This window comes from Chelmon rostratus, chromosome 1 (genome assembly GCF_017976325.1).
Source record: "Chelmon rostratus isolate fCheRos1 chromosome 1, fCheRos1.pri, whole genome shotgun sequence".
NCBI classification, from domain to species: Eukaryota; Metazoa; Chordata; class Actinopteri; order Chaetodontiformes; family Chaetodontidae; genus Chelmon; species Chelmon rostratus.
In genome coordinates this window covers 24,281,647-24,351,730 of record NC_055658.1, presented here as the reverse complement: position 1 = coordinate 24,351,730, position 70,084 = coordinate 24,281,647, and the positions used below count along the sequence as shown (strand labels likewise).

At 41.9% G+C, this 70,084-nt stretch overlaps 6 protein-coding genes across 7 annotated transcripts in view; 4 read left to right on the top strand and 2 right to left on the bottom strand.

Annotated features, from left to right (window-relative positions):
- LOC121609428 (gastrin-releasing peptide receptor-like) overlaps positions 1-7,433 on the bottom strand; it is an 8,285-nt gene extending 852 nt beyond the window's left edge. The window contains exons 1-3 of the mRNA XM_041941064.1: positions 6,929-7,433; positions 763-1,114; positions 39-152 (exon numbers count right to left, since the gene is read on the bottom strand). Of these exons, the coding sequence (XP_041796998.1) occupies positions 39-152; positions 763-1,114; positions 6,929-7,299 (837 nt within the window). The 5' untranslated portion in view covers positions 7,300-7,433. The remainder of the gene's footprint in view (positions 1-38; positions 153-762; positions 1,115-6,928) is intronic.
- A 3,660-nt stretch (positions 7,434-11,093) lies between these two features.
- Positions 11,094-16,185, top strand: LOC121611201 (cell surface A33 antigen-like). The gene is made up of 7 exons (XM_041943634.1): positions 11,094-11,574; positions 12,512-12,684; positions 12,833-13,049; positions 13,366-13,530; positions 13,613-13,729; positions 13,875-14,001; positions 14,800-16,185. Exons 1-7 carry the CDS (start codon positions 11,535-11,537, stop codon positions 15,200-15,202), a joined length of 1,242 nt encoding a protein of 413 aa, XP_041799568.1. The 5' UTR covers positions 11,094-11,534; the 3' UTR covers positions 15,203-16,185.
- Positions 16,186-16,793: 608 nt separating this feature from the next.
- On the top strand, positions 16,794-34,708 carry LOC121605003 (immunoglobulin-like domain-containing receptor 2). 2 transcript variants are annotated; one of them, XM_041934715.1, is made up of 10 exons: positions 16,794-16,915; positions 19,679-20,065; positions 22,292-22,411; positions 26,063-26,119; positions 28,115-28,261; positions 28,369-28,536; positions 28,858-28,986; positions 29,401-29,746; positions 29,959-30,694; positions 32,643-34,708. In XM_041934715.1, the coding sequence occupies exons 1-10, from the start codon at positions 16,807-16,809 to the stop codon at positions 32,676-32,678; spliced, it is 2,235 nt and encodes a 744-aa protein (XP_041790649.1). In that variant the 5' UTR covers positions 16,794-16,806; the 3' UTR covers positions 32,679-34,708. The 2 variants fall into 2 exon arrangements, with proteins under 2 accessions (XP_041790649.1, XP_041790640.1); XM_041934706.1 differs by lacking the exon at positions 26,063-26,119.
- Positions 34,709-37,692: 2,984 nt separating this feature from the next.
- Positions 37,693-44,826, top strand: LOC121605012 (immunoglobulin-like domain-containing receptor 1). The gene is made up of 9 exons (XM_041934728.1): positions 37,693-37,884; positions 38,595-38,765; positions 38,930-39,079; positions 40,069-40,188; positions 40,403-40,549; positions 41,653-41,775; positions 41,867-42,048; positions 42,581-43,198; positions 43,347-44,826. Exons 1-9 carry the CDS (start codon positions 37,839-37,841, stop codon positions 43,383-43,385), a joined length of 1,596 nt encoding a protein of 531 aa, XP_041790662.1. The 5' UTR covers positions 37,693-37,838; the 3' UTR covers positions 43,386-44,826.
- A 1,324-nt stretch (positions 44,827-46,150) lies between these two features.
- On the top strand, positions 46,151-60,420 carry tmem39a (transmembrane protein 39A). Its single transcript, XM_041939395.1, has 9 exons — positions 46,151-46,439; positions 50,427-50,640; positions 52,146-52,368; positions 53,061-53,144; positions 53,267-53,421; positions 54,959-55,316; positions 55,472-55,659; positions 55,748-55,868; positions 57,365-60,420. The coding sequence occupies exons 2-9, from the start codon at positions 50,528-50,530 to the stop codon at positions 57,602-57,604; spliced, it is 1,482 nt and encodes a 493-aa protein (XP_041795329.1). The 5' UTR covers positions 46,151-46,439; positions 50,427-50,527; the 3' UTR covers positions 57,605-60,420.
- Positions 60,421-60,504: 84 nt separating this feature from the next.
- Positions 60,505-63,708, bottom strand: LOC121607695 (serine protease 23-like). Its single transcript, XM_041938637.1, has 2 exons — positions 63,401-63,708; positions 60,505-62,614 (listed from the first exon to the last, which is right to left on the bottom strand). The coding sequence occupies exons 1-2, from the start codon at positions 63,424-63,426 to the stop codon at positions 61,426-61,428; spliced, it is 1,215 nt and encodes a 404-aa protein (XP_041794571.1). The 5' UTR covers positions 63,427-63,708; the 3' UTR covers positions 60,505-61,425.
- Positions 63,709-70,084: the final 6,376 nt, after the last annotated feature.

The following is a 70,084-nucleotide window of genomic DNA, read 5'->3' as shown; positions in this document are numbered from 1 at the left end:
ATATAGCACAAACAGATATTAGAAATACAAAGAAGTACCTGGGAGTAGTGATAGGAGCGGTATAAATAGATGACGTGATTGGGCAGCCAGCAAACTGCAAAGAGAAACACAAACACCAGCACTGTCTTGGCCAAGCGCTTTCTTGATTCAACCTGTTGAATGACAGAGCAAAAATGTTGCATCAAAGACATCAGTGTTTAATAGACATTCAACAAAATTAGTGTTTAACTGTATTCCTGCCAGCGATGGAGGACGTGTTCAAAATTTGTATTAAGTTGCAAAACAACAATTTAAAAATAATCTGTTTCAGACTCTGATGCATTGATTTCTACATATTTCTACATGCTGATTGGATTATTATTACTGATGCACTACTGTGAAAACCGCATTTTTATTAAGTACAGTACTGCAGTAATGTTTTATTTGCTTCGTAGCACCGATTTGTGCGATATTAACCAAAAAAAAAAAAAAAAAAAAAAAAACAGCCTAATGGCCGGGGCTGTAGTTATCATTCCGGTCACTGAGGTCATGTCATCTGTACTTTTTGCTGGGACTTGGGGGGATTTAGGCTTGTGGAATTCCATCTTAAATTTGAAAAAACTATGAAGACATAGTGGACACCTATGGGCTGCTTCCAGTATCTTAAGACCAGAAAATTATAGTCAGTATTTTTTTATTTTTGTGAAGAAAATTAAGAAATTAAAGAGAAACTCAACTAAACACTGACCTGACAGCCCTGGAGATGCCAGTCATAACACTGACCTGTTGTCTTGCATGAACATTGCCCTCCACAGGCAGGTTGGAGGCGCTCCTCATCAGGCTCTGGGCGATGAAGGTGTAGTACATGGATATGACCAGCAGGGGAATGATGTAGAAAATGAGGAAGGAGGCCATGGAGTGGATCTTAGGGTGCAGTTCCCCGGCGTGGGGATAGGGGGCGCAGGTGGTGAAGCTCTCATTGGTGGAGGTGACGTTAAAGGTGTGGAGGTCTGAGAAGACGGCCTCAGGGATAGCCAGGACCAGGGAGAGGACCCAGATGAGCGCCGCCCGCAGGACAATGCTGGCAGTGGTGCTTGATGTTTGGATGTCCAGTGGCTTCACGATGGCCCTATACCTGATAGATAGATAGATAGATAGATAGATAGATAGATAGATAGATAGATAGATAGATATGGTGAACTTCTTCTAAACATTTGCTTATTTATACATCCAGCAGACACAGCAACAATACTGCAGCCCTGGGGAAATATCTCGCTCTTTAATGTTTCACTCTGTTCACTGGCTGCTTGCTGGTGGGCTGTGTACCTTTTTGTAAGAGCTTTTTCGGTGAAAACAGCATCAGCCCTGTTAAACTTGAGGAAGTAATATAGAAAATGAGAGGAAATGAAAACAGGCCCCATTCTGAAGATAACGTCAGTCTGGTGGTGGTATGAATATTTAAATGGAGTAATGATTATTAAAGCTCCTACAGAAAGCAGTGAAGACCTTGTGGTTTTTTTTGTCTTTCCCACTTCACCTCCACAGTCTATTTAATTTACTCAGTGTCCTCCAGCTATTCCACGTATTTGTGTCTAAGGCACTGGAGCAACTGAAAAACACAATCTGAAAATTGCTCCTCAGCGGTCTTGATGATGAACTGCCAACTATGGCAACAATGATAGAATAAATAAGATTTCTGTGCCATGTCGTCGTTCCAACAGCTCATTATTCCGAAAGCCCAACAGTACAAAAAATGTCCCGTTTGTCCAACAGTCCATTATTATGAAAACAAACTGTGAAGGTATGCTGTTTCCAGAATGCTCACACTGGTATCATCATCTTCTGTACATAAGGGGATCATCATGGCCAAGTTTAAGAACCGCATTGCTTCGGGGGATGTAAACAGGAAGTAGAATGTTGTTACGGGTTCTGTAGGTTATGCTGTGAGCCTGCGGGTGGAACTCCATGTCTTTAAGCCTGTATTTTACTTTTTGTCAAATTTGCACCATTGAAATTATGATGAACTAGTATAAGGCTTTTTCTCTGTTTTCATTAAAGAGCGTGGTCTTTCAAGTGCAGAAGCAGAACAAATCTAAGTTCAAGCAGGGGCTATTTGAGAACGAGTGACGGGCACTGAGAGAAAGCATTAGCTCTCATATTAAAGGACCATGCACTTGAACAAAGATAGGAACGGAGGCCCATACAAGACATACAATTGTTGAAGATAATGATGCTGTTTAACCCAGGATTGTACACATGGTGATTAACTTAATCAGGCAGTGAGGACCCATTAGCATTCACCTCTCCAGCAGCTTTCAAATCTGATGCATCAACTCTCGCTCACACATCAAGCACCTTCCTGTTGTTGCATCATGCAGTTAAAATGATCAATCTGCAATAATACACAAAGAAGTTCATCCATTATGATTGGCTGATAACAGCCACAATTAATGGACATCTAATTTTACGTGATATTTCCGTGAAGTAGTCCATCAAATGTCAAAGAATTTGTCTGAGTTGATGTGTTGTGTATATTTGGTTGCAGCTGACGATGCGTTCAAGAGTCAAGAGTCATGGCATGTCAAAAAGCAAAAATGATTTGGGCTCATTATATTTTTAGGAGTTATTTCAGTTAATTGGCAAGTTAATGAAATGTGTTGAAATAAATGGAACAAGGTTCTTTAAGCTGTTATCAAGCTTGATTTATTTGTGTATCTGGCATTGATTACAGTGTATTTATTTATTTCCAGCAAGACAGGTTTGACTCTATGGGTGTGATTATATTAAGATTTTTTTCTTTCTTTCTTTCTTTCTTCATGTGTTATTTATTTATCCCTGATTTTTATCCCCATTAACCTCCACAAAATGGTTGCTATGGGTCCACGCAAAAAAAAGATCCCATTTCCATTTCCAAGCACTTTTAGGACAACGCTGACCCATCTTCTTTTTTTAGTGGTTGTGGCTAAAATAAAAGCCCAGAGACAACTTCTTCCCTGAAACTTGGTCCACTTTAATGAGCGCTTTAACAGGTGGACAGAACAGATAACTCAACAACCCAACAACACCACAAGCAATGCATAAATCGGCATTTTAGACGATGAAATCCGTGAGATATTCATTGATAACATTATTCCAGTCCAAAAAAGTCGTTGACTGTTGGTAAAGTTATGCAGCATATACATTTCCACTAAAACAAATCTCTTCTTAAAATGATGCAGCTGTGTTTGAGGAATAGGCGGCAGCCAGCCAGGCCGTCTTCAGCACCTGTCTGGAGCTACGAGAGAGGTCCTGCTCGGTCTGCTGCCAAATGACAAAGCAGAATAAAGATGCTGAATTCAACTAAAATTAAAATTGATAGGTGAGGTGAATGTTTGGAGCACGTGTAGCACTGACAGACACCCAGGTGCAATGAAATGTGAAATGTCAGTCAAGACTCATTAGCACTCACCTCTCCAGCAGCCATTTCAGATCTGAAGCATCAATTCTCGCCCACGTCGAGCACCTTCCTGTCACTGAAGCATGCAATTAAAATGATTGATCACCAATAATACACAGAGTAGCTTGTCTGGTTGAATAAACTTCGACCGCTGAGCCCTGTAGGTCATTTGCTCAATGGTGACTCCCATTATTTCTCAATGTGGAGAGATGTCCTACGCAAAGATATTGCACAGATGGCGTACATCAAAATATTGCACAAATGCTTTACACCAATACAGAACCGAAGCTTGTAGGCAAGCGATTTAAAGCATGGTTCAAAATTTCAACTTTGTTTGAAATGGGTATTTCTTCCAACCCATAACTGTGAATGAGGGACAGATTTGTTTTTGCACATAAACAGAAAGAGAGTTTGCAGTAAGGTAAATTAGCCTCTTCTGTAACCTCAGCACTCTTCATGGCATGGTGTTATTTTTTTTAGATTACATAATTAGTTTATTATTTCCTGATATCACATGCCTCAAAGAGCTGTACATACAATGACAACAGCAATGAGCAACATTAGCAAAACACACAAAAACGCATGGAAGCTAGCCGTAGTTTAGTATTTAGAGCAGACTGAGTGAGAATGAAGGCCAATGCAAAAAGATGTGTTTCAAGTTTCCTTTTGAATCAGTCGAATGAGCGTGCCTGTCAAGTTTGGGCAAGAAGAGCCTACCACCTACTGACTGCACTGTAAGATCATAGAGCCCGAGCAGGTATATGAGGAGTGACTAGAGGTGATATGTAGGATGGTGCAAGTCTGTGCAATATTTTGAAAGTTGAATCTAGCATGTAGGGAGCCAACGTAATGAAACAAGAACAGGGGTAGTGTGATGTTAATTGTCGCTCTTTGTCATATTTTGAAACAACAGTTATTTAGGGTGGCAGATTTTGCTGAATGGTTTGTTCACACAGAGCTGCAAAGGAGAAAGAGGCGTAGAAGTCCCATTCATTTTCTGCACAGGCGATTGTTACGCGGCCCACAGGCGCAGCACTTCTACGCCCTGGATTGCCAAACACTCTCCTGGTTAAATCATCAGTACAAAAGAGAACACATCTGCTTCTTTGATAAAAAGTCGAAAGCACAACTCTCTGTAAAAGCTCAACGTAGGAGTCAACTACGACTCCCAAGGTGCATTTCTGCAAGAAGCATCACCTGTTACATGTGCCACTGACAGCGAGCAGAAGCCAAACGTTACACTGTTAAGAAAAGTAAAAAAAATCATCTGTTAATGTGCTGCAGCGTTAGTAATTTTGCCTTTCTTGGATGTTGACAGCAGAGAGGTTACAGGGGGCAATGGGTGATGCAACAAAGGCCCGTGAACAGACATGAACACAGGATATATGGTTACATGGTCAGTATCTTAAATTCATAGGCAACCAAGACGTTCCCAAACTGTATTTATGTCTCTCCTGCATACAGGGTCAAGAACTGGATCGTGCTGGTGCAAAGATGAATCTTCCAACGGATATGAGACATTTTAAATCCATTCGCTTTTAAATTGTGGATTGATTTTAGATGAATGTTTTGTTTGCACCTCAGTGACAAAGCATTTGAACTTTGTTCCCGCTCTCACTGGCTTTTTCTCCACGACAACGGTGGCCCAGGCTCGTGGGTATTGTAGTATTTTGAGCTGTCTGGCATGCCAAAGTGACCTATTAAAAAAATAAAGAAACAAGAGATGATTTCTCTGACACTAAGTTGAACTGATTAAAACTGGTGCCCATAACATAAAGCTGTAGTTACATTACCCACTCGAGCCTTGTGTTTTATAAGAAAGCGCAGATAACATGAAGATCTTTTAAAGATAAATTGAAATGGGAATACTGAATAGGGAAAATCACTTTGGGAACCAGAAGCCCCTATAAATTCACGGCTGAATGTTGTGTGTCCTCCCCTCTGCTCTCCCTCTACACTGTTCCAGCTGTAGAAGGCAATGTGTGCAGTATGTGGAAAATGCTGCCATTCAGACAGTACAGATCTGCACAATCACATTTAAGTTTTTATTTCCCTCCAAGGTTTGTGTTGAACTAAATAAAGTGAAATACGAAGCATCAAGGTCCCATAAAGGCTAGGTAAGTTAGCTGCCCTAGCATTACAAACACCTTGTCTTCTGCAAATCTCTCCTTGGAGATAAATAAAGTATCTATCTATCCATCTATCTCTATAACCTTGGGCCTTGAAAAGAGAAGTAAAGGAAATGCACATCTTATTCAGAAAGCTGAATACTGCAATTAGAAGAAAGCTTGGCTATCCGCTCACATGACCAACACCCGAGCAAACACACCAGGAAATATATTAATTCTTGGTGAGATTTAGATGAGAACGATCATCTCATCGAACTCGGCAAGAATAAAGGTATATCCCAAAATGTCAAACTGTTCCTTTAAACAGCTTCTGCAGGAGGAAGCCACCCTCAAATGTGATTACAGTGTGTGCACTGATTACAGATGCGCCTGTGAAGTTTGTACTGCAAACCTGAAGCATGATGTAAATGGCCTTACCTTATGATGCAGGCTCATCTGATATTGTCACTGAATTACTGCCCTATCAAAATAGATTTTTTTTTTAAACAGCAATAATATTCTTCTGAGGCCAAGTGAGAGAGGTCTTTAACTGAAAAAAGCCATTCCTGTAAAAGGAAACAGACTCATTTGTACAAGTGCTACAACAGTCACGTGACTTTCATACTGCTTATGTCCATTAAGAGGGCTGATTTAACCTTTTGAATGTTAATCCTGAAGCTCAACAAAGATGTTATCCATTCAACGAGACTCCAGGAATTGCTCTTTCAATTAAACATTAGCCTTATTATTACTATTATTATCATTATAATACAAAGCTCGAGGAGGATTCAGTTTTCCACATTGTTCTCATTACCTGCGCTCGGAAGGTAATTGTAGCCAAAGATAAAAGAGGAAGAACCGCACCACATGCACGCGTGAGCATTCACTCATGCGCGCTCACACGCACACATCACACACTACAATGCGTGCGACTACAATATCGTTTCCCTGCAAAGACTTCTTGACTGGTTAGAGAGCTGATCCAGGGTCTTTACTCTCGGTTTTGAACGGATACTGAGTGTGATATTCATATTAAAGTATCTTGAAACATCTTATGAGCGCACGCAAAACATTTGGATATGAAGCATTTCCCCCTGACTGTGCCAGTGTTTTTTTCTGTCACCCAAACAGGTAAAAGTAATCACTGACAGCAATTCGTTGACATTCTGCATCCTCGGTCACTGCACACGTGCCAACAGCCTTCACCGCTCTCTCGTGCGTAATGGGTCTTAAGTAATTGCCCACCATTATAAATAAAACATCAAATGTGCACATATATTTTACAACGAAAAAAAAATAATATGAGATTTGGATCATTTGGCTGCCACACAGGTCTTTTCTAAAGTTGTGGCTTGGTGATTACGAGGTCAATAAGCTGGCCAGAGCAACAAAAAGTGGTGCCTACCTGTCAGCAGAGAGAGCTGTGAGAGTGAACACAGACACCCCAACCGAAGTGAGCTGAATGAAGGGGATGACTTTACAGCCCACTCTCCCGAACAGCCACTCCTCTGACAGGTAGCGGCTGGCGTCCACCGGAGCGCAGGTCACCAGCAGCAAAACATCGCCCAGCGCAAGACTCGTCATGAAGAGATTCGGCACGTTGCGGATGGATTTGGCAGAGCAAAACGTCCTGATGAGCGTGATGTTGCCGATCAGGCCCAACACGCTGATTACACCGTAAACAGAAGCGATGGCCACGCCGGTGAACCACATCGTCCGTGCCGAGCTTTGGGCGGCAGTGACGCTGCGCGACGCGTTTGGGTACAGGCGCTCCATCTCTCCCACCGTGAAACCATCTGACTCTTCAAGAGATGCTCTTTGTTGAACGCAAGTTCACACTCAGAGAAATACGGACAGCTCAGTTGGGCTTACTACTACTGTGGTGATAATTTTGTTTCCAACTTGGTTGTTTTCACGTCCTCCTCAGTGTTTGAGCGCGCTGGGGTCCGCAGCAGGGGCTGCCACTCAGTGCTCCGAAAAAGAACAATCAGCGTGCGTGAGAGTGAGAGAGAGAGGGTGAGAGAGAGAGAGAGAGAGAGTAATTAAAATGATTAGAAGTGTGATAGAAACGGCGCAATCTGAGAATTATCTCGTTTAACGAGGGATAAAACTCCTGGAATAAAATCGTAACTCTGTCTCGTTTGTTGCGTTTTTTGTTTGTTCGTTTTGTTTGTTTGTTTGTTTGTTTGTTTGTTTTTTTGCTGGTTTTAAGCTTCCTCTTTTCAAATGTTGCATCAAAATGGGATCAAAAACGCGATAAAGTCATGCTAAAATTCTAAAATCCAACTGCATCCAAACTGCAAGTAACATGGGATGTAAACACAGAGATGATCGTGAAGCCTGGGGCCACACCCTCTTCTGAAACTACAGTATATTGCAATGCATTTATATTTAGCCGTTTTAACAATCTGCCATAATGTCTTTTGACCTTTTATATGCAGGAAATCTGAAACCAGATGGACTGTTATCCTTCGCCCACTTTTAAGAGTAATCATTATTCCAGGTCCTTAATTTACTTTTGTTATGCATAGCTTCTTTAATCTTTCGCATTCAGACAGTTGGAGGTCTTTTTTGCTTTTCCCCCTTAGCTGTGTTGTCTGTAAGCTGCCATTATAAATGACCTTTATAAAGATAAATATGTTGTTCAAAAGAGCTGAACTGCAGACTCGCTGACAGTGTACCTCTGCTCATCCAGTGTGTGTATGCTCACAGTGACAATGATAGCTGTTTAGTTAGGTGTAATGTTTCTATTCATCATCTTAGTTTTGCAAGTTAGGATGCTGACATTTGGCTCGCACAAGCAGAGGCTGATGGGAATATCATTTGTTTTGCAGGTATTTGTTCAACAAACTAAAATGTTGGACAAATTCGATTTTTGACAAGAAGATGGTGCTAAATGACAAGTTACGGTATCACCAGAGTTCTTCTAATTGATTCTGAGGGGACCATGAATGTGTGTTTCATGACAGTCCAACCAATAGATAGAGATCTTATTCTAAACCACAAACTTTTACCTCAGAGTTAAGGGCCGGCGTGCAGATTGTGCTCTTTTTAAAACTGCATGCTGCATTTTGAAACTGTGCCCAAAAATGGCTGCGATGCATTAATAACCAGAGAGTGAGTCATGTTATGCTCCTGTGAGGCCTATGAGATGTGGTGTTTTCGCAGACTGACTGCTCGAATTTACCTGATCTCCCGGTCGCTCCGCATCCTCCACTAACCCGGGGGTTCCTGTAGAAAGTGATGTCTCTATGGACCCTGGACTGCCTCCAGATAATGGAACATCACATGCAGCAGAGATGAAAAAGGGCTTACAGGCCATCAATAGGCACTCAAGTAGAGAAATTATCCATGAGGGGCCCCTCACAGGTAATACATTGAGATGTTTCTTTAGCACAGACGTCACAGATACAAACACAGAAACAACGATGACCTGTAAACCAGCAGGGTGTAATATGCCACGAAGAAAGAACATCTCTAATCCCTGTTCATCTCTGTGGTTTGTCAAGGGCTGCCAGGCAATTTTGCGTGCTTTAATTGTATGAGATCGTAGATGAAAGGTGCTGTGGGGTCCGGAGTCATTATGTGGAGGTGAGATAAGACTGCCAGGAGCACAAGAGATGAAATTGGTTATAGCGTTAAGCACAGGAGAAGGAGGGCATGAGAAACAGGAAAGGGAAACAGGAGGTGAGAGGATGGCCTGGAAAAGAGACAAACTATTCTCATTGACATACATACAAATATATATATATATATATACACCTGTGCATGGGTGGAAAAAACACAAATGTATGCAAGCAAACAGTTTAAACCTCGGATTACTTTCACCCTTTATAAAAGGGTTTCTGGCTTTGTGAAAATACAATAAAGGAAATTCATAATTTATGCGAGAAAAAGGTTACACTTGAAGCACAAAATGTCACATAAATATCAAGCAAAAGATGACGCTGTAACTGTGAGCAGACACTCGCAGCCTAATTTAACAGCGGAAATACACAGTTCGATTATCTTCTGTTGCGGCTCCCTGCCTGTAATGTGCTTCTCCATTCCACAAAATACCACGCTGAAGCTCTTGTGAACTTGCACAGAGTTACACAAAAATGCTGCAAGATATATAAGAATTCAACAGACAGTTGAGGCTGCGGGTTTGAGTCACAGGAACTCTTGTAGCTGGAGAATAAAAAGGTGGGAGATGGGATGATCTTCACAGCCTCCAGCCTTGACTCCTTCTGATGAAGGCACGGTGTTTCATTTTTCCTTCACAGTCGCCAGTCAGTGATGTCACACATGCCATACGTGTCAGGGCGAGCCGCCTCCAGGAGTTACAAGAAAAGCTTACTTGAAGGTTACACCTATGCGATGTTGTGCTCTCTTGTGTGTCATGAATGATCATCTTTGTAACCTATTAACACGAACACCTAATTTCACATGCCACATGGGGAAGTGGAAATCTCTTATCGTGCTGATTGTGGTTGCTTATATACAGAAGACAGTCAAAGCCGGAACTTTAACCACATCCTTTGGCAGAGCATCATGAAAACAGTATCAGACATAACAACTCTCTCACGCCTCACAATTAGGTACAGGAATAAAATTATGATATCTTCTCTACTTGATGATGATCATACTTAATATTAATTAAGCTTAAGGACATGGACATACAATGTATACTGTCATTTAATATGGAGGACTTGTTAGAAAAACACAGGCACCAACAGTGTGTCCGAGCGTGACAGCAAGCCAGCAACACCAGGACCCTGAAACCGAAGCAGCTAAATGTATAAAGCCATCATTCATTTCGTTATTTACACCAGTGTTTTTCCTAATGCAACATTAATTTCAAAACGTCTTATGTGAAAAAGGCCCATTGCAAACAGGCCTCTTCAGTGGATTTTCACAGAATTAACTGACGTCTGCTCTAGCATTAAGGAAAAACAGCAAATGGTGTTCTTGTGCTTACTAATTCCAAATGATATCTGTGTTTTGTTTTGTTTTTTCTTTTGAAAGTCACACTTTTTGTGTGAGGAATCTGGGGTTTTAACTAAAACAATGCATTTGCTATAGCACTTTCACAACAGTAGGTAGCGCCGCTGGGCTGGAGGAGCGCACGTTCCGCTGGCTTCCCTCAAAAACTGCGGAGAATTCAACAAAGACAAACGAAGTTTTTCTTCTTCTTCTTCTTCTTCTTCTTCTTCTTCTTCTTCTTATTATTATTATTATTATTATTATTATTATGATTATTATGCTTTTTTAATTAAAAATTCTGGAGCGTTGTGTCATATTTTCATTCCTGTAATTCAGGATACACTTGTTATTTCTGTTCATTGATGCTGCAGCCCGGAACTGAAACATTAGTCCATTATCATCAATTATTAGAACTCAATCAGACTAATGCTTGAAATGGATTCAAATGGAAATTCCGGAAACATTCTGCTCTTCTGTTGCTTCTCTCTCTCTGTTTTGTCGTTTCGTTTCGTGTGTGTGTGCGCCTCCAGGTGATAAATCCTCGTCAAACCAGTCTGACAGGACCAAACGCTGCTCTTGTTCCACCAGCTCAGTTTTTCACCGCACCACCCCACACACACTGTGAAGCCCTCAGTTTTGTCAATACTTTAACGCCCCTCGTGTGTCTCTCTCATGCAACATAAAGCTGATGATGAAAAGAAAGAAAGGAAATTATATATACATTTCTGTTAATGCTGTGGGCTGCTGACACCGTGAACTGGAGCCAGGGCTCAACGTGTACTGGATTATAGGACAAGTCAAAACACGCCAGGTGTGGGGATCAAGAATGTCAACCTGAACTGCAGGAGCTCCAGTGATTGGCGGAGAGCGCTGTCAGTCATCCAAGGGCGACGGGCTCACCCATCGGGCGCATCGCCGCAAGGAAGCCGTCGGGTTTCGATGCAAATAGGAACCGGGCGGCTCCGGATCTCTGTTTCATTTACTAAAGCGCGGACAAACACGGAAGATTCAGCGACGGTTAGTTTGAGACGATAAAAGTCCTGGCCATGGAGGAGAGGATTTCTCTCTTGACGCTGCTGTGTCTGGGTGAGTATTTTTTTTTTTAATAAGAAACACAATTGTGTTATTTCCATGGCGCCTCACCGAGCTGCCACACCTGTTTGCTCACCTTTAGAGCAGGCCCACGTAACCTGTTCATGCAGATGGCTTGTCTCCTTTGATTTATTCGAAAAATAACAAATGAAAAACACAAGCAAACAAACTAGAATTAAAAATGTGTGTCGGCTCTTGAAATCAGCATCATTAAATATTTACTGTGGTTTTCTTTAAGTAGACGCGACCTTATAAAGTGGTTTTAGGATACTAAAAAAAAGGCACATGAAACATGTTTTGAGTAACAAACAAACTCAGTTAGGGTTACAACCAAGCACTATTTTCGCTTTCGGTCACTACCAATTAATTTCTTGATTAGTGGGTAAAGCCTTTGGTCAAGGCCTGTGAAACGCCCATCACGAGTTCCCAGATTAGTTCCTGCTTAAGTCTAAAAATGTCATGCTTTGTCTATCAAACCGTACAAAATTCAAAATATTAGGTTTCATAGCGGAGAAGATTAAGAGGCCCAGAAAATACTCACATCCAAGAAGCTGCAGCATATGGGGGGGTATTCCTTTTTTTTCTTTAACGTTTTTGCTTAAAAAAAATTTTCAAGAAAAAAAAAGTTAATTATCAAAACTGTTGATTTATTTTCATTTACCAGTTACTTCAGTTCCAAACAGCAGATTTGAAACATTGTGTGCGCTCTGTGTGGTGGGTGTATGTGGGTGGGGTAGGCCTAATTAGTTATTTGTACAGATCTCAGGTCACCTCTCTGCTGAATCATTCTTGGTAAAGGCCCATTTTACACACAGGCTGTAATGCATTGAGATCAACATAACCTCATCAACGTAACCGCAGTTTGTTTTAAGAAATGATGGGCGATTGCGGCCAAATGCTAATCAATTTTCTCTGTTTTTTTCTTGTAAAGCTGTAACACTGTTGTCAGGTGTTGGTGCCATCGATGTGAACATCGCGAAAGATGTGTACGAGGTTGCCAGGGGTGACAACATCGTGCTGCCCTGCATCTTTAAACCCAAAACCACTCCCAAACTAGTTATCATCTCATGGTCTGTTGAGGCTCCACAAGCTAATGCTCAAGAGGTCAGATTACTACAATGTCCATATGTGTGTGTGTACATGAATCTCTGTTAACTGTCTATCATAACCAGCACAATCCTAGTGAAGTAGCCTGTACTGTAAATAAGAACAATAAGAAGACAAGATAACTTTGCTTTTTCCTGTCTAACAGATGCTGATCCTGACTTATTACTCTTCTGGTGCAATTACTGACATCAAATCGGCATACGAAGGTCGGGTGTCCCTGGATGTGGACATTGCCCAGGGAAAGGCTGACCTTAAACTGTCCTCCGTCTCGCTAGCAGACAACAAGGTGTTCGAGTGTCGTGTCCAGATCCCGGGTGACGATGAGGGCAAGACGGCCGACACGGCACGTTTGGTGGTTCTCGGTAACGTTTCCTTTGTTTTCACACAGAATTTCTACTTTTAGCTGGTCAAAACGGGGCAGTCATGACTTTCCGCTCAGTATGATATCAGGTATTAGTTAAAGTATTTGAGAGCTCAGTCAGTATCATGCCATCAGCATCTAATTATTCTGATATGTAGGCTATAACGGTGAATTGCAAAAAAGCAGCCCATGAGTTAGATTATCAAAAGGACAATTTACTGTGTGACCAGTTGGCATCTTTGCAACATGCTGATGTCCTTGCAAAAAAATATGAGTGTATTCCTTATGTATATTTCCTTATTTTGATTGTCTTTTAGTTGCTCCTTCTACACCAATTTGTAAGATTCAGGGAAAAGCAGAGTACGGCCAGAACATCAACCTGACCTGTGTGTCTGAGGAGGGCTCCCCGCCACCCACTTATAAGTGGCAAAGTCGAGATGTCAAGAACCTGCCTCGGATTCCAGATCGCAGAACGACCGACAGTAAGTATCAGTGACACGCTTTCTGAAAAAAAGCAATAAAATCATGATAGCAGTGATTTATGTGACTGTCTCTGTCTTTCAGAGGGAGGCATCCTGTCTCTTTTCAACATCTCCAAAGACACATCAGGATACTACGTGTGCACCTCAGAAAACAAGATCCGCTCTGCTACCTGCAACATCACCCTCTCAGTCATGCCACGTGAGTCGCACCTTCTAAAACGCCTTTTTATTAACAACATGGGAGCTTAGTACTCCCACTCAATGCATCTTTGCAGCAATGCGTTATAATGTGCATCCTTCTCCTCTTCTTCTCCCGACTCGTCTTCCTTCCATCCTTCCTGCAGCTTCCATGAACATTGGCTCCACTGCAGGGATCATTGGTGGAGTGGTCGCCGCGTTGATCATACTCGTCATCGTCATCTACTGCTGCTGCTGCAGGAAGAAGAAGAAAGAGGAGGAATACGCCATGGGGTAATGTTTTTTTTTTTTTTTTTTCCCCACATGAAGACACATGTCCATCTTCTGTCCGCCAAGGCACAGCCTGCAGCCCTGTTAACAGGCCTGCTCAGGGATGTTGCGCTCTTATTCGACCTTAATGTCCTGTATAAAACATATGAACATGGAATTGGGGCATTGTTGTTCTGCCTTTAAGGCAGGAGCGTAGGTAGTAACAGAGCCCAGTCGACATCTTGAGTAATATGGTATAGCTGAAGCCGTTAGCCCGCAGCGCTGCTCACACCTATTTTCTTCCAGTATGCTATCTAAAATCACACGCTGGGGCAGAAATATGCAGATGCTATTTAGGTCAGTGTGAAAAAAGCGAAGTCAGAATAATGATTGTCCTTTATGTTAGCACTGGTGGAACTTTAAAGAGGTTCCTCAGAAACCAAGCATTTTCTTTATACCGCACATTTTATTCGCAAGGCGGAAGGGTTTTCAGGAATTTAAAAGAAAAGAAAAAACTAACTGCAGTGAAATTAAAGAAATCAAATAGACCTATTCATGGCCACATTCTGAACTGAAAAAAGCCAAGCTATGAGGCTGCTTTTGAAAGAGGGGAAAGTTTGAGCATCAGAGTCCACAGGAAGGCATGCAGAACATCACAATGGATTTTTGGGAAGCAAAGAGTCAAACATAATAATAAATCTTTACAGGTGTCTAAATGTGACATCCAACAACTAAATGAAGACAGACAGACACCCTTTATTCAAGCTCACATTATGATTTGACATTATTATGACATTTGGCTGCTTTGTGGTCATTTTACAGAGTTCATGAGGAGGAGTACCGCGACAAAGAGATGGCTCGAAATAGCGAGAGTCGCCGTGCCGATGGTCAAGAGGACACACAAGGTTACGATGACTCCAGTATGAAGAACCCTACTGTACGCAGCGAGCGCTACGAGGAACGGAGTGAGCGTGACTACGACCACCGCAGGGATTACGATGACCGCCGCAGCGATTACAATGACCGGCGCAGCGACTACGATGACCGCCGCAGCGACTACGATGACCGCCGCAGTGACTACGATGACCGCCGCAGCGACTACGACGACCGGCGTGACAGGTACAGTGACCGCAATGAGCGCTACGACGATCGCTATGATGAGCCCTATGATGATCGCGAACGTGCGCCTGCCAGTAAGCCCCGGAGGAGGGACTACGACGACTGAAGCCTCCAATCTGTATCAACCATTATCTTCCATGTTCTGTTTTACCTCTAGCAACTTCAGCCCAATTGTCCAGTTTTTTTTTTCCTGTGTAACTTGTATTCGAGTTGTTTGAGGGAGGACTGATTGAGTAAGGGCAGAGAAATGTCAGTAAGTGGGGGGGGTCAAACTTTACAAACTCTTCGGCTCAGGTGTAAACGTTGCCCAGGGCACGATCCGTACCTTTGTTGTGTACCAAAAGCCGCATCATACAAATACTCGAAACTGGACAAACATTTTACAGATCCCCCAGAAAAAGGTTTTAGAGAGCTATGTTATACAGAAATTAGTTGGAATTTTAGTTTTAAATTTAATATGCTGGCATTGTTACAGAAGAATGCAAGGCCTTTGTGTGCGTGTATGTGTGTCGATGTGAGATTATTCTGCACTTGGGTGAAAGTGGTGGTAGTTTCTTTTCTTTTTTTCTCTTGGGAAGTTAACAGAGCAAAGAAAAGGGCTTCAGTTTTGTGTAATTCTTATGCTTTATAGAATTGTGAGTATGTATGTCCTTGTATACACTGAACCAGTTTTAATGTCCTCTCCCTTTTCTTTTTTTAACATATGATTGCAGAAACAAGTGATGCAACCTCCTCTGATTGTTTGCATTGATAATGTCACTGCAGAACTCTCAGGGGTTTTTTCCATCTTAGATGAAAATTCTGATCTTAACTCATCCAAACTTTGAACACACACAGTAGATGAGCTCCTTTCGCCATGCCGCCTTAAAATGTTTTTATTACGTTGAATTATTTTATAGCGATTTCTGCTGAAATGCAATGAAATATGACACTGAACATATGTTATTATTTTCGTCAGCAATTGTAATGTTATCAGTTTTATATTAGGATTTATCAGTGTTCTGTTATTGTGAATCAATGTCAAATGCATGACATTCAAGAAATATGCTGTAAAATACAAAGATGATGAAATAAATTCTTTTATTTGCAGCTTCTTTGCAATTGTATGAATCCTGAACACTAGATGGCAACATTACAAAACCCAAGTCTCATAAGATCACATAATACTGATTGTACACGTGGGGTAAAAATGTAAATGTATTATTAGTCTGATTGTTAGTATAACTGTTAGCAGTATTGAACATCTTTATCAGTTGGGAAATTCATCCACGTCTGAAACTTTTTTGTTAAAAACGTCACCATGTTTCAGACTTCACCCTCCCGTTTCCCTCCATCACCACCACCATCCATTGTCCTAAGACAATGCGTGAAGTTACACAGTTAGAAAACTACTACCGGATATAGGGTCATTTGGACTTCAAAATAAAATGCTATCCTTAAAAAAGTGCCTATTTCAGTTATGAGGAATCCTGTTGACATTTTACTTTTTTGTTCATGTTGCTCCCTGCACGAGTGAATATTAAGTAGACCTGAATATTATAAGTAATATAATCATCTTTACGGTAAAGCAGCATACCAAGAAAGCTTTAATTTGAAAGCCGCTGCCGGAAGTTTTACTTTGATAGGCTTGACACTGGTCCCCCCGCTGGAGCGCCGTCCCGTTATCTCCCCCCTTAAACTCTGTGCGGGAGCTGGAAACATCGTCCAGGGATGGGACGAAAGAGGAAAGAAGGCGACGGTCATCCGAAAACTTTGATGAAATCCACCTGCGGGGTTTGGATAATGCCGAAGTGGTGGATTTTTATCGTTTGTCTGACAGGTAAGAGAAGATGAACAGAGAAAAAGTTGGAATCCACTGTGTGAAGTGGCGGAACGTTAACAGGTTGTTAAACTCAGGTTTAAGTTTGGAGTAACGCTAAGCTAACGTCACTATAACTAAGCTAACTTACAAGGTCTCGTTTGATGATGAGCCTTCACAGACGAATAAAAGAGATTCAAAACTTTTCCCACATAATAATAATTATATTTTATTAGTCGAGCGTCAGTGATGATGTACTTTAGCATATCAACGTACTCTATTCTGTCAAAACTCAAGTATTTTACACTGTATTAGAGTCACAGTTATAGCTAGGTGTTCTCCGGTCCGTTATGCTAGAAGCGCTGCAGCTTGTTATTTAGTCATGTGTGAATGATCCGACCAGAAGCTTTGGGGGCTGGGGAATGGGAGGTTTAACTTGTGACCTCTTCATCTAGTTTTTAGAGAGAAAATGCCTTAAAGAATCCATGAAAAATTATGAAACGCACAGTAGAAGCATGTGTAGCAGCAGTAGTACATTTCAAGACGTCACCATGAACTCTGGGAACTTGGGATGGCCAGATATATAAAGCTGCATATATCTAATAGTTATGATAAAGCATAATGTGAAAATAATATGAATATGATATAGTAAATATAAGATGCAAGTGCAACTGAAGTTACAGGAGCCGGAATGGGTCTCTTATCATTTTTAATTAAATAAAAATGCACATGAAATGCACATAGTGTGTGTTTATGTGGCAAGAAATCAGTGAAACAGCATGCTTACATATGTTTACCTTTAAAAATTTTCAGGAAATTACTCTCTTCACATGAAATCAGGTAAATCAAGAAAGTAAAACATTTACACTTGACTCAGATCTCACATATTCTCTCAGCAAGTGCTTCCAATATTACAACAGTAACTGCCTTTCCCCTCCTCCTCCGCCTCCTCCTCCTCCTCCTCCTCTTCCTCCTCCTCCTGCGTTCATTTTCTCCTCTGGAGGTGGCTTCCACTGAAAACTAATAAAGCCTGAATCGCCCCACAGCCTGTGATCCCAGGAAGACCAGCCTCCTGGCTTTTATTGTTGCAGTTCTTAGAAGTCATGGACTAATGTTCTCCCTGAGGAATTCATGTTTGAGTCAGCTTGATTCCTCTCAGTGCTTTTTTTCCCCCCAGATCCACTTGACTTCAGCCAAACTTTTACCGCAAAACCAAGTTGGGTTCAGATGACATATAGAAACCTCTAATTACATAGCTACAGAAAGTCATTATTCACTGATAAGAAAAATAAAAGCATAAAACTACCATGCACAGTGTGAACAATAGTAGCCAGAGGCTTTTTTAAGAACAATCTTAGTGTATTTCTTGACAGCATTAGAAGGTCTGTATAGTGTAAATGTGGAAGTAAAATAATACTAATAATAATAATTTTCCAGATTTGCATAAAACTGTAAACTGACCGTACAGCAATGAATCAGCAAACAACTTGAAGAGGAGATGCCTGATTCCCTTTAAAATATGACTGCTGATTGTTGTGCTTGATGAAGCTTGTTGGTATTTTTGATTAAATCTATCAGTCCTCTGACACCAGATGAGGCTGTTTAGTCAGATTCACTCTTAGTAATAGAAAGAAAGCAAAACTCTTTCAACAGGCCTGTTCTGGATTAAGTGAAGTGGCCCCCGTCTCATCCCTCGCTTCATCCGTGTTCACTGGTCCAGTTCAGCCACACCTCCCACAGCTTAGCCTGAGAAACACAGACACAGCAGCACCATACACAGATGTTTCTGGGTGTGTGTGTGGGGGTGTGTTTTGGTCGCCTCTCTGGTGTGTGTTGCTGTTGAACTGCTGAGCTCGAGATCCAGGTCACCATGTGACCCAGAGTCCTGCGGCTTCAGAAGCTCCAAAACAACGTCAGGTCAACTCAGCTCATAGTCAGATTTCACTGAGCAGAAGCCGCTTAGTTTCAACACAGCTTTGTTTTTATACACGTATCTTGCCAAACTCCACAATGATTCATTACATTCCAGCTAAAAGGAAAGTGGTTTGTGTTCACCCTGGCATATTTCTACTTTGCTGCATCTCTTTTGGGAAAGGGAGGTGATTTCAGTCACTTTCATAAAAGGTGCGCAGTGAGCGGAGCATGTGATTTGCCAGATATTTGCTCACAGATTTAAGTGAGCAAACAGGAACAGGTGTCTCCTGAAACCTTGACTCAGCGTCTGAATCATTGTGTGTATCTGTCTGCTGTAGTAATCCTAGTAGTAAACCCCTCATTACACATTCCTGGTTATTACCTGTGTTGGCTGCCAGAACTGTGGTATTTGTACAAGCCAGAGGTTTTGAAAGTCTGAAACTGTGGGCCTCCATCTGACAAAATTGAGACAGCTGTACCCCCTCAGCAACAAATTGGCACCATTAAGACTATGCCGAATTAGCTATTAGCAGTTCTTGTTTGCAATGCACCCATGAATGTAGAGACAACTATCTATGGATTAGTTTTTTAAAAATATCATGATTCTCAGGCAAGTTCTAAAGTTAAAAGCATCATCTTTCTGTGATTTGTAAGCAGATTTGTGGGTGCTAATATGTGTTACATCCTCAGAAATTCACACTGATCACGTCTGTGTGTTCAGATTTGAGGTTTTGAAGGAATATGATTTTTTCTGGCGCTAAGGGTTTTAATGTGTAATGTAATGATTTTCTAGACTTACCTGTTTTTTTAAACCCTTTCCACTTTCACACTTTGCTGATCCTTCCTCATTATCTACTTATCCTCCCACAGATGTCCTCCCTCCCCGCTGCTTGGGGGTTCACGTGTTTGTGAGAGATGAGAAGAGGTATGCTGTGCTGTTCCAGTCAGTGGTCCTGCCCTGCCAGTACAACAGCGTGTCCACACAGACCCCCGTAGTGCAGTGGGTCTACAAGTCGTACTGCCGCGACCGCACGCGTGATTCGTTCAGCTTCCCCGACAGCCTGAGTGGAGGCCTGGGAGGAGGCGGGCTGACGGGTGGAACCGGAGGAGTCGGTGGAGGGTATGAGACTGGGATGACGGCGAGCTACCTCGACTGCGCTGACAGCAGCCGGACCGTCCGAACTGTGGCCTCCATCTCCGGTTCCTCAGTCACGCTGTCCGAGTACTACAAGAACAGAGACATCTCCATCATCAACAGTAAGAGTTCTGCAGTACGAACTGCACCACTGGCCCTGTTTCTCTGATGTCCATGCTGAAAAGCATCTCCAGTCTTTTCTTTTTAAATCTCACAGCAGCTGTGTAGCCTGGCCAACACATTTCTTTAAGTGTTGTAGGCTGATCTATAGCTCACCAGCTTTAGATGGAATTTAAGTTCACCTGTTTTTTTATTGGCAAGTTGCGCTGGAGAATTGTTAAATCCAAATACCGTAAACATCCGACACAATAGACATGATAGAGAAAAACAACAAAAGAAAGACATAATTAATTGAAGAAATAGCAATAACATAATTAATATATTAATAAACCCCCAGAGCAGAGCATGAAACCAAGTCAGTAGCATTTTCTCAGTTTTGGTGTCATACATTCACTTCCACTTTACTAAGTGCATGAAGACAAAGCATCTTCTCTGGTTCCTTTATAACATATTGATCCAAACTAATGTTTTTATTTGTTCTGCAGCCAAGCTTGGCAAAGTTTTATGAAAGGCATAAATTGGAGCGTTGCCCCTCTTCCCACAGATTCCTGGTTAAGTGCCCAGAGTGAAGTGAGACAGGGGAGGCTTTGCTGAAATCTGTTTACATTTGAGAAGCTTTCAGAACAATCAGATTACATAACACAACAGTTATTAGTATTAGTATTGAGTATTGCTATAATGAATTGGTCAGCACTTACTGTTTTCTTTAATCAAGATATAGAGTTTATATTATAGTTGTATCAATTTAATGTTGTTTCGGATATTATCTGTTTACTATCAGGTGTTGCTTAAAACGTTAAAGGCAGTAGTATAACAAAATATCACACCAGTATCCAACAGATTAACTACGGGAATCCATGCTTATGTTGTCCCCCTGTCTTCAGTATACTTTTCCCTACTGTCTTACCATCATGCCATTTAAGGATCATCTAAGGGACAGTACTGTGCATACATGCATGGGTGTTTGTGGTTGCATATGTGTGTGTGTGTGCGTGTGCGTTAGCTGAAGACAGAGCGGTAGCCTTGTTTGCAGGCCTCAGATTTATGGAGCTGTAACTCTGGCTGAAGAATCAACCCTCTCTTCGCCAGCCAGGGACACAGACAAAAGAAAGGGTTTCATGCTGTCCTCTCATTCATCCTGACCTCTCACGCCTTCCCTCTGATGTACTTCAATGTCCTGCTTTTATTTGGACTCTCTAGACCTCTCCACATCCCACCATCCGCACACTCATCCCTTCAGTGTAAGGCGTTTCTTTCTCTTTTTCTTTTCTCTTTTTCTGTCCCACTTTACCTCCTGTTCTGAAACAGGTCAGCGCAGCAATGCTGCAAATGGACAAAAAAGTTAAAGCTGTAACTGTGCTGCTTTTTGAGATGCCCAGCCATCCAACCCCATGTAATCCTATTGAGGGTCACAGGCAGGCTGGAGTGTTTCCCAGCATGCACTGAGCAGGGGGTGTTCTGTTGATCACATGTCTGATTTTATCATGAGGTATGTTTAAATGGAAGTAATGTAGACAGTATTAGAATATAAAACTGCATGCAGAATGAGTGGAGTTGTCAGTTTGTTGAAAGAGAGACTGGTCACAGTGGTGCAATGTGGTCAGCCACTCTCTGCTCCCCCTTCCTTGGCTAACAGGAAGAGGAAGTGAATTATACAACCTATTTCCTGTCTGCTCTATTTACATGGCTGATCCCCGTACAATGGAGGCAGCAGCCCAGTATTGTCCCGTGTGTTGGATTTTTGGGCCAAGCTCTATGTGGATTGTTTCTTTATGGCTTTTCAGTCACATGAAATGGCATTTCGTTGGAATCTTCCATAGTTAGAAAAAATGTGAAAAGTGATTCATTGAATGGAACCTTCCATGTTGTCCTCAGCTGTCACAAATGCAGTATGCACACTATGCAGCAATGTGGTCACCATTGTCCAAATATGTTTGTGTAGTTTCTGTCTGAGGCTGTGCATAGTGTGGGCTAGTCTGGTTTTCTGAGTTTGGTGTTGAAGAACTTGACTGGCCCACACAGATCTCTGACCTCAACAGCATCCAACACCTTTGAGTGCTGGATGGGAACTGTGAGCCCAACATGGGTGTCGGACCTCTCTGATGCTCTAGTGGCTCAGTGGGAAATCACTGCAAAATCTTGGACCATATACATGTTATGAAGCCAAAGATGATATCAAATATTGATTTTGTTTGTCATTTGTAAGCTCTTTCTTTGTTCTCCTGCAGAAGCAGACCTGCGCATAGGTGAGGTCCAGTGGGGAGACAGTGGAGTTTACATCTGTAAAGTGGTTATATCGGATGATTTGGAGGGACAGAACGAAGCTTCTGTGGAGCTGCTGGTTCTTGGTAAGTTTCCACTATTTTCCCAACATGCCGATAGTAAATGATTTTAGTTTTGAAGTTTAAAAAAAGTCGAAGAGCTCAGTCACACTCACACCGTTCTATGTGAATTTCTCCTTTAAGTCTCATTGACATCCATTAAACAACTCAAAGGATTTCAACCGTGCGTTTCCAGTTTTGGTGCAACCTTCTGGCAGCTCTGGCACATTCATCATTGTTGAACTTTGACCTGCAAATTTACACGGTACATCAATTGAAACAATGTGGTATTGAGTCATTGATTCTTGCAGTGTCCCATCACCTTATATTGTACAATATTAGACTGGCAGATTACGTGCTGCAGTATCTCTTTCATGTCCTGCAACCTGTTATCTGTCATTTGCTATTTTAGTACTGAGTGCAGGAATTCTTTATATGTAATTAATCACAGCTACAAAAACACACATCACTTATTGTGAATTAAATTATTTTTCTACAAGCTGCTGTTACATAACAAGGCCTTTATAAGCTGACCTATTCATCACTGACGGCACAATACAGCCCCTTAATGAGCTGATTTATAACAAGCGGTGGCACTTCTTAGGCAGTCTTTCCTAATCTGTAACCATAGCAACTGCATTCACTCATACTGTATGTTACCGAGGTTAGCCAAGGTTTTGAAACTTAACTGCTGCAGAATAGTTATTGTTTATTTTCGTCTTTGACATTCATACCAATATGCCACTGAAGCCTATAGTCTATATGTGTGTGTGTGTGTGTGTGTGTGTGTGTGTGCAGATTCTGCGTGTTCCATGTTGTAAAAGTATTTGTAGCGCATTGTATCTTTACAGTGTATGTGTCTGTGTTCAGTTAATGTTACCATAGCAGCAGCCAAGAGGCTGTGTGGCTCTCAGTGCTCTAATTCACTCTGAGGCTGCACTCTTTTTTTTGCTGGCACTCAAGAGACTTATGTGTATGCACAAAAGACACACACACACACACACACACACACTCTCACACACACACACATACAGAACAATAAGCTTTTACAGTTTGCAAAGACTTGAGTGCATTCTGAATCAGTTTAAATGTTGGGTACGGTCTTGGTGTGATAACATGTTATAGGTGATGACAGGATAAGAAAATGCTACATGAGTTGCTCTTCGCAGTCTTTAACGTAGCACAGTGCCAACCTGTTGTATTTTTCCAGTCTTGGTGTTGCTAATAGGTCATGTGAGGCACTCGTTGTGTTGCCATAACAACAGCTGGGGCCACTGCAAATGGCATGGGGTGTCTTTTGTCTTTTGAGCAAATGGCTTCAGAAGAAGGAGACAGGGATGATTTAATCATGTGGAGGAGGGACAGCAGAGCATAGTGATACAAAAGATGGAGGGTGACACTGATGTGGACCTCAGAGGACTCAGTGGCTGATACAAAGAAGAAGAAACTGCCTTCCCTCTGTTCTCTCTTTTTGAGTTCAATTTCCATTTTCATAGTTAGCTAGTATACAACTATATGAAACATTGACAACACATTAAAATGTGCTTGACACAGATAATTTGCCATGAGCAAAGTGTCCCTCACTATTTTGTGCTCCCTGCACAAGATTTAACCCTGTCATGCAACTTTAGTGGACCAATATGCAAAAAAAACATTTTTAAGCCTTTTTAAGTGTTTCATTGTATCCAACCCATAGCCTAACCGATGCTGTTTTTTTTTAGGCTGATACTGATCAGGACTCCTGACTATGACCAAAGTTTTTTGAGAGAGTGTGTGACTTAAAATTCTACACGGTAGCAATATGGGAGAAACTTCAGGCTGCAGACTGCAGGCCAGAGAGCCCTTTTAGAGCGGTTCTAGACTCATCAGGTCCAGACCCACCGTTTAAGACGTACGACAACATATGGTTTGTTGATCTGATTGGATGAAGTTAACCCGTCCAATCACCTGCCATGTAGTTTTTGAAAGTGCATACCTTTTTTCAAACAGTTTCTGTGGATGCTTCTGTGTGGCGAACAAGTGTGCATCTAGTTATGGTAATAGTAGACATCAAAGTAAGTTATTCGCTGAGCTCAGTTCCAAAGCAAAGTCTTCAAATGCCATAAGAAAAATGGTGCAGCATTTGTGAAGTCACATGTTACCTGCAGAGATTTTAACTGTATGGTTGGATCTGTGTGTGGATCTGTGTGTCTATTTGAATTTGTTTTTAAATGTCCTTCTCTGTAGCGCTCCACCAGCATACAGTCTGACCTTTTTGATCTCTATAGGAGTGTACGTCGCCACCACCTGGATAACCATATAGGGAAAAACAAGCAACCCTGAAATATTTGAAAGTAAATCTCAGTAAATCATGGGCTTGCAGGCAATTTCATGAGTGAGGTGGAACTCCACAAGTGAGAAACCAACATCTGCTTGAACATGATGTAGACAGAAGACAAAACAACAGATAAATGCAAAATTATAGGTGCTGTAAATGTACAAATGCACACAATGCCAGTTGCAGCACTTAACTGTTTGAATTCATGTGGTGATGATTCAGCTGCTTCTCAATAAATCTTCTGTTTTCCAATCCAGCAAAGAACACGTTTAGCCTTCCAGAAAGATTCTAAAGTGAGGTATGTGCACTGTCAGCCAGAGTTAGGCCAAGATCGTTCCACCTGCTCTCTGTGTCTCCAGTCCTTCTTTCTTATGCTTGGCACCTCTCTCCTCCTCCCTGCGGTAATCACACTATCCACAGTAAAACACCAATATCGGCTCACATCACAGTCACCTCCGGACTTCTTCACTTTTCCCAACAACAACTAAAAATATGCACTCAAGCTCATTTTTGTACCAGCTTGTGACACACTGCCCCTTATCTGTCATGTCAGCGTCTCATTCAGACATCTGCTGACCTTGTGTGGAGTCCTGTAAAGCTGTGTTAAAAGAGAAAATGAAAGGATAAAGACATAACACTAGTAAGATACCAGGAACAACAATTAACAGGCGCTGATGGTTATTATTGGGTTATTTCTTGCATTGATGTTTCTCTTTTCTTCTCCTGAGTTGATAAGCTGGATGAACTGGAAAAACAATTATTATTGAGAGAAGTAATGGACTTTTGGTGCTCTGGGTCTCATTCAGGAGCCACTTCTCTCTTCACTGGCCAGAAAAGAGAGAGACAAAGACACAGAAACAGTTGCAAGAACAAAGTGTTTCCTGCTCAGTCTGTTTTCTGGCTCTGGACATGAGGAATGTTCCCACCTGTGATTTTTGCAGCTCTGCATGTAACATTACTCACAGCTCCTGCCTATGTGTCATGTTATCTTCATGAGAGTTCCAGTCTGTCTTCTTACCAGACAAATAACCATATAGCCTTTTATATCAGAAATCAGATGATTGATCTGCTCGTCAGCCACTCTGATATGGAGACTTTCTGGAACAAGACCAGAATGTCCTCTCTGGTGCATGCTGCTGTTGATCTGCCTACTTTATCTTTTTTTCCTCTGTTTTTGTCTTCCTCTGTCTTCATGCATGCTGCTGGGGCAATAACTTTCTTTGAACCAATCATTCAAATTTATATCAACGCCATTGCCTCCCCTCTCCTTTCCTTTCCTCTCCTCTCCTCTCCTCTCCTCTCCTCTCCTCTCCTCTCCTCTCCTCTCCTTTCCTCTCCTCTCCTCTCCTCTGTCTCTCCAGGTTTCTCAGGTGTGCCTGAAGATCTCCTGCCAGACTTTGATTTGAAGATTATGCCAGGTAGGGGCATAATGTATTCTCCCCCCTTTCCTGGTTTCCTTCCATTCATACTAACCCTACTTACTGCCATAACCATGTGTGTAGGAACCATTTGTGTGGTAGGGTCGGAGTATTTCCTGGGATGGATTTTTGCATACAATCTAAGAATTTTAGATGTGGACATTTAGAATAAGTGCAGTCTCTAACATTTGGCACTTGGTCTAATACAGAGAGGCAAACAAAATGTTTTTTACAGCGTTTTTAATGGTCACTATGCTAACGGCTCTGATGCTGCCTAACCTATTCTTCTGTTTGTGATTCAGCTATAATGAGGCTTTGACAGAGCTGAGTTCAGAGCCGTTTTTAACCCAACGGTCTGATCCACACCCGTCAGATAATGAGCTGGCCATCACTCCCACTAAGATGAGCTGTGAAGGAAAACAGCCATTATGGTCATTTTAGTTATTTATGGTTGTGGTTAGCATGTCATCCCACATCATTTGGACACTAGCCAGTGAAAAACGCAGTGATCAAGAAGGAGGGAGGTTTGTTTGGGTCACATCAGATTCCTGTCATACATGTTTAATCATTACTGAGCTTGTGGGAAGTCATAGATGGATGGATGAATTGTGTGGAAGGAGCTCCCAGAAATCACTCCCAAAACATATGATTCACTCAGCCAGAATGGTCACGCTTATCTCTAGTGTTAGTGTTGCAATAGTAGATGTTGTTGTCCACGTCGACTCCCACAGTGCTCTGAAATGTCTAAATGCGCTGTGCTAGTTACAATCCTGCGATCCTGATGTGTGTGTGTGTGCATGCATTTGTGTGTTTAGGGGTCATAATGGTTGCAAATGATATCACATTACAAAATAATTTGTTGTCACAGCCAAATCTTCCGTATCTTACAGAGCAGCATAAACTGTCCTTTTCCTTCCTGTTGCAAAATCAGGCTTCCTGTGTGTGTGTGTGCGTGTGTGTGTGTGTGTGTGTGTGTGTGTGTGTGTGTGTGTGTGTGTGTGTGTGTGTGTGTCCTTGGTTTTACATTGTTGAAGATTTCCTTGTTGGCCTTCTCCTTCCTTTTCCATTGTTTTGTCCCTTCAGGCAAACACTTATAGTTTGTCTGTTGTACTTGCTGTATCGTTCTCTTCAGCACTCCAACACTGAGTAAGAGCATCTTATTTTCTGTTGTAACTCACATTCTGGTTCAGATTTCATTTGTTCCGATTTGTTTTGTTCCCAGAAAAACATTTACATTCTGGAAAACAGGAAAAGTAAATAAAAACAAATTTTTCAACAATCCACTAGCTGATGTCCCATAGCTTTACTGTCGTACACCATGATTCCTCATTGTGCTATGTCCCATCCCAACCTCCTTTTGTTACAGAAGATACATTCGAATAAGGGAGAAATGACACAGTTTCATCTGACCTTCAAGCAGATTACATGCATTCAGGAAAAATCTTGGTTCTTGTCTTGGTTATCTTTTCTGGTTATTACAGTAATTCACGAAATTGGTCAGCCTATTAGGGATTTCTCTCTTGTTATACAAATACAGGTTAGGGCATCAGTAGCTCCCAAGATGAATGGTGAAGCTTGGGAAATTACATAAAGGTTGATTTAGAAGAAATAATGTGACTGTTTCACAACATAAGGAAAATCTGATTGACATTTTAACTTACTAATTACCAATTACTGTAAATTCTACAAGTTCACCGCCCTTTAACAGCTCATTGGTTGTCTAAATTGTAATTAAGTAACTTTCTATCAGTCAACTAATCCCTTTTTAACTAATCACTTCGGCTGGAGACTACATTAGCCACTAGTAGCGCAACCTGAATCACCGACCAAACTGTTCGCAGTCGGGTAGTGGGTAATGCAGGCAGTAGGTTTTGATAAGGAAGAGGAATGTGTGGAATATAAAGAAGATATGACTCTTCCTGTGTGTGTATATAAGTTTGTCCTACTGTACATGTTGATGCTTATTTATATGCAGGACTCTCTGTGTACTTCCAGAGTGGGTGTTTGTGACGGCGGTGGCGCTGGGCAGTGTCTTATTCCTGCTGTTGGTTGGGGTGTGCTGGTGTCAGTGTTGTCCTCACTCCTGCTGCTGCTACGTCAGCTGCTGGTGCTGCCCCGACACATGCTGCTGCCCTAGACACTGTGAGTATAAACACACGGAAATGCAGAAGTTAGCGCTCAGAATACCAACGCTTTTTCAAAGAAGTACGAATTTCTAGGCTGAATGGGATTGTGTGTTGCTTTTGTAGTATACGAGGCAGGTAAGGGAATAAAGACGGGCACCTCCACCCCTCAAACGCCTGCCTACCCTCCATACTTTGTCACTGGTGTCCCAACGATGGTCCCCATTGCCCCACCCTCCCTGGTGGACAAGATGTCTTCTGTCCCGCCTTCAGATGGCAGCCTACTCACAGCAGGTGAGGTCTTACTCTTTATTAGCGAGTCAATCTGTGTTTTTAGAATTATTGTAACACCATATCAGTTTTCTTTTAATCTTTGTTTTAACTATTTATTTCACTTCCTATTTTAGTTTTGAAAGTTTTGAATTGATGTGTGTGTTCTCGTGTTACCGCCTATATAACAATTTTATTCTGCAATTTTGGCCAGAAACTGTAGTAATAAAATAAAATGGTGAAACAGAAAACAAGCAAAACCACCAGCATGGTCCTCAGTCCATAATTACCAGACACACAAAGACAAAAGTTCTCCACGCTAATGGGTCAAGTGTGTATCTGCAGTGCCGATGCATGCTGTAGGGGTGCCCTACCGTGTGCCTTCACCTCAGGATCAGGACTCTCTCAGGGTGCTACAGTATGTAGAGAAACAACTGGCTCACTTCAACCCTGCCAGGTCCACCAGCCACCAGTGTAAGCTTCATAAACCCATCCTGTGGATTTGCTCTCTGAAAAAATCTTCTATGTTGATGCGCTCAGTAGACAATGCATGTTGCATCTATACTGTTGGTAGTGTCTTTTTGGCTTTTGGGAGCTCTTTCTCTTGAGCTTGTTTTGGCATGCCTCTCAGCACAAGCATTCTACGTATTGCATTTGCTGTAGTTCAGATGTGCATAGTAGTAGGTATGCATGCCTACTCGCCTGAAAGAATATGTTTTAACAATTCTTCCTGCAATATTTAGTGTAATCTCTTGCAGACTTCGACTCTGATTTTCTTCTTCTGCAGTGTCTTTGCTATTTTCCCATGCTCTCTGAAGAGAAATTTTCTAATTGTTTATCTCTTCAGTCGTTCTTAATTTATCCATTCCTTCATTTTGACCCGTCCAGCCTGCAGTCTGTCCGAGCTGAGCTCCCTCCACGAGGGAGACTCCGGCTTCCGCCAGACATTCCGAAACGTCCAGAAGAAAGCGCTGCCCGCCATCCCAGACCACGACCCTCAGCCTGAACCCCAACGCTTCAGGGAGGTTCGCAGCCCAGAGCCGCAGCGTTACCGTGACAATCCCCCTTCACCGCAACGATATCATGATGACCCCGACTCAGAGCCCCGCCGCTGCCAGGATGAGCCCCTTCCGCCGCGGCGGTACAGCGACGACCCTCCGTCCTCCTCGCAGTCGCGCAGGCTCGGCCGAAATCAACGGCAGCAGAATCACAGCGAGGAGGAAAACCACAGCAGGTACACATACTCGCAGAGAGAGAGCAGACTGGCAGTTCATCAGACAGTACTGCTTTCCCTTCCATTGCAAATGTGTCTGAATTTTATGAATGCAAACACAAATGTTGCATCTGCATACACAATAATGTCATTATCACAGTACTCGCGTACACAAAGCTCATCTTATTGACCTTTTCTTGCATCCTCTCTTGGGCTCGTGTGGTGGTCTGCAGGTGGAACCCTCGTTCAGAACATCTCCACAGGAAGACATACCGTGCTGCAGGACGAACTGGCTCACTGGATGAGCTGGAGGAGTTTGCTGCCTGTTACAAGCAGAGAGGAGGCAGAGGGGCAGAGAAAAGGGAAGAAGAGAGGGGAGACTATGAGATGGAGCTTCTGGAGTTCAGTCGATATCCTTCCTACCGGGATTGTCCACCGCAGCATTATCACAGTGATGAAAATGAGCTTGAAGACTGCAGCGACCGTGAAGATCATCCCAGACGAAACAAGAAAAATGGACATTTCATAAGTCCACTGCAATCACCAAAAAAGAGGAGGGGCACTTGGGACAGCGAGCGCCCTGTCCCACCTCCTCCCAGAGTCAGTCCACCCTCAGCTTCTTCTCAAGAGAAGGACTACGATGGCACGTTCCTGAACAGCCTGCTGGAGCGTAAGGCTAAGTTGCGAGGGGTCGGCATGGGGAAGAGTGGGGCCCGGGGTGAGGAAGATTCAGACACACCCTCGAAGAGCAGCTCGAAAAAGAGCAGCGGGGAATCGAGTCGGCACTGCAGCCGCTCGCCTAGTAACAGGCCAGAGGCAGATTCTCTGTCTCCTTACTCGGACACAGAGCGGAGCAGAACTGACAGGCCATCTCCACGGCCGCCTCCAGCAAACACTCGCTCCTCTCAACCTCCTGGCCATTCCCTGCCCGGGCGCAGAGAGGAACCCAGAGACAAGACCCGGAAAGTGGTGAGCTACATTTCAAACTATGGGATTGTAGGCTGGTGATGCTAATTTTCAATTCAACAGGAGTGAGTAGAGCTTGCATCTTTTATAGTTATTGAAAACTAGTCATTGGCGTATAGTCGAGGAAATGTTTGTTTGAAAAATGTTAACACTAGGCTAACTACAAAGTATTTAACGTCCAGTGTGGTATTTCCCTGCTTTTATGGAGCCTACTCGGGTGTTTCCTCTCAAGGAACTTTACCAGGGGAACAAGAACAAAAACTCAGGAACTAAACTTTGATCTAGCATGTGAAGCATGCAGGACTCAACATTGCTGACTGGTTAAAATCCAGCAGCTAGTTCAACCGATTCATTCACACAATGAAGTGCTGGGTGACTCTAATATCACAATTTGGACAAGAGAGATATTTCTTGTAATGTTTAGCAACATTAAAATAATATTTTAATAATGTAATGTTGTCGGCTTCGAGAGAGAGAGCACAACCCAGCTGAGGGCAGGGGAAATGAGATAGAGGGAGAGGGAGCAGTGATGTGAGAGCAAACAAGTAAACAGAGATACAAAGCTTGATTTGCTGATAGTTTTATCACGGCTCAAAGCAGAAATAAACATAAAACGCTCACTCAAGCTGGTTGTGCACTGCGGAGGCAGTTGTTAGTCTCCTTTTCATTCATTTTTTTTTTTTATCCAACTCACACTCACAACAGTAAATACAAAGAACAACAAGGTGGCTTGTTGTTTTCTTGTGTGTGAAAAATGAATTTTAGAATCAGTTGTTTTTTTAATGGATCTAATTTGCTTGATCTTCATGGTTGTCAGATGTGTTGGGATCGCAGACAGGGATCCACATAATGGTCTTTTAGTGTCTAGTTTAGTTCCTGAGTTTAGGTCATCTGGTTCCAAAGTTCCTGATAGTGTTTGGCTAAAACTAATGGTAATAACAATAAACTTTATTCACACAGCAGTGTAGATGTTGTCCATGTCCTGCAGGCATCCATGACGTGAGCCAGTGGGGGCTTAGCTCATCAAACAACATACATTTAAATGTATACAGAGATCAAAGAAAAGCATCCACTGTCTGAGAGATAGCAACATTGTCTAACTGCTGCTTTAAGCTGAGGTATATTTGTACATATATATACTGTAAATGGGAAGTTTAACTAGGTTTATTTAATGTGTATCTTTTGTCAGTGTTATTAATTTCTGAAGATGTTTAGACTGATGTGTGATCCAAGATTCAACTCCATGTAATCCTCTTTTCAAAGTTTAACTCGTGGTTATTTAAGATATTGCCGAAACTAATCTGAGCAAATCTGTAATGTGTTGTGGTCAGTGTCGACGCCGTTTGGACTGCAGTACAGTTTCTCAACCTTTCCTGGCCTATGACCTCATTTTTAGGCGCCAAAGTTTTCATGACCCTTGCACACAGGTTATCATGTGAACTGGCTGATGTATTTCAAACCTAAAATGTTTAGTGTGTCAAGCTCACATCAATATGTCATGAGCTCACAGGTTGAAAAACTCTGAAGTACAGTATGAAAACGGTTTTTAGGCCCACAGTAAGTGTTGTTGTTGTACTTTTGACAGGTCAGGTTCAGATCCTACCACACTGAAAACTAGGTAGAATACTCTGTTCTGTATCCAACTACTCTATAACAATCGTAACTGGTTGCCTCCTCCCTGACAAACCTGGGTCAAAAATGTATTCAACAAAGAGTTCCAGTAAAAAATCAGTTAATTCACCAGAACCAGCTTCCAATCAAATCTTCAAATAATTAAAAGAAGAAGAAGAAGAAGTTGAAATGCAGTTTGTCCCAGGTTCTTCTTCACCATAATAACCCTGTTTGGCTAATGGTTACTATCTCTTCACCCTCTCATTCCACTGAAGAAGATGTATGTTCATATTTTGGTCTCTGTTGTTTTATCACTTACACTCCTCTTCATCCTCACCAGAGCACTCTTCTGAGCCGGGATTCCCTCATCGTCTGATCGTCTGAGAGCCGCTCAGACTGAGCACCACAGGGACTGTGTGTCAGCTGCTGAAAGACAGGACTTTGAGTGTGGACATATGCAAAGTACAACCGACCGTGAAGGAAAGCTGAATGAAGAAACGCACAGCAGACACACTGTAGCTGGAGTTTCTCCCCGTGACGTCGGTGAATTATGAAGTCATCACTGTGCGGTTTCTGTCTCCGGCTGCCTCATATATATTTCGGCCGGACAAACACTTAACTAATGTGGGCTGGGTATATGACCTGGACCGTCCCTCCCGGGGGGGACACCGTCCGTCTCCCCTCATCCCTTTAGAAAAGGCTCTGAAGCGGAGAGACCGGCTATACGCATCCAGCACAATGAGAGCATTCATTTCCATTTGATGAGATATCTGCATTAAAAAAGCACGGTTGTAGAAAAGAAGTGTATAACAGCACCATTATTGTAGAGGACGTGTTGTAGCTTCAGTTGTTTGACAATACAAACACTGTGTCACTCAGTAACATATTCAGGGACTAAAGTGCCTAATTCAGACGGCTTTTGCAAGGAGATTTTAATAAACTATAACTAAAGCTGGAAGAAGTAACCAACATTATCATATGTTTACAGTGGGGGTGGACAAAATAATGTAAACTGGGAAAACATACGGCATGACAACATACGGTATACCCAAAGCTACATTGACAAAGTACTTAATTAATGCAGACTCTGACCCAATCTGACCCACATTTGTTGCCGCATTTGCAGTGGTGAAGTAAAAACTTCTAAATCCCGTTCTTTTTCATGAAGCAGTATCATTATTTTGTCTCCGTCCTGTATGTCAGTGAAGACGTTCATCTCCTATTAAAACATGTTAGTTTGCACAAAGTAACTCTTCTCTCCGAGGGACTAAAAATGACCTTTTCTATGTTTTTTGTAAGCATTTACGGTATTGAACAGCCACTTGCCTTTAAAAGTTTTTTTGTACGACAGTATGAAGACATTTTTGTGTGTGAACTCGACCTATTTATGTGTGTGGTGTGATATGAACACTGTAATTTGTAAATGATTATGTTTGCATAAGCTTTCCAGTGTGACTGTGTACATGGAGTGTCTTTGATTTGATTGCTGTTATTCAGCTTTTTCTTATTACTGCTGAGTCAATAGCTAAACCAATACCTTCACGTGTTATCAGCCGTCACACACACATACAAAGCACACATTAGCCTACTGATTTTCTATCTGCTGCAGCATGCAGTGTGTCAACATTCCTGCCTCCATGTTTCATCGGCTCGTCTTGAGAAAGGTAATGCCTGTGTTTAGTTTTCTTCCATTGTGTTTTCTGCTGTCTGGTACTGACATCTGTGTGTGTGTGTGTGTGTGCGCGCGAGAAAGAGAGATGACTCTACTTTTCTGTAAAGGAGACAATGTGTAATTGAGTATGACTCATGTCTTTGTTCATTGTTGTAATCACAGACTGCCTGCCTGTCTTTACTGCACAGCTGTGTCAAAACTCACACATCAGTTCTGCCAGCTCAACCGCAGATGATCTGCGTTGCAGTTGTTTTGTCGTCCACATAAATAATTTGTTACAACAGTTATGTCCTTAAAGTATCTGTTCATTAAACTGGCGAGATCCAGTTGCATCCAGTTGCAACATGGAGTCCAAAAGTGTTTATCTCTCCATCTTCTCAGCAAATAAACAGAGCAGAAACAATGAAACACAGGTTTTATTTTAGGTTCAAGCAATGATGTCTTATAGCCAATGGTGTAATTCAAGTACATTTATTCAACTACTGCACTTAAGTACAGTTCTGATACAGCTGTACTTGTATTTATTTTATTCTACTGCTGCTTCACTATCTTTCAATATAGTTTTGTTTTACTCCACTGCATTAATTTGAGTTGTCGTTAATTTTAGATAAAAAATGTTGCATACATAATACATTGTTTTAAATGTAATTGCACAATGGTATAAGAAAGTAGTGAAAATCAGCTCCACCTTGACCAACGACTGTAAAATGGTGCTTATGTATTAAAGCATTAGCAGTAACAATAATCTAGTAATGTGATACAAGGAAATTTAAGTGGTTAAGTCACGTTCATGAACCATCGGCTTTTGAGAAAATCAACTCTTAAACAGTTTATTTAGGTCATAAAAAGAACAGGCAATCTTTTGAATATGTTTGGGCCATCTTTTCTGTGTTGTCTCATGTGTGTGTTTGCGAAAGGTTGTGTGTGCGTCTGAGCTCAAGCGTTGTCTTTTTGCGATGGGAGGGATTGGTTCAGACAGTGACCACTCGCAGTTCAAGAGTATGTCAGGAATGTTGTTGAGCAACTCCCTCCTGGGCTTTACAGAGGCATCAGCAGGAAAATATGACATCACAGAGTAAAACTGTTTTTCTGTATGTTCGCCCCCCCCGGTCTGACGTGAACGGGCTCAAATATGATGCCAGGTGCTTTTGCCCACCAATCAGCTTTTAGCAACATTTAAAAGAAAAGCTGATGATGGGTTGCCCGCCAAATCTGCTCAAACCATACCCACACAGTCCTGATGAAGCAGGTTAGCAGTTTTCAAGTGCCAAACTTATAATAAATATCACCTAATTATGTTATTTATTTAGTCATAAATACTTACTGTTGTAGAGAAATACATAAGAAAACAAGTTCTAAATACAGTGGTGGAAGAAGTAACCAGATGTTTTACTTATGTGTAGGTAGTAATACCACAGTGTGGAAGTAGTCTGTTGTAGATAAAACACAAGCATTCAAAATTACAAGTAAAAGTACAATTATTGCCATTAAAATATAGAAATAAAGTATCATAAGTAAACATTCTCATTATGCAGAGGACATGTTAAGAACATACGGTATATTATGCAATTAGTGATGCAGTAATGTGTGAACATCACTAAAGCAGCTGGTAAAGGTGAGGCTAATATTAGCTAGTTGATACTGCTGGGAAGCTTATCCTATCATAAAACATCATGATTTATGATTTTATTTTGTATTAAAAATCAGAATCTGCAAAGTAACTCGCTGCAGTTGTCAGATAAATGTGGAGTAAAAATACAATATTTGCCTTGGAAATATGGAGTTGAAATAAAAAATGTAATAGCATGAAATGGAATTACTTAAGTGAAGTATAAGTACCTCAAAATTATACTTGAGCGAAAGTACTTATAATAATAATACTTTTTGCCACAGTTTAAATCTGTGCAGCCGCTTAAATCCTGATGAACAAACCTGTGCAGCATAGACGCATGTAGTTTTATTGTATGTAATCCAATAAGAAAATAGACTTATGTATGTTAAACCAACCTTTCTATAAGACCTGATATGCCTCTCAGCTGTTACAGCAGCTGCAGTGTGTGTTGATTAAAATGAACTGGTGTAGTGCTTAGGCAAATTTAATACGAGTTTACATTTGTACTTTATAAAATCAAATGCATGACAATGTTGCAGTCTTTGCTTAGTGAACGTGGATTGAAGTCATGCTTGTGGCCTCAGGCCTCAGCGGGACAGGATATGAGGGAGTGGAAACACAGAGTGGATCTTGGCAGGAGTTTCCAGGAAAAAAGGAGAAGCTCTGAGGGCCTGCAGGTGCAGACTGGGTGTGCTCACAGGGAAAACAATCTTTGACAATTGGAAGAACTGGGAAAGCACTTCAGCACAACACACAGAAGTAGTCCCATTCATGTGCAGATGGCCCCATGCGTTTATGAAAGAGGACATGCTTGAAAGGCGTCCCTCTGCCAGGGAATAAACAGCATGGTTTTATAGTTTAACTGAAGAGACTGTGGGAGTCAAACTGACACAGAAATCACACAAAAATCTGGTTAAAAATAAATAAATAAAATAAATCAAGTTTAGGGTGCCATCTAGTGGTTTCAGTTCAGAGTTACACCAAAGTGCTGATGACTGTTGGGCTGCTCCCAACAGTAGCCAAAAGGTATTTTCCTCAGCTATAATATCAATGAACTGCATGTGCACACTTTCCTCTAATAATTTGTCACTTTATGTTCAGTTAAGGTCATCATGCTTTATTATCATTGTTAGAATTATTATTAAGTCATTGGAGTTTGGTGGAAACACAGAACTAAAACTGAACATATTCACTGAGTTTCAACTATTGTTTCATAAAATATGTTTTTAAAGCACCAAGGTAATGCTAGTTTTTGAAAAATCAATATTCTTCATTAAAATAACAGTATTTAATATGATGTCAAATTCTAACCTCACTAATGTAATGTTATTATTAATTAACATTACTCTGGAACGATATATGTTGCTCTTAAAGCTGTTATTCTAAAATAAAGTAAAACTCTGCTAATTTATGTTGCTCTGCACACAAGGCGGGATTACCTGTGGCAGCTGAATTGGGGCCTGGACCCCAGGGGCCCTTAAAGCCCTAGGTTCTTTGCATGTCAATTAATTTGTGGTCATTGAATTAGCAAATTTGCTTGAAATGTACTTAATATTTTCTGTGTGTCTTTTAATCACCAGCAATTTGTACTGCACATAGTTTGGCCAGTGAGCATACAAGCAAAGCTGACATGTGAAGGGTTGGCGGGTGTCAGCGGGGGCCCAAAATGTTCATCCTGCCACAAAACTGCACCAGCAGCTTCATTAGCTGATGATAACAGGGCAGACAGCAGCAAAAATACATGCAGAGAGGAAGCAAATAGCACAAGAAGTCATGAACCTGTCAACTGGTGATATTTGAAAGGAAATTATGTCAAAACTAATTGGACTGGAATTTGAATATAGCCTAAATATAGCATCAATGCATATAAACTCACCAAGACCCAAATGTTGGTACTATAAATACCTATAAAAAAAATCACCTGTAAAATAACATGTTTATCATGTTATTTATTTATGTAATCCTAAATTAGCATTAACAGGCCCTCGTGACCTCCACTCTCGTCTCGCGGAGGATTTCTGTACACCTGGCTACGTCACAGGCTGGGATGAATTCACCTGGGTGTGGCCGGAGATGAGTGCGGTGTCAGGCATTCAGCAAACACGCTGTCCAGGTGAGCGCACGGGTCGAGGCTGTGAACGGCGGTGTTTGAGTTCAGCTTAGAAACGTCTTTGGAGGAGTTTTATTTTCCACCTTTTTCTATCTCCCTCTTTGTGTTCGGAGGTTTTGTGTAACCGCATCGTTTTGTCATCATGCGGGGATCACGTGCCGCAATCGTCCTGCTGTCGCTTCTACAAGGTAATTTCCATTCCTTTACGTATTGCCTTCATATTTTTTAAAAAAGAAAGGAAAGTAAGTCGAGTTAACCTGATTTTGAGTAAAAAGATTTCAAACTTTCGACTGAAACGGAACTGAGCTGAAAGTATCGGTCACATGACACACGTTGTTGATACTGGTCATACATGCTGGATGTGTTTGAAGTCTGTTTGGATGGCTGTCTGTTTTTGCAGCGTTTTAGAACATGTCTTTATTTTTCTTATTAATTTTCTTATTAATATCTTACTTTGGAGGAGCTTACTGATACTCTCAGGCTGGTTGCCTATAAAGTGACCCAGTTATGTTTCTAAACTCTAACCTGCTACTTTTCTAATCTTCCATATTATATTAAAGCATCAGTGTGACTTGTCTTCTTGTAGGTTTAGGTTAATTCAACAGGTTTCATTACAGCTTATGTGTTTGGTTGGTAGTTTCACAGTAAGCCTTTCCTGTGTCTTTGTCTGTGTCACCTGTTTTTCTGGTTCTTCCGCTTTGAAATGAGCCCAGCGGTTGAGAGAAACCCTGACACACACTCGCTTTACTTCCTTGGTATTTTGTGGAAAGCAGGCTACTGTTTCACTTAACTGGCAGCATCTTCGTGGCGCGAGAGATGACTTTATTCCTGATGCACGCGCACATGCAGACATACACAAAGTGCTGTTTGTAACCATCTGCTTGCCGTCCCTCCACAGTGTCCATGTGCATTCAGGTGATTGTTCCTCAGCAGGAGCGCAGCACGGCTCTGTTTGCCTCAGTGGTCCTCCGCTGTGACTACTCCACCTCTGCGAACCTCCAAGATGTTCTGGTCACCTGGAGGTACAAGTCCTTCTGCAAGGACCCCGTGCTGGAGTACTACTCCACAGGTTAGAAACAAGCCACCCGCACCAGGAGAGAGCATAACGGAGAGAAAAGTGATGGTGCATGTTCTCTCTGAGAGAAGACTTTGTCAGGTTTAGAACAGCAGACTTCTGGACTTATTTGACTCTCACGTGTCATTTTAATGAAAACTTTGCATCTGGTTTTGCAGCGTACCAGTCTGCACTACAGTTGGGCCAGGACCCGTCCAATGACTGTCCAGATCGTCAGCGGACGGTGCGCACAGTGATCCAGAAGAGGGGGAGCAACGAGCCGACGCTGGGAGCAGAGTACCGTGAGCGCAGGATCACCATCCAAAACAGTGAGTTCATTCAAATGTTGTGCGATCCAGTCCAGCACGGCCTGCGTCAGGCTCATCGCAGTTGGGATGATAATAAGATGAAAATGTGTTTATCACCCTCATTATACAGTTTTTGCTTCACTTGTTGTGTGGCTTATGCATACTTCATAATAGAGCTGAAATGACGGACAGAAGCTGGATCTCGAACAGTTTTGTCCTTTAAAAGCCAAAAAAAAATCTCTGGTTGTGGCTACTGTTTGTCCAGCATTTTGTGGTTTTCTTCTGTTTTAGTGAAAACAAGACACAACAGATGGAGTAGATAAAAATGTTAAATAATAGCCATGAAACTTCCCCAGCTGTTTATGTACATTCACACTTTTATTTTTTGTATTATAAGTTTTCTAAATGTTATGTTTAAGTATGCAAATGAGGCAGTATCTGATGAAATCTGCTTTAAAATAATTTGCATCAATTTCCAGATCAGAAAACTGAACCCTGGATAAAGCTGGCTTGGAAATTCTTGTGTCATTTCGTTGACATTAGAGCCAAAGGTTTTTACAGAGGGAATTGTGGATCTCTCAATAAATCAGAAAAAATAGCCATAAAACAATCCATTTTTGCAGCGTTTTTAGCAATAAAATGAAACATAAATCAAGCTATGAATGATATGTGACAAACAAACACTGCTCTTAAAACCTTCCGTGTATAGATGGGAATAAGTGTTGATATGTAGATATAGATATGTTTATCTATGCACATGATGCATTGTCTGTGTAATATATATGCATTTTGAATATTTTCTATCCACCAGTCGAAAAGATTATGGAAGCAAAATAGCCTAAAAACTCAAAACTGATCAGTAATATTTTTATTATCAGGAATGTTTTCGTCTGTAGTGTTTCTTCCCCAAGTGAATATGTGTTGTTCAGAGAAATTTTGATTATAATTTGCGTCTAAGCTATCTTGACTGCACTGTAATTGGAAGTGTGTGTGTGTGTGTTTGTTTGCAGAGGCCGACCTGGTGATCACTGAGGTGATGTGGTGGGACAACGGGGTCTACTTCTGCTCTGTCGACGCTGCCGGAGACACCTCTGGAGACTCTGACAAAGAAGTCAAACTCATCGTTTATCGTAAGACACAAAATAAAGAATCCGTGTTCACACATGCACTCGCTGCCCCAGATTCTTCCCCACATTTCCACAGCTTCTGCTGATGTTATTAGACCGAAATGTTGTGCATTATAGTTCCCTGTTGGGAGCTGTGACAAAATCAGTGACGGAATTAAAAGTTATGTGTTTCTCTGGACACGTCACAATAAGCCTGTCTCTTCCCCCTGTCCGGCAGACTGGTTGACAGTGTTGTTCATCATCATCGGAGCCCTCCTCCTCATCCTCCTCTTCTGTATCTGCTGCTGCCAGTGCTGCCCTCAGAGATGCTGCTGCTATGTTCGCTGTCCCTGCTGCCCACAGCAATGCTGCTGTCCTGAAAAAGGTAGAGAGCAGGCGCCATTTAGAAAGCTCTTCTTCATTGGTGCTCGGACATCCAGAGCAATGGGCTGCATTAAATTCACAGCTTGTGCTGTCAGAAGTAGATGGAAAACTAACAATAAGGCAACTTGGGTGAAAAAAAAAACATGGTGCACTTTTGTGCATTTAAGGGATAAGTTCACATTTTATCTGTTTTAAAACAATACTCACATGCCCATATGTACACTGAGAGACTTATTTATAGCTGTAAACGTTCCTCCTGCCCACACTGGCTGTGAAAAGATCCCCATCGAAATGATTTCAGTGTAAGAGATGGGGGATAAAATCTATAGTTCTTGTTCTGTTTAAATTTGTATTTTAAGGTTTAGCTGAAGCCAATATGAGACTTCAACAGTCTGAATTAGTCAAATCAAATCCTCCTAAGTTACTGTGTCTGTGTGCTACTGTTCCTCCACCGGAGCTCTGCAGGGAAACACTGCCTGGGGAAACAAAGAGTGTAATTTTACGAGATCAGCATTTGCTTTTACTAACTTGGAGGGCTGAAGGCTCATTCGCTTCAGCTGAACTTAAAAATGCATTTCTACACAGAACGGGGACTACAGAGATCACTTACATTGATATCAAGTTAGGAAGCGACCTCTTAACAGCCAATACAGAGAGCAGAAACGATTACAGCGACAGATAACTTAAATGTACGTGATGGCCTTATGAGTATGAAGACAGACTTCAAAAATGTCCTTTAAAGAGTTGCTGCTCAGCAGTCGTGGCTCTACGGTGTTGGATGTTGTTCCCTTAAAGACAAGAAAACACAAGCAAGAAGTTTTGAAAACAGTTTCTGCTCTAACCTGTAATCCGGTGTAATGTTAACCCACCTCAAGACAGAAAACAACAAGTAAATGTGCACCGTCACAGGTTACCATTCTCATCCGTATCCCTGCAAGTTGATTTTCATACTGTTCTGGTACACCTTGTGTTGCCTGGCTGGTAGAAAGCTTATTGTGTGTCCACGTATTGTGTTAGCCACTGTGCAGGTAAGTGGCCTGTGTACTCAGATGAGACCCTCCTGTGTTGATGAATATGAAAAAATGTGCTGTCCTCCTCTTTCAGCGGTGATGCAGCATCGTATGATGAAGGAGGCTCAGAGGGCCATGGCTCCCTGGTTAGGAGGGCAGCCGGTGTATGGACCAATGAGCCACGCCTCCTCCCAGATGAACCCGCTGCTCTACCCTGGTACACACACACACACACACACCCCTACACATGACTGTCGGCAGGTTTTCATTCACTTAACTTTATTATGTGAATGTTTCTGTCCCTCCAGGGTCCGTCTCAGGCAAGAGCATCCCTTTGAAGCCCATGCCCCTCCCCCCTCCTCAGTCCTCGTCTTACAGCATGCCCCCTCCCAGTGGCCATGGCAACCACACCCCTGCCAACACCAATCACATGCTTGATTACCTGGAGAGCCAGGTGAGGGGGATGAACGCGACCAGTCCTCTGCTACAGGTATGTAACCACCGATGTTCTGAGATCTGTTAGAGCATCAGTGTTTTGTCATATTGTCATTCACAGATGTTTAAATGCTATCATATCTGCAACCATTCCTGTTAATCAGGATCAGGATCAATCAGAATACTTTATTATTTGAGTAATTGGTTTACCTTATTTTAGTATTTTTAGTATCTGTTTTGGGGCTATTATGCGATAAACCACCCAGATGCCGTTTTCGGTGTGAAGTTAAGGTTTTATTTAATGAGGAAAGGGTCGTACGCCTCCACTATACAAAAGTACAAAATCTTTGGAGAAGAGTTTTGCTGCTATTTTTGAAGCTGACATTGGCAGGAGTGTTGGATGTGTGTGTTTGATTGACATCTGTCAGGGCGCTGGTTATGTCATTTCCTGTTGGTACAAAATGGCAAAGTGCAGCATTTCTTGTGTTGTAACTGCCAACACAGAACATACTGTACCTGTGAGTTTCACAGAAATGTGCGAGTGGTGTTTGTCATTTTGTGTTTCTTCTTCTTCCTCCTCCCATCAGTCCCAGCCACCTCCACCCCAGCACATGCAGCAGATCCCGCCTCCTCCACAGCACATGCAACCCAGTGTCCCATTTTCCCCCGGCCCTCCCAGCATGATCTCCGCCCTTGACGATGGCCCGATGGAGCGTCGCGTCATCACACTTCCACCAATAAGAGAGCAGCACCCGGGCAGGCTCCCACCCCCCGCGCCCAAGACTCGCCCCCCGAGCTCCAGCGAGAGCAGCCGCAGCGGCTTCGGCCGTCGTGACGAGCGAGGTGCGGCGGGCAGACGTTACCCTTCACCCGCCCGGTCTAGAGGCATTCCCAGGAGCTACAGCGAGGAGTCACTGGATGGGCGGAGTCGCAACGGGGCGCGAGGAGGCATGGACCGCCCCCGCTCACGTTCCAGAGATGACCTGTTTGACAGCAGGTCCAGAGGAAACTACTCTCCCCCAGCATCACGGCGCCCGAGAGGAGGGTCCTGGAGCTCGGACGATGAGGGCAGCAGCAGGAGAGGAGGAGGCGGAGGGAGGAGAGGAGGCGGAGGCTGGGCTGACCAACCTCCCAGCTACACAGAGTACGAACCCGGACACAAACCGGGACACAAACCAGGAGCACGGAGGAATGACCCCTACTCCGTAAGACACACGCTGCTTTAGTTGATAGACACATTTTACTACACCAACGCACTTTCATCAAGACAAATGCACACATGCTCAAACACAAACAGTCTGAGTTTCACCGATTGTCAGTGACGTGAATCTAAAGTTAGTGTGTCTCTCTCAGGACAAGAGTTCTCGCAGTGGCACCAGCATCGTCATCTGAACCCTCCAGCTGTGAAACGCCCTGTGACCTCTGTGTCAGAGAACACGCACACCTCACTAGAACTGGGAGCCTTGTTGTCTGGCTGCTGGTAAATGTTTAAATGCCACCATTTTTATAAATTTGAGAGAATCATAAGTGAACAGCTGGCAGAAGGATTCATAAAAAGTGAAACAGAGAGATTCAGACACTTGGAATAATCTTCCTCCTCAGAGTGTGCAGGCAGCAAAAAAAATAATCTTTTTTTTAAGATATTGTTTTAAGAAAGTCGTTACTGCGACACAACGGAGCAGAATTCTGGGATAGTACTCCCTTCCTTCTGCTAGTTCATCAGTGTAATGCAAATATTCTGAGGCGATATGGACTAAAAGCCTTCTTTTACACGACTCCTACACAGCATGTGGCTTTTAGGATTTCTCCTCTTAAGACTGTTTGTTTGGCAGTAACAGTTAATTCTTGTCTTTGATAACAATCATAAAGTGCAGAATGGATGACTCTCAGGGCCAGTAAATCAACATTTTGTTGTTACATTAGCCAAGTGCTATTTAAACCCCTTTAAATATGAATAGACTCTTGTGAATGCTGAAATTAGTTTGTAGCTTTTTATAATTTTTGTAAATAGTTATTTTTCATATATCCTGGATGTGTTGAAGTGGCTTTACTGTACTTGTTTGACTTAATTTTTGAAAGAAAAGGCTTATATTAACATTAAAGTTCCTGTGTGAAGGATTTTGGGGGATCTATTGGCAGAAATTAGATATACTATTCAGAGTTATGTTTTCATTAGTTTATTATCACCGGAAAATAAGAATTGTTCTCTTAGAAAGAGCTCTGTATCTACTGAGGGTGCGAGTCCTCTTCCACCAAGTCTGCCATGTTTCTACAGTAGCCCAGAACAGACTAACCAAACTCTGGCTCCAGGGATGGGACTTTCTTGTTTTTAGCGGCCACCGCAGGGAAGGGTAAGGCGAGGGCTGCCCAGGTGGTTGCAATTTGCAAACACACCACTAGATGCTGCTAAATCCTACACACTGGATCTTTAAGTCATCCTCTGTTTAGATAATTATAAAGTGGTTTTCAAACCTTTGTAAGCTGAATGCAGTAATTACACTTAGTGCTCATAAATAACTGTAAACTATTTTTCATGGTTTTAATGTAAGAAATGAAGTCATGTCAATGTTACTGGTCCAAGTTTTTTTTTTTTTTCTTTTTAAGTTATGGTTGTCAGCACAAAATGAAAATATACCTGATTTCTTTTTCTCCCCTCTTGCTTGAATCTTGGTATATTTCAGAAATACACATTGAACTAAAAATCACTCACACATGGAAAGTTGTTGATGTTTTTAAGTTTTTCTCTCTTTTTTTTTGTTTTTACACTGTACAAGCAGTTTGTGTTTATTAATTGTATAGATAATAAACATTTTACCTTTTGGGTAGAACACAACTGTTTATTGTTCTTATTCCAATATGAAGGCTCGTAGTATTTTCTGAGGCTTTAAGCCAAGACCTAATGTGAAACAGTGAAGTTGTTTTTTATTGAAGAAAGTGAAGGCTTTATTTCTCCATTTTGACAATCTATACTTGTATATGTAATGTTTTGTATAAATCAACAGGTTAAGAGAGTTTGCATGCTTGTCACTCAAATGTCACCTCTTTTCAAGAAGAATTTGGAGCAATCAGGTTCAGAGTTCACAGCCCATCATGACAATCTCGACAAAAGTTTCTGATAAATTCATGTTCTAAAAAAACAACTGTTCACTTTACTCAAGAAAATACACAAATTATAGTCAAAATAAAACTACTGCATAAATTAATGACAAGGATATGTTCATTTAGAGCCTTAGTGTTGGAGGATAAGGGGAAATATAAGACAGCTTGTTCTTATTCTTTTTATCTCCCGGTGAGAACATTTTTGACCTCAGAATTGGGTACAATTCTTCAGTCATCACACACAGCTAAAGAGTCTCTCACAAGATTAACTGCAGCAGACCTCCCTCACAACAGAGATACATTTTCTGAAAGCTAAAGTCATATTTCTGAATAGAGCTGAAAGGATTACTTGAATAATTGATTAGTAAATGAACAGAAAATTAACCGGAAACAGTTGAAATAATTGATTGACTGCGTTAGTCCTGCTTCAGATGCCATTCACTGGTCTCTGGCCTCTCAAATGTAAGATTTGCCTCTATTCTGTGTCATTCTGCTTGCTTGCGTTTGTTGTTTTCTCTACACTATGCTATACAAATAAATTGGCCAGTTTATTAGGTACAGCTTTGAAAAGCTAGTGAAGCATCAGCCATCAGCCCTGCAATACAATAAATCCCAACTTCATGAAGGTTAAAATGTTCAGTTTTTGTTGAAACTCTCTTAGTGAGATGTGATAATTTTGGAGGCTGAATTTGTGGTGCTGTTGAATTGTATTGCATTATACTGAGAAGTGTCCTCCCCGCATAACACATTATAATTCAACTGCACTAGAGAATCTGTGACATCTTTTAAACCACTACTTGAAACTTTAAAATAAAATAGCACCGTTTGACTTCCACCTTGTCTTAAAACTAATAAAGTTTCTTCTCAATATTAATAGTGGTAGTAATAACCGTGCAGCCTCCAAAATCGCCATCAAGTTAAATCAATACCTCTTTTGTTAAACTTCATCAAAATATCTAAAAGATAGCAGCAACAGTGATTCCAGAACAGCCGTCTGTTCTGTCAAACTGCGGCTGCGCAGTGTAGCCTTGTTTAAGTCGCGCTCTGATGACGTCACAGTGAGAGGAGGTACGGGTTTGCCACGTCGGTCTGTGTGCAACGCGACACTGTTGCTCCTGAAGCCCAGGTCTAACTTTTACAGCCGTTTTATGTTTTGAACCGGAGAGAAAGCGACCCTGCAGCATCGCCGGTGTCGTCGTGTCTCGTGTCCGCATCAGCTCAGCCCGGTACATTGAAGCTGGGAGGCGGAGAAATGCTCGGTGCTGTCTGGACTCGTCAGGCTGGAAGCCACATAACTGACTGATGCATCCTTGTTCGGTTCACCCCCCCATATGTTGTCGATGTTGTGTGAGTAACTGTGGCTTTACAGAGCTTTTTTAACCGTCCAGCTTTGATCCCGCAAGCTAGCAGCTACCTACAAGCTTACATCGCTCTATTTTTAACGTCTTTGTCAGAGTGTGCTCCGAAGTTTCCGCGGTGGACAAAATGACAACGCTGCCTGATGTCATGATTCAGACAGGCAGCTTTAGAGCCGGTCTTAGCAGGTCTTCCCAAAAAACTGTACCCCAAAGAAAAGTCAGTAGAGACCAGCAAACACTTCTCCCGCTTCGTGGTCGCTTTTTAACACTCTCTGTAGGACTTGTGGTGTGACGAAAACTAGAAACGTGTTGCACTTCCACAAAATGACAAAATAACGTCCTGCAATCCCTCCACTGCTGCCGATTTCTCTCTCGCACAGTTCCTGTTTTCACTTTTGACTTTCAGCAGTAATCTTGCTCTGTGGTGTGCATTTATGTGTGTCTGTGTGTGTGTGTGTGTTAATGGCTGTTTCCTGTTGAAGATACAGCTGTAAAATTGTTTAATATCGTAGCTGCACACTGGTTACAGAGCGTGCTGTAGTAATCTCACTCATGTTTCATAAACCTTATCGGCATAGAGGAAATGCTGATATACAAAGAGGTTGGATGTTATCTGCCACAGGTTTGTGTTTCACTTTTGGAGCCGATTACTGGCTGATGAAGTTGGGCGGGACTACTTTTTTTTTTAACCCAGTGATGATAAGATAAATTCAACAATACTTCATGCAGTCCAGTTACCACTACACAAGCTAAGAGGCCACTTCTGTGTCAGAAAACAGTGTCCATCATAGTTTGTCTTGTCCAAAATCCAAAAACATCCACTTCACTGTCACGTTAGATAAACAACAGGAGCAAATCCTCATTATCAATTACTTAAATAGTTGCCAATTAGTTTTCTGTCAATTGGAAGATTGATCCAACTCTGCTTTGGAGCCAACAAGTTTAACGTTTGGATGCATGCATCAAAAATCCTTTTCTTTAGCACATGCAACAACAATGTCTTGGTTCTTTTTGGGCTAATCAATTAGTCAATCAGCTGTCGGGACTGATTTCATAATAGAATCCGAGAGAGAAAAATTCCCAACATTTGTGAGCTGTAGTTTCTCCCATGTGAGGACTTGCTGCTCCTCTTAGATAGTAAACTGAATATCCTAAAGTTTAGAATTTTCCGGCAGATGAAACAATATTTTGAATAAATGATCAATGAATCAAGAAAGAGTCAGCGGATTAATTGATAATCATATACTCGCTAGTTGCACTCCTAGGTCTCTTAGCTTGTAGTGCAAGGTTTTATATTTTAAAACATCTCACTGTGTAACAAATCAACTGGCCAGGATTTCAGTTTTAATTAACTTCCATTTGAAATAAATTGGTTTTGTAGTGCGTCAAAAATGGCCTGCAATCAATAATTATTTTCATTAAGAATCTGAAATGTCAGAAACAGTCACAAATTTTCAGAGCCCAAGATGACATATTGAGTATTCGACTTACAATGACATAAAACAGACAAAATTTACACTTTTTGTACATTTTCTTGTACTTCAATGAGGAGTGTTTTGTCAGAATTGTCACCACGTAGACGGCGATGTCTAGATTTCAAATTGATTTAGGTCGTAGATTTTTATTTATTTCCTGTTTTTGTTTTAGCACTACAACAGCCAGACAGCTGGAGGACTGCTCACAACAGTGATATAAAACAATGACAGTGTAAATTTTAAAAAAAGCAAATTTGTTTGGACTACAAATCACCACAGTGATGCCAACGTGCTGTAAAAGAGCAGGTCATCATCTTGATGATTCACAACCTTCCACATCTAGACGGTTAGTTCTTACACGAGTGCCTGTCATATCTAGAGCTGACTGGTTGTCGTTACAACAGCTGGTTTGACATGTTGCAGCAGGGGACGCCCAGGTGTATCCAATAACAATATAATTAATAACTGCATTCCATTTAGGTGTGTCAGTATTGTCTTTTTTTTTGCCTCACTGGCATACCTGTAGAGCAGCTGTTGATGTTATTATTTCCTGCTATGACAAGTTAAAATATGTGAAGAAAGCCTGTTGTCAGCCTTTACAAATAGTACCCAAACATTTGAACTTGTAGTGTTGGAGTTGAGAAGAGTTTTGGATATCTTAGTCAGATGGTGTTTCGGCTGACAGGGTGTCAGTTTCGGTACATAATTGCCCCAATGAGCATAGCAAAAAGCTTCTGTATGAAGTGTCTGCTGCCAGCTCTAGCACTGTAAACACCTGACAGATGTATCGTATTGAATAAATGAGTGAAAATATACTTCTCGTCAGTCATTTAATGTAGACACACACAGGGAATTCATCATTACCTCTTTAAACCCCTCCAGGAGATTGTTTCCCAATGTGAGCTTAAGCAGGCAGACTGCACATAAACAGGTCTGATACTGTGTGTAGTTGCCAGTAGGTGACAGCTCTGTTTGCTTTGTTAAGCAATAGTTTGAGAGTCGTCAGGAGTGTTGCCACCAGGAAGACTTGGATGGTTCGCTGATCTGGCTGCATTAGCAGACCCGTTTTTTGTGAAGTGAAACCTACGGAGGATAGCTAATTACTTATGTAGCTTATGTACACTCTGGTGTCAGTTTATTAGATAAGCCTAGATAAACCAAATGCAGCCTAATTCATCAGTCCTGCAATAAATCCTCCCTTCATGGAGGCCATGATGTTTGGTTTATATTCAATCAATCAACTGTATGATCATTTTAGAGGCTGTAGTTCAGGTTGGGGCAGTATTGCGTGATATTGAGGGGTGTATAAGGCATTTTCTCCACCCCATTTATATCTGTTTGGTTAGTGGAAACACTTCTCAGTGTAATGCAGAGCAATTCAGCAGCACCCATAAAATGACCACAAAGTTGACACCGCTCTAAAAACGACACACACTCCAAAAAAAAAGACTGTCAGTTCACTGTCATAGATGGCTAATAAAAAAGCATTTCTGTTTATTATATGTTAAAATATAAACACAACCTCTGCTAACATCATGACTTAATCTGCTTTTATGGGATAAAACATTAACATTCAGGAAAAAGGAGCTGAGGTTGTTTCACCCAACCGATGCCATATATTTAAAGAGTGTGTCTGTTGTTTTTAGGCTGCATCCACTAACTAAATTGAAAGAAAATGCATCAGGATAGAGATGGCTTACCACGGCTGCTAAATAATTTCCTGGGGAAATCCCTATCAGGTTTGAACCGCTGACATGTTTAAATGTCGTGATAACCTGTCATGTCTGATAAAGACTAATGAAAGCAGTGCCAAACACGAGTCCCACAGTATTAGCATCTTTTCACGTCTTCACACCTCTGCGAATGAGCATGAATGCATTTGTATGTTTCACACTGTTGCAGATTCTCAGATTTCACACCTAACCGATTTGACCTAAAGAGGTTGTTTCACAGGTGTTGTGGCTTTTTCAAGGAAACGCAACTGTGTTAGCTGCTTTTAATTAAACTCATGCAACAGAGCTAAACGTCTGATGGCCTTGTCTTTCATTAACAAGAGTGATGGGAGAACATGTTTGGTATTTCAGGCAGATGTTTGACCTAAATCAATAGTACTAACAACATCAGCATTACGAATTTCCCCTTTCAGATAATTAATGATAACATGCCATTTTGGTGTAACGCTGATTGACAAGTGGCGGGGACAGTAAATAAAATAAAGTCAATAAAGGGGGAAAAACAGAACTGAGAACCAGCTCAGTGCAAAACTGGAGCACCTGTTGACTTAGATGTGTCATGTAAAGTAAATTCCTCTGAACAGATCTGTGCTCTAATTGAACTTTGACTCTGCTGAAATGTTGATTAAGCCTCAGGTTTGTTTTTTGTTTTAAGTTGTTGGCTTTTTTTTTTCTTTTAAAGATTACTTACAGAATTTATTGCTTTCTCAGTTCGCTTTTCTTGTTCTGACTCTCACCCTGAGTCTCGTCTTTCGGTTTCCTCGGCAGTGGCCTGGCTGTACATGGTGGCTCATTGAGCAGAACGAGAGGAGTCCCAGTGGCTGTTGGTTGGTGGGCGGCGTCCGTGGTTGCCACGGTAACTGGCGACCATGCCAGGAGGTCGCAGGGGTCCCAGCAGACAGCAGCTAAGTCGCTCTGCTCTGCCGTCCCTGCAGACTCTGGTTGGAGGCAACCTCGGCAATGGCACAGGCTTCAGGAACAGGTGCGTGCACTAACCAATTTAAATGCTTTTACACCTCAAACCATAATTTCTGTGAACAGTTTGTAAACTGATCTCTGTTTTGCACTGTAAATCATGTGACAGACGTGCTAATGGCAATTCTAACTAGAGCGGAACAATTGATGATTAACTGAAGAGAGGAAAATGTAATCAGCAATACTTTAATAATGGATTAATTGTTTCAGATATTTTTCAAGAGAAGATGTTCAGCATTCTCTGGTTCTAGCTTCTCATGTTTTTCCCATTTTATACGATTGTGAACTGAATATCTTCTGAGTTTTGGACAATTAGTTCCACAATTCAAGACATTTGAAGACGTCACCTTGAACAGTGAAGGACCTCTAATAATTGTTTGACATTTAAATTGCAACATTTTTTAATTTTAATTAAAAAATGTTGCAAAAAAAAAAAAAGACCAATGAAGCCAAGCCTGTGAGCTAGTTCAGGCAGTCAACTTGAGTCTTGAGTCTTCCATGGCATTCATCATGGAAATACACTTAAGCCGTCAGTGGCCACTCTGCTGTTCCTGCTGTTCACTAAGTATTTCAGAAGCTCCACCTCCACCACAGCATCCACCTGTAGGTTTCGAGTCTACCTCCCCGGGGTTCGTGTCAGCTCTCCCTGCAGAACTGAGCTTGGCGTGTGGGGGGCGACGGGGTGTCTGTGCAGATTATTTTTTTGATTAGTAGATTCAAGTCTATCAAATGTCAGAACAATGTAACATAAAAAATGTCCATAACAAGTCCACAGAGATATCTTAAAAAAAAAAAAAGATATCAGATTTTTTATCCTATGAAACCAAGCAATCATCAAATCCTCACAGCTGAGATGTTGGCATTAGTTTTTTTTACACTTTATCAGCCCTAGTCCCCTTAAGGATTCGCTAAAAGGAATATTTAAGATAAAAAAAAAAAAATGGGGCATTACAGCAGCAGGAAGAAAAGATAGCAGCAGAGATAGAGAACATTTGAAAAAAAACGAATACAAAATGAAAAGTAGACTATATATATGTACATATTATACAAACAAATAAATTTGACTATAGAAAAGAAAAATAAGGTATGTAGAAAAAAATATATAAAAACAAATGTAAAAAGTATTTATTGCCTTAATAGCTGTGGAAAACGAACAATGTAAACTGCCTTCAGATTAAAAATGATAATAAATAGTGTTACTACTATTGCACAGAAAATAAAAAAATATACAAAAACAGTAAATATATGTAATATTGCACAAAATGTAAACGGAAAATGTAGCTTTCCTTCTCACACACTGGATGAAACAGTCTGTCACTAAAGGAGCTGCTAAGGGCCCCCACTGTGTCATGCAGGGGGTGGGAGGGGTTGTCCATGATCGATGTTTAGTTACTGATTGGTTTGGGCTGATATTTACTAGAAAAAAGAGATTACTGCTGAGCCTTGTTGGCACGTTTTCAGCTTGACCGAGTTCTTATACTCAAGGTTTGATTGAATTGTGTCTTCTACCAGGAGCAGTAACTCGGTGGGTCTGTCTGCCCCCCCCCTCTCGGCCCTCATTACCCCGGAGCCGGTCCGTCACTCGAGGATCCCCGAGCTGCCGTTGGACAGCAGCCTGCTGTTCGAGTTCCTGCTCTTTCTTTACTTGCTGGTGGCCTTGTTTGTCCAGTACATAAACATCTACAGGACGGTGTGGTGGTACCCATACAGCCACCCTGCTGCCTCTACCTCGCTTGTAAGAACACACACACCTAACACACACACACCGCTTCTGCTTTCTTAACCTTAAAAATGAGAAACCCCAGGTTGATACCGACAATGACCCTAAACTTGAACACTTGATATCTCAAAAAAAGTCTCATCATTGTTGTTTTTTGGTTTAAAAAAATGAAAAATTATTGATATTTTTAATATTTTATAATATTAAACAGTGAAATCAGATTACAGAAAATAGAGTACAAACACTCTACCATTTATTGTTTTCTTTTGTTTTTGAATTTGAGTTACTGCTGCCTAATCAGTAGCTTTTTATTTTCACTTTTCATTTCACTTTTCTGTGCAGTGGTTAAGACCTACAATGAACCATATGTTCTTGCAGCAGGAAATGCAGCTTTTGAATATGAGCAGGGAAAAAAATGGGTTAAAAAAAACTACCTGCTCCAACTCTGAAGGATTTATTTATTATTCATTTATTTGTTTATTGAGTAAAATTGGAAAATGGCAAGAATAATGAACCTTACCCAAAGGTGACAGCTTGTGCAGGTTTTCATTCAGCCACTGTGCACACCAACACTGATTTGTCTATTTAGAGCTCATAACAGATTTTTATTGGGCGGGTTCAGGTCTAACTTCATTATGTATGATTTGAAAATTTCTTTGTGGAAAAATAATGATAAATGAATGGAAAAATCTGTTATCCTCCTACAGAACTTTCACCTGATGGACTACCACCTGGCTATCTTCATCACAGTCATGTTGGCCAGGAGGCTTGTTTGGACAATAGTTTCAGAGGTAAGCAGATATGTATATACAAGCAGCTAGCACACTGTAATGCACATAGCCACTGTGGGAATCAAACCCCACTGAGGGCAGCGTCGTTGCTCTCGGTTAATTGTACCGTCCGTCTCGTGCAGGTGTCGCAGAGCAGCGGCGGATCACTGCTCCGCTATGTGGTTCTGATCGCAGCTCGCCTCAGCCTGCTGACCATGTGTGGATGGGTGCTCTGCTGGACGCTGGTCAACCTCTGCAAGAACCACTCTGTGCTCAACCTGCTCTTCCTGGGATACCCGTGAGTCTTTGATAACCCCACCAGCCCCCACCCTCTAAAGGCCAGGATATGCTTGTACAAGCTGTCATCCGACCATGTATGAAAGCAGAAGTGTTTACACCTGTTCTGAAAGGTCTGAGGAGTGAGATGCAATGATTCATGCAAATGGGGATAACAGTGCACACTTTCTCTCCTCAAAGGCCAACAGATGTTCACACACAAACTGAAGTAGATGTGTGAAGCTTAAACTCTGCTACTTTTCACCTCTGCACACTTCACTCTATGCTGCAAGTGTGATGATCAACTGCTCAAATGTTACAGAAAGGGTTGGATGCAGCCCGTGATTCTGACATTGTAAAGGTGTGGGTGTTTGTTTGATGGATAGTGACGCTTTAACTCACCTACACACACACACACACACACACACACACACACACACACACACACACACACACGTGGGCTGTAGCCAAAAGGTGGGTTTCCATCCAAATGTGTCACAAATCGTAATCAGCAAAAGAAAATGTGAATGAACGCTTGCTTCCATCCACTACCACTTTGCTATTATTAGCAGTTTATTCATTGAGATATGCAGTAGGTGGCGCCAATTCTCCAGCAGTGTGATTATACCATTGCAGGAGAAGAGGCTGCGACAAGATGACATAATGCAATAAGCGCCTGTCAAGCAGTGGGGAAAAATGTTGGACGTATCGCATTTCTCCTTGTTTCATCTATTAATCTGATGAACTTTTCATCACTTCGCACTGATGTGGTGTTTAAGACTGCTGCTATTTTTCATCTCTTCAGTGGATGTTTAAGTCACATACTTCGTGTACGCCAAGATTTATTCGCGGTTTCCAATTTGTGGCAGTTTGCTTTTATTGATACAGCAACATTTTTTTGCACTCAGGTTCTTTTATGTGCAAACTGAAAATGTGCATAGAAATGGATGGATGGAAATGCGTCTAATTTGCCACCCTGTGTGAAATGGTCTTGATGCATGTGAACCACAATACTCTGATCACTGGATTTGTCATATTAATATCTGGCCAAAATTGTGTGTTGCCAGTTATTCTAATTATTGTGGCATCAGACCTTGAAAGCAATAACTAAAAACTTGATTTCACTCTGATTTCTTTGCCTTTTGATTCTGTGTATGTGCCAAAAAGGTCAAGGAGTGAATCACTTGTAAAACATTTTCATACTCAAACATGACGTTGCTGCTGATGGAAGAAAAACCTGAACTTGTCATCTTAAAAAAAAAAAAAAAAAACATAAATAAATTCTCTTAGTCCATCCTAATTTTCAAAACACGATTTATGTTGCTGTTAATCTATAATGCAGTAATGCTCTGACAGGGAGCATGATGCATATCTTGGTTTTATGTATGTGCTAATGGAAATGGAAGCTGTGGACCCACCCTCTCTTAATATGTCTCAGTATTTTAAATATGCATGATGTTTTCACGTCATACACCTCCATTTCTTACCGTCATTAGAAACTAAAACCTGCCACTCTGTTCTTTTGTCCTCCTTCACTCACCGCCCTCCTTCCACGCCAGATTTGGTGTGTACGTCCCGCTTTGCTGTTTCCATCAGGAAGGAGGGAAAAGTCAAACGGCGGCGGCTGACTGCGATTACCCGGCCGACCACCAGCAGCCCGAACTCGCGGAGACCCCGTTCTTTCGCCCACGTGACTTCCTCTTCCTGTTACGGGAGAACCTCAGAGAGCAGTTTTCCAGCCCCCCGCACATGCCTATTCACACCTGCCCACCACACACACACTCACACACACCGGAGTTGATTCGAGCAGAGGTGGAGGAGCTGAAGAGCGACTTCAACCGGCGGATAAAGGAAGTGCTGTTCAACTCCCTGTTTAGTGCTTACTACGTAGCCTTCCTGCCTCTCTGCTTTGTCAAGGTTGGTATCAGTTCTCCCATGTAAGATTTTATTGTTGATGTTCAGACTTCATGCTCCCCACCCCCCTCAGTACCTCCAAGTTGCGCACAATCTTTCATGCGTCCTTGCTAGCTTTTAGCTGAGTTTATCCATCTCTAATACTGTTCTTTCCATAGAGCACCCAGTACTATGACATGCGCTGGTCATGTGAGCATCTGATCATGGTGTGGATCAATGCGTTTGTGATGCTGATGAGTCAGCTGCTGCCCCCCAGCTACTGTGACCTGCTTCATCGCTCGGCAGCTCACCTGGGCCGCTGGCAGAAGCTGGAGCACGGCTCGTACAGCAACACGCCTCAGCATGTGTGAGTGGCCGTCTGCGTACACACACAGACGCTTAAAAAACGTCTGTTAATGGTTTGTGGCTGACTGTGGTGCCGATTTGTTCCGCAGGTGGTCAGAAAGTACCATTTGGCCTCAGGGGGTGCTGGTGCGACACAGTCGATGTCTGTATAAGGCAGTCGGACCCTATAATGTCGCTCTGCCCTCTGACGTGTCCCATGCAAGGTTTTATGTGAGTATTTGCGCTTTCTATCATAGTGACAGTTGGTGTAACCTGCACATTGTTCACTTGGATGCACAAAGGCTGGACAAAATAATAAGAACACCATTACAATAAAATGCAATGCAGTACCACCAACTACACAGCCATGGAGCTGGTTCCCTTCAGGGTAATGAATTTTTTTTTAAAATCATAAAATAAGCTGCCTTACATGGTGAATATTTGAGTCACTCAGCCACATATTTAATGAGTTACCCTGGATTGATACCTCTGCGTTAATAGGTCCATATCACAGCGAAAAAAATCAACATAAATATTTAATAGTAATAGTCATTTCAGCCTCAAATTCAGTAGAGAAACAAACTGAATGCCCTTGTTAACCCCTTAAGTGTAAATCAAGCTTTAGGCAGTTGTTGTCTGATTCTGCTGACCGGGTGACAGATTGATCATTGACTTCTCAGTAATCAGTCAGAGCTAAGTGTCACAGTGTTGAGGGAGGAAGAAAAAAGCTTTCTGAGTTTTTACAGGCTGTGAAAAGTAAAAGCAAACAGCTCAGTCAGTGATATTCTGGTGGGGTTGTGTGAGGACAAACTCACAGCACCAGCAGAGAACAAGCAGTACTGCGAGTTAAACATCAGCCTGAAAGTTTGATAATCACCACCTGAACACAGCTTTTACCCAGTATGGTCCGCATCAAATTAGAGTTAGTTAGTTATTAGTTAAATTCACAAGCGGCTCACCAGACTCATAATTTAATTTTTTTTCCCGTTAAGTCTATAAAATGCCATAAAATTAAAATTAAGAATAAAAATGTTTCCCAGAGACCAAGGTGACACCTTCCAATGAATATCATTGTAAACTTAAAGATAAAATAAGATAAGATACCACTTTATTAATCCCCAGCTGGGGAAATTCGGGTGTTACAGGCAGCAGGCAATAGAAGTAAGAATAACAACAGAATAGAAAAATACAAAATGCTGAATAAAAGTCGACTATATTTATGTACATTTTGTACAAAGTGCTTTAAAAATATTTTAATATATATATATATATATATATATATATATTGCCACAAAAGCGCTATAAAAAATATTGCCAAAGAAATTCAGTTGCAAGTTGTAAAATGGAGAACAGAAAAATAATCTTCACATTGGAGAAAGTGACCTCAGAGAATGATGTTTCTGCTCAATTAATTGGTAGGTAAAACAGTCGCTGTGTAATTTTCTGTCGATCAACTGATTAGCTGAGTGACCAAATAATCTATCAGATCTATCAAAATATCATGAAGCATGTAGACGAGACCTCAATCCACCATGTTCACACAGACTGAATACAGCGACTGGCTGTATCAGTTTCTGTCTGCTTGTATTGTTTTACATACCTCGGGTGTTCATCTTATTGTGTCCACCCCCTGCATATCAAATATTTGCCTTTCCAGCTATGTAATCATCAATATGCTTTAATTGGTTTCTTTTCTGAGCTTCTCTTCTGGTTCATTGGTCCTGCAGTTCCTGTTCCACAAGCCATTGCGGATCCTGAACCTGCTGATCTGGATCGAGTCCAGTGTGGTGTTGTACCAGTTATACTCTCTGCTGCGCTCTGAGCGCTGGAACCACACTTTGTCTCTGGGCCTTATTCTCTGCTGCAACTACTATGTCCTTTTCAAACTGCTCCGAGACCGCATTGTGCTCGGCAAAGCCTACTCCTACCCTCTGTCCTCCAACAGCTTGGGGCTCAAGTCGCAGTAAAGGTCCCTCACAGTGAGACCTCACCTATGAACTCTGGACGTGGAGGGGAGATGGGTGGAGGTCCGGTTAAGACCAGAGGGTTGATTTAGTGCTCACGCTTGGAGGTTAAGGGACAGACTGTGAACTCATAATTGTGTTTTGATACGGTTCTATTTTTAATGCAATGTTTATATATACCTATTTAAAAGAATATTTTTATTTTGTATACTATTTCGAGTTACGCCGGGCATTACCACGCTGACGACATTAGCATGTTGTGTTATGTTGTTGCCAGGTGACAGGGACGTCAGGGAATGCCAGGAGGTGACTTTCACCAAAGATATTTTAAGTGCAGGCGGCCAATCACAGAGCGGAAATGGCTTCTGACGGTCAGTTCAACCAGACGAGCGATTCAGAGCAGTGGAAGGAGTTGTGCCTGAGATCCTGAATCCTGATTGGGCTGTTCTGCTTCAACCCTGAGCCTCTAGAACCCGTGAGACTGATGGGGTAACGTTAGCACCACACAAACAAGCCGTACTCTCAGCATGTTTTCACTTGTGATTTTGAAGCAAAAGTTCAGAATTTTGGGAAATAATTTGTTTTGGATTTGTTTGAATTCAATGAGAAGATGGATATGAATCCAGTAGGAGGCCACAACATGAAGACGGTTAGCTTAACATTAGCAGAAAGTCTGGAAATGGATAGCCTAGTTATGTCCAGCGCCCAACACCTGCCTACCTCTAAAACTCACAAATAAACACATAATGTCTTTTGTTTCATTTGATCAAAAATCCAGATTAAAAAGGACATCTTGCGATTACACTGTCACTCCAGTAAGTTACTGTGCCACTGGATATGGTTTGACATATTACTTCCCTGTAAAACAGCAAATTGTCATTATCCCACATTGATTTGGAGATAAAACATGCTAATAATTGAGCTTTAGAGGTGATGATGGGCAGATTTTATAACCCATGGACAGAGCCATGCTATCGGTTTCCCCTTGCTACCAGATAAGCTAACCGGCTGCCTGTGTTAGCTTTATATTTAATAGGCAGATATGAGAGTGGTCTAGATTTTCACATCTAGCTCGCAATCAAAGATGGAAATTTGTATTTCCTAAAATGTGAAACTGTTGCTATAAGCAAAGCCTCAGAGTTGATTTTGACTACCCAATTGGAATAAAACTTTCCTACAAACTGAGTTGAGATAAGTCTGGAGGAAGGAACGTCTGAGGTACTCTCATCCGCTGCCTCTGCAGAGAATGCTGTATTCATCACTTTGTTACTGTGTGTTTACAATCAGTATGCGCTTGTTTCTCATCATTGGCTATCTGGAGAGCAGTTACAGCAGCAGTCTTTACAAACGCACACCAGGGTGGCAGCAGGTGAGAAAGGACTGAGATACTGAGGGTTGCTTAAAAGTGTACAGCTTTGAAGGGCTGCTGCTGTAACAAGGTGATTATTCAATTCAAAAATCTTATTGATGATGAACTACACTTAGACATGCTGAAATCGTCTATGATTCATTTGTGTTCTTTAAGGTCACCCAGTCGCTGTTTATTTTCTTCAATTTTGGTGCCTGAATGCTTAAACCGTAATGGGATTGAGGACCATATCATATGTTGATCTCTTTGTGGATGTAGATAACAGAACGAATGTGGCTGATAATAAAGATTTCTACTGGTACGTCCCTGGACCTAACCCTTCTCCCACTGCAAACGCGTCATTGACAGTAGAGGATGTAAAATTAAAGGGTGAAGACAGCTGGAAAGGGAAGACAATGTATGCGTCACCTCATTACCAGCTCATGTATTCCCAGTTACCAGAATGGTGTTACAAACAGGTCGCTTTGTGTGTTGGTGCCTTTCTGTTTAGTCACACTTGTTGAACATCCTCGTCTTCTCAAGTAAGCGCTAACCTGCAGTCAGTAGATAATTTGGGGCAGTATTAAGGACGCGTGTTGGCCCGATCATCTTTCCAATGTTCAGATAGAAAGCCTCTTCAATTTCCCACTGACTTCTTCAGGCAGGTGTCAATCCAGATCATTGGTGATGCTCTTTAACTCAGCAGAAGCGAGAGCTCTCTTTGATTGCACACAAATGCCAATAATGTGCCCATTATTCTGCTTTATCTGCAAACTCAGCCCTTAAATCAGCTCCTTGGTGCTTAAGATTTGTTTGCGGTCATTTTCCACTTGAATGTAGCACATTTTTTTTTCAACTGAATGTTGCTGTTGATTTGAATCGGCATGTTTTGTCATTGGTAGCATCACTGAGCTACCAGTTGAGCCCCACCACTGAAATTTCAGTTTTTATTGGATGTACCTTCCCTTAACACAGAAAGATATTTCAAGGTTTGCTTTAATTCCTGCTTCTGTGTCAGCTCTCACTTGAATGTTCAGTCTTTACTCAAATAACACACGCTCTCTGCTTTCTTTGGTTTAGCGAAACCAATAAGATCACAGCTGAAAAAGAGAAACAAGGAACAAGATTTGGAAATATTTTAGAGTCTATCACCTCTTGACCACAATGCCCTGAAGTGCACTTGATCTTCCTCTAGTCTAAATGAAATTTTAAGACGGGTTTTAAGTAAAATTGATGCCGATGATGTCGATCTATGTCCCTGTACTTGCAAAAGTTGTCAAATTGAGTCAATTTCTATGTGCCATATCCCAGGCTGCAGTTTCAGACTGCTGGTTGAACCTGATGATGAACATGTCGGTGCTGGAGAAATCATAGGAGCTGGTCCTCATATTTCGGCTTTTTTACAGTGTTCAGTTTCCCCACAGCATTTCTGAAAATGCTTTTTGACATCTGAAATAAAACATGGTGTTTAAACAGAGGCTGTGTTGTGTATGTGATATGTTGTGTGGGCAGGCCGAGAAGAAATATGGGACACAACTGCTTATTGCAAAGCGTATATTTCACAAATGTTAAAATGAGAGAGCAAAAAGTGCTTATGAAGGCCTATGCTAAGTCTGCATAATGTTCACTGCGAGCGCCTGCAATGTTTCATCTTTGCCACCAGAGGGAGCTAAGCATTAAAATACAACATTCAACAAGATGCGATTCATATGACAAGTAATCTGCAGCCTTTGCAAGAGTCCTCTGCAATCATTTAACATTCTGTGTAACAAGTTGAATGTTCTTCCAAAACACTGTTAATTTACACTATGCTTGTAGATAACTAATGTTTCCACTGAGAGAAGATACATGATAGTTTGGAGAGAAACTGTTGGCACCTTTGGTAGCTAACTTGTACATTCATCCACAAAAATCATAATTTTCAGTAGAAAAACTTCAAGAGTTTTAACAGTGCAATCTTTAGTATTAGCACAGAAAAAAGGCTATGATGCATAGTGAAACAGTTTTCCCAGTTCTGCTCCTTGTAATCTGAGAGGCCGTTGTTCCAAAAACATCTTTTTGCAACAGTCCATGTTCCAGATCGGATGATCTTCCAGATAACTTTATTATCCAGATAAATGTTCCAAGAAGCAGATAAACCTGCCTTTGTTCAGCAAAACCACATGACATGTTTCCCCAGTTAACACCAATGTCACTTTTTCGTTGTTTAGAAATGTGAGCAAAGATGCAAAATTAAGCATAAAGGAAACAAACATGTCCTGTTTACAGAATTTAGTGTCATCGCTGGATATTGATACTGGTGTGGGGCCAACAAACAAAATGTTGATGTTTATATTGTTACGTCAGTGCTGCAAGTAGTGGGGTGAAAAGTGTAGATTCTTGTGGCCCCACTCTTGCGGTATGATGTATGAGGATGCAGTGGGCCTTTGCTTTCTTCGGCTACACCCCTGTATCATCCTCAGTCTCCACCTTTTCCTCACCCCTCTCGGCAGTCCACGAAGTTTCCTTTTATCCAGTAGCAGATCTGAGCATATTTGAGAGGAGTGATTCTCACCGCCACATTAAATTCCTGAGACGCCCCTTGTCGCTCCACCCACTGGTGCCCAGAAAACACACCTATCACCTTCCGCTCCCAGCGCCGGCGACGCCCGTCCCACATCCGGGCGTAGACACCGGACCCGCTGGCACCGGGCTGCGCATCACAGTGTTGGTACAGCAGGTCTGACGTCTCCTCGCCGGCCCGACAGAACCGATACACCAGCTGGCCTGGACGATCATTATCAAATCCAGAGAAGTGGACTCGTCGGCCAGGCAGCCTCTGAGCCGGGGGGCTGACTCCTAACTTCATGTGGCGGCGTTTGTGGGGTTTCTTGAGTTCAAGCAAAGCGTAGTCATAGTCCATCCCAATGTCATTGGCATTCCCTTTAATCCACCCTTTGGGAACGTGGGTGCGCTTGGCTCTGATCCACTGGAACTTCATTTTTTCGTTGGTTGGTGGGGCGTAAGGAGTAGGGCCACCTTCCACATGGTTGGTGAAGTTGGAGGGAGTGTAAAAAGACGATGGCTGTGTGTCTCGTTGCTTGGGTTTCAGAAACCCAACCCGGAGCTTTTGGGCTCCTTTCACATAGTTTTTACCATCATGAACACAATGAGCAGCTGTGAGCACATGACGGTCCCCCACCAATGTACCAGAGCACCCAGTAGACAGTTTGACAGACACTGAAAACGGATACTTGAGCAGGAAGTTCTGCCCGGCAATGCTGAAACGCCCATCGTGGCCGAAGATCTGTCGCTTTCTCCTGACATGTGACCGCTCAGCCTTCCCAGACGACCCTGAGGAGTAGGCCGGACTGGTGTTTATACTGGGGTTGTAGCCATAGATCCCAATGGCGGTCTCAGTCAGCTGACCATCAGAGTGGAGGGTCTCATAGGCCAGAAGACGTCGCAGGTCCCAGTAGCTCGGGCGAGGGGCTCTCTTGTGGCATTCTGGGTCACAGGGGGAGCTAACATCCAAGCGGGCTTGAGACAGGAATTGAGGGGGTGGTCTGACCTCCGTCTGCTGTGGGAGGACCACAGGGACACGCTGGAGAACCCACTTGGGGCGGGCGGAGGAGGAGGAGGATAAAACAGGGGTGAGGAAGAGGAGAAGTAGGAGAGAGGTGAACCTGTGGATGTACAGGAGGACAGATCAGGTTAACTTCTGTGCTTGACTCATTCGCTGTCAGACCCGACATCTCTGCAGACCTCAAGCGGTTCTGTTAAACGTGACCGGATGTCTGAGCCCCTTTGACCGTCTGCAAACATTCCTAAAAGCAGCAACATGGATCTCCAATAACAAGCATGGGAGTTGAGGGAGAGCATTTCAACTTGAAGAATTTTTATCTGCGCTGGAATTTGGCAGCGCTGAACTTCCACTGTTTTTAATGCTGCAAAATTGACAGACAGGGCAAAGATCAGGCCCTACTAGGCTCTGATGGAAAATTCCTAAAGTGGGCTGAGGGACTGGCCTTGAGCCTGCAAGAGTGGCTGAGTAACATTTTGTAGCACTGAATATAGACTCTTTTTTTCTGGGTTAAGAGTGATCCAAGCCGCGGTTTGGTATGTCAAACACACTCATCTCTCTGTTCAGCATTTGAGACTACAACACACAAAATTATCATCTGGAGTCCGTAATGTAATGTAATAAAAGTCTCATGTTAATAAAATCTTTAGAATGGCATATCTGCATCTTGCAACTAATTACACACAGTACGAGAGGTTCTTTGGATCCAATCATTTTGAGCTATACTTATTATCTATCGTTTAAATTTATCACTGCATCACTAAAACATTAATTTCTTAATATTGCTAACTTCGTTCTGTACACGTTTTCCCTCTTTGACAAACTCTTCTAACTTCTTTAAATGCCTGAATGTAGACTCACAGGCAGACCTGACACAGAGGTGACTTACCGGGGCGGCGCAGCCCGGGAGCGCATGGTTTCTGGCTTCTGCAGGTGAGCTGACGGTTGAACACTGAGGGGAACCCCCCTCAAACCAGGACAGGCAGGAGCCGCGATGGGACTTGAGCTGGTACACACTCCTGCTGCAAAAAAATAAAAGACTTCACGGCTTTTCTCTCAGGACCAGGCGGCTTTATTTAATCCGCGACCGTCTGGAATCGTCCGCAAATTGACCGAGAGCTGGATCATCGTGCGCCGCAGGGGGAGGTGGTCTCCTGCCCGTCCCCGCTTGCAGTGTTCACATCTGCCGACGCGCATATACAGGGTGACTATATCCGACCCCAACACGGTCATGTGACACATCACATCACTGCTGCTGGTTAACGATTGACTGCTGTTCATCCTGCTCGTTTCAGGCGACTCCTCTCGCTTCGGTTCCAGTGGGAAGGTTAATGGTTAAATCAAATGCGCGCGCGCGTGTTTTCGTTTGATACAGCTGTTTAAAAAAAGTATTTTCACTTGACGACAGTTTTCAGCGCACTTCGGGCATTGCCACTCATTTTAATTAGGGTTGCATCTAATGATTAAACGTGATCGATTATTTTTTAATCAAGTAGTAGTCTTGTCTGTAGAAAAGGATTCAGTGCAAGTACCTACAAATGAAGAGACTGATTAAGTAATTGACTAATTGTTTTAGCACTAACCTTCACAGAAGTTGCTATAATAATATGGTGCCTTTTGTCTAGTCATAAGTCACCCATTTTAAAGGGTTTATAGATGTTAAGTCGCCGATTTATTAACCCTTTATATGTCATTTACAAGCCATTAAGAAGAACTTTTGAGTTGCCAGGTTTGTGTCTGTTTGTTAACAATATCGTTACAAATGTTCAGTTAATAAATGCTTATGGGGTTCATCTTTTCTGAGTTGTCTGGTCTGCAGTTATACTTGGAAAAAGGTTGTTAATAAATGGATTTTGCTCCAGAAGATATGAGGTTAATTAGAGGGACTCCTTGATGAATTAGAAAGTTATTCAGAAAACTGAACACTGAGGGATCTTTCACAACCTGGCAACCCAAAAGTTCTTAATGGCTTATAACTGATCTATAAAGAATAGTAAATGGTTTATTAACCATCAGACTAGTTGGAATTACATTATCATCTTACAACCCCTTTATAAAGGCTTATTTATCAGGATGTGGTACTGTAACTGTGTATTTGTATAGGGACATGCTTGGTATTCATTCAGGTACAGTCCCATACTTGTACTGCTTTAATCTTATACAGCAGAAGGCTCTGAGGGGCTGCTCAGAGTTTACAGCCACTTGACGTTTTGTGATCAACAGGACAGGCCAAAACAGCTGGACGGAGACATGTGAGGCCTGTCCAAAACCGAGGTCGTACGGAGAGGAAATGTGAGCGAGGATGATGGAAAAGGAACTTGAGGGCTGTATTGGTGTGTGTGTGTGTATGTGTTTGAGAGACAAATTGAGACATTGCACATACTGTGACCCAGTCGTCACACAAACACTGACCCACATTTATCCTTTAGATCGAGCGACACGACCAGATTCCTCCTCCTCCTCCTCCTCCCCCTCCTCTCTCTTTGTGTCACTCTCTCTGTCCCACACATACCACACATCCACAAATGCCATTGAACTACTCATTAAATAATTATGTACCACACATACATCAAACCTTTGCCCGAACAAGCTTTGACACTGTTGATTTGTGGGGCTGATCACACCCATGACTCTTGGCATTAATCACAAGGCCTGTTTACTTGAGAGAGAACTGTTTATTTCACAACACAAACTTTGCTCATTTCACAACATGCAGCTGTGATTATTCTCTCTGAAAATATGACCTTTACATATAAAAGCCGCCTCACTGCTATTGTGACTTTTTCTTGTGAGGAATTAGTTCAGTGGGCAGACTGTGGTGCTGGTGCCAGTGCTGGAAGTTTGGTTTCCACTTGACGCACCCATGCTGAAAATGTGCAAGCTGTTGGTAGAAATTATGCCATGTAATGATTTCATTAGGCTCAACAGCCACTAGAAAGACAGGGAGAAAGGAAGAAAGAACAAGAGGGGTGGGGGTGGTGAGTGGGGACTTATGCATGGCTGAACAGTTAGCCAACCTCCACCCATCTATCCCTGTCCTGCAGCAAGTTGCTCTTATGTGGACCAATAAAAAACTAGCAGTATATAGACACAGCTGATTTTTTATTGGGCATAGTTTGACATTTTGGGAAATACATTTATTGGCTCTCTGGCAGAGAGTTAGATGTCCTGTGAACTTGCAGCTGGGGCCACCAGCCAGTTAGCTTAGCTTAGCACAAACACGGGAAACAGGTAGCTTAACTCTGCTCAAAGGTAACAGCGTCCACCTACCAGCACCTCTAATGCTCGCTCATTAACGTTATTAATATATTGATAGTGCATTCACATGCCCCTCATATGGTCCCATTTCCACAGTTGGGAAGTTGTTCCTCTAACTTCCGTGTTTTCATGAGCTTTGAAGTCGTGTTGTATGTGTTGTATTTAAACTTTTCTGATTTTGGTCTCTCAATGTGGACAGAACGGTTACAACCTCTGCATTACAGGAACTTTTATTTTAAAAAAAGGTTTTTTTTTTTACGATTTTTGCTGAAACTGTCACTAAATTCTGACGTTGGTGCATGAGACCAGTAATCTGAGAATAAATCAGGTTCCTCTGGCTCCTCCCAGTGCTCTGAATGGCATTTGCAAGAATCTGCAGTGTCTGAAATACCCAACCCAACCGCAAGCACCCAAAGCTTCAGTATCTGACGACCTGGGAACGTGAACCCAGTCATACGAACTGGACGACGTGGAAATGACAGTCAACAATCGGTTTCTCCAGGCTTGCAGACTGCAGCTTTTTCATAAAAAAATTCTTGCCACCAAACGTTTGCATTCGTCAGCAAGTCGTCAGCAAGTTGTGTATCCATTTTTTTTGCTGACTTTCTAAATTGTTGTTCCAACTTGAGGGGGCGTTCGCGTGAATGTTTCCAGTCAGGAACTCCTTTTTCTGTTTATCCCGATACCACATGAATATGCTTTAAGTCTTGTCATCACATTGAGATTGCCAGGCAACCATGGGCGACTTCAGGAGGTTACTATGCCTGGCCAAGAAATATATGGCCCTCGTAAATTGGTGAAGAGTTGTTTTTACAGGTTTTATGATGATGTGTTAATTAGCTATCTTTAAAGTGTTTTTTTCTTTTGGAAAATCCAGGCTAGCTGTTTCCCTAGTCTCCATGCTAAGCTAAGCTAAACAGTGGCTGCTTTAGCTTCAAATTTATCGCACAAACATGATTGCTATCAATCTTCTCATCTAGTGTCGAAAAACAAATCAAATGTTCAGCTATTTCTTTAAAAAGATTCAAATCCTGTTTGAGGCCTCCTGCAACTGATTATAGAATAGCACCTTTGCCAGGACACAGGGTGGACCTGCTGGCTCATCAAATACCGCTCTGAATAACCCACCCATCCCTCAACACAAATTTACAATTAACACACACACATACCTCTCTCTCTCCCTCTCTCTCTCTGGAGCTGTTATCTGGAGGAGGGTCTGCCAGCATCTCATCCTCCTCTCGTCCTCCTTCACTCTGCTGGTTCCTCACTTTTTCACGTGAACCCAAAGTTACCTGAGGTTTTCATAACCAAACTCTATGTCGATGGGTTCTTACCCTCCCAACAGATTGTTGTTTTGTTTTGTTTTTTTTGCTGTTTGGTAACAGTTTTTATATGTACAAGTCATACTTGAATTGTGGAGCACAGAAGCTAAAATTAATGCAAAAGAACAAAAAAAAGTTGGATTTTTTGTCCTCCTTGAGGACAACAGGAAGGGATGGACCTTTTTACCAGTGCCTGGGTGCTAATAAGGGAGACATTTCTGTTTGTTTTGAATTGTTATGAAAGGGCCCGTTTGTTTGGCTATGCCTGCTGTTGTCAAGGAAACCCACATTCCCTGCAGTACTGTTCATGTTAATTGTTTTATTCCTCCCACTCTCCTCCTCTCGCTTCTGGCCACAGACACAATTAAGCAAGTGTGGACACTCTCACAAGTTTGAATCCCCTCTCTTTACATCCCTCTGTCTGTCTGTCTGTCTGTCTGTGTTCCCTCTCTGTATTTTCCCGTCTCTGTGCCTCTCAGCCTCTTGTCTCTCCCATCCTGGACCTCTTTACTCGCTCGTCCCTCGAGACCATGAAACAGCTGTTTGGCTGAATGAGATAACCACAGAGCTCTTTTGAGAAGTTATTTGCTGTGAAATCTTAGGGGGGAACTTCAGCCAAGTTTAAAGCTCAAGGCAAAGCCAAAAGGAAGATAATGTGACTGTTGGCAAGCACATTTGATATATAACTTTTAATGCCTCATGTAAGAGATGGTAAACACTGTTTCCTTCTGCTGCAGTTTAAGGAAATTTCCAGCCTTGAAGCTCAGTGCATTCCAGTTATTTTCTGATAGCCTTTTAGTTTATTGTTTGTGGAGTATTTACTGTCCTCCACCCTGCATGCATACTCACAAAATTGCATGTATGTAATTTTGTGAATTCATGTTACCCAGAATGCCCCTCAGAAGTCCCACAATAATAGTGATGATTACATAGTACCAGCTATAGAGCAGTTTCATACTTAAATTGGTTGGTGTCAACACAGTTTATGGTGGACAATCTATATTCCACAACTTTCCCAGTCTTTCGTTGCTCCTGTCCCAACTTGTTTGAAACATGTTGCTGCATCAAATTCAGAGTAAGCAGATATTTACAAAAATCAATGAAGCTGATGAGGTCAAACATTAAAGATGTTGCCTTCTGTAAAGTTTTCAATGGAGTATATGTCAAAAAGGATTAACAAGTTATCACATTCTGTTTTATATATGTTTTACACAGTGTCAAAACTCTTTTGGAATCAGGGTTGTACCTTCAATCACAATTATGTTTCCATTCAGTGTTTCTCCCAAAACACGCTACATATCCTTCAGGCCAAACAAAGTATTTCTTCCCACTTGGATATTTGCATAGAGCATTTAAAAAAATATGGAATTTGCATTATTGCATTCATGTTTACTTTGACTAGCATTCTCCTTCCTCCCTGCCTTTCGCTGCTGAATCGCCATGTTTCTTGGTGCATAACTGCCACTAACTGTCAAAGAGTGGAATAGCATGTATGTGCTCATTTGCATGCTAGTAAAGCTCAAAAAGCAAACAATCTAGGTTTCCGCTCATCAAAAAACATGACTCCATAGAGCCACCAGTAGTCATAAATGCCACAGGGAACAAAAGTCTGGTAGCAGCTTCTGCACCAGCAGTTTGTGTATATCAATCATAGCTGTGGGTAGCGTAAACAAGCCTGCCAAGCACCAGCAGAGAAGTGATGCCCTACATGAATGAGCAGATGTGAATGGGCGTGTGCTTTGTTGCACCTGTAAGCACACATAACAGTGATGTCATAGAGTCCACCTGTACATCGCTGCAGCAAGACGTGAAGTTAAAGCCCCTCTTTAAAGGGCAACTTAAAACCAGTTGAAAGCCTGAGTGTGGCCAGCACACTTCACTGTTAATATCACTGTTAGGTGTGGTTATAATAATAATAATAATTTTAATTTCTCTTCAGCGGCGCCTCAGGAGCAGATTGAAGACCTCTGCCTGATGATCTCAGGTTTCGGACAGAGTGCACAGTTCTGACCACACTCAACCAGCAGTGACGCTTTATGTGGCCAGAAGTGCAACAGCCTTTCAACCAGAGAGGGCGGTGATCAGCGTGGTCACATTTAGATAGATAGATACTTTATTCATCTCCAAAGAGAAATTTGCATTTTCTTTAGGGTTCACACTTTTACAGTCATACACACATCATACCTTACGGCATTCAAGTCAAATAAAGGAAGCAAAAGAAGAAATTGTAGCATGAAATAACACACAAACAGCACATTGTGAAGTTTTTTCTCCAGTCACAGCATTTCTTTCTCTCCCTCCTTGTCCTTTGACATATGGCTCCTTTTGATGACTGAGATATTCTAAACAGTTTTCGCCTACGGGAAGGAGTTTTGCACCGTGACAATGGGTAAACCCCTTGACTTGGCAAGACATGTGATACTCTGCTGCTCTGGAAAATGACTCACGTTTTTGTGAAAGATACGGCAAAACATGCATGACATCCAGCAGGAGTTGTGGTTTTCTTTGTGGCTAGTTTTTTAGTTTACAATTGAGGTAATTTGATGTCCTTACATCTGTAATTTGGTTTCATTTAGAGGGTAAAGATTATGTGAACTCGCCTCTCCTCTGAAGTCATTTTTCACTCCTAAGGCCAGTGCTTGTAATCAGATGAAACGGTAATTTAATCAAAACATCGAGTCTTTCATTATACAAAGTTCTCTGGTATTTACCCTTCAGTAACAGGAATGCTGGTCATGAGTGCAGTTTATTTCAAATAGACTCATGATCTGACAGCACAGATTGAAGTGGGAATGATGAAAAGAAATATCTAGTGTTAAAAATATTCGTTCATTTTTTCGGTAATTGCTTTCTTTCCGTTACTTCTGGCTCTCCTTAAATTGCTTCTCCTGAAATTTCTTCGGGTTTCTTCTCTTCTGGCGTTTCTGCTTCTTTGACAGCTTTGGCTGCTGTGCACCTGTAAGGTCCATTGAGAGTCCTGTATGTGACGTTGT

Excerpts from the sequence above, each read along its gene's own strand:
- LOC121607695 (XM_041938637.1), bottom strand. The coding sequence starts at position 63,426 with ATGCGCTCCCGGGCTGCGCCGCCCCG. Across the intron at positions 62,615-63,400 it reads TCCCGGGCTGCGCCGCCCCG|GTTCACCTCTCTCCTACTTC; the intron begins GTAAGTCACCTC and ends GTACATCCACAG.
- tmem39a (XM_041939395.1), top strand. The coding sequence starts at position 50,528 with ATGCCAGGAGGTCGCAGGGGTCCCAGCAGACAGCAGCTAAGTCGCTCT. Across the intron at positions 52,369-53,060 it reads CTGCTGCCTCTACCTCGCTT|AACTTTCACCTGATGGACTA; the intron begins GTAAGAACACAC and ends ATCCTCCTACAG. Across the intron at positions 53,145-53,266 it reads TTTGGACAATAGTTTCAGAG|GTGTCGCAGAGCAGCGGCGG; the intron begins GTAAGCAGATAT and ends CGTCTCGTGCAG.
- LOC121611201 (XM_041943634.1), top strand. The coding sequence starts at position 11,535 with ATGGAGGAGAGGATTTCTCTCTTGACGCTGCTGTGTCTGG. Across the intron at positions 11,575-12,511 it reads CTTGACGCTGCTGTGTCTGG|CTGTAACACTGTTGTCAGGT; the intron begins GTGAGTATTTTT and ends TTTCTTGTAAAG. Across the intron at positions 13,730-13,874 it reads CACCCTCTCAGTCATGCCAC|CTTCCATGAACATTGGCTCC; the intron begins GTGAGTCGCACC and ends TCCTTCCTGCAG.
- LOC121605012 (XM_041934728.1), top strand. The coding sequence starts at position 37,839 with ATGCGGGGATCACGTGCCGCAATCGTCCTGCTGTCGCTTCTACAAG. Across the intron at positions 40,550-41,652 it reads ATGCTGCTGTCCTGAAAAAG|CGGTGATGCAGCATCGTATG; the intron begins GTAGAGAGCAGG and ends CTCCTCTTTCAG. Across the intron at positions 41,776-41,866 it reads GAACCCGCTGCTCTACCCTG|GGTCCGTCTCAGGCAAGAGC; the intron begins GTACACACACAC and ends CTGTCCCTCCAG.
- LOC121605003 (XM_041934715.1), top strand. The coding sequence starts at position 16,807 with ATGGGACGAAAGAGGAAAGAAGGCGACGGTCATCCGAAAACTTTGATG. Across the intron at positions 28,262-28,368 it reads ATGCTGCTGCCCTAGACACT|TATACGAGGCAGGTAAGGGA; the intron begins GTGAGTATAAAC and ends TTGCTTTTGTAG. Across the intron at positions 28,537-28,857 it reads TGGCAGCCTACTCACAGCAG|TGCCGATGCATGCTGTAGGG; the intron begins GTGAGGTCTTAC and ends GTGTATCTGCAG.